Source organism: Ochotona princeps, unplaced genomic scaffold (assembly GCF_030435755.1).
Source record: "Ochotona princeps isolate mOchPri1 unplaced genomic scaffold, mOchPri1.hap1 HAP1_SCAFFOLD_320, whole genome shotgun sequence".
NCBI classification, from domain to species: domain Eukaryota; kingdom Metazoa; phylum Chordata; class Mammalia; order Lagomorpha; family Ochotonidae; genus Ochotona; species Ochotona princeps.
Genome location: NW_026700005.1, coordinates 28,046 through 100,134, shown reverse-complemented (window position 1 = coordinate 100,134; position 72,089 = coordinate 28,046). Strand labels below are relative to the sequence as shown.

Sequence of the window (72,089 nt, the reverse complement as noted above, 5' to 3'; positions counted from 1 at the left end):
CCATTTTAGTCGCATTTTTTTTAAAAAAGATTTTTTTTTATTGGAAAGTTAGATATACAGAGAGGAGGAGAGTCAGAGAGGAAAATCTTCTGTCTGATCATTCACTCCCCAAGTGGCCGCAATGGCCAGTGCTGCGCTGATCCGAGGCCAGGAGCCAGGAACTTCTTCAGGTCTCTCACACAGGTGCAGGGTCCCAAGAGTTTGAACTGTCCTCCACTGCTTTCCCAGGCTACAAGCAGGGAGCTGGATGTTAAGTGGAGATGCTGGGATTAAAACCGGTGCCCATACAGGATCCCAGCAAGTTCAAGGGGAGGACCTTAAGCACTAGGCCATCGCGTAGGGCCCAAACCCATTGTTTTTTATGACAATACTTTGTAATTTTCCAAGGTCTCATTTCAATTAGCATTTGAGTCAGCACAAGGTCATTTATCCTTAGGTGCCTTAAAATGTATTTATTTATTTGGATAGAGTTTGGCAGAGACAGGAAAGGACAGAAACAGAGAGAAAGCTTCTATCTGGTGGTTCCTGTACCCAAACGATTGAAATTCTCAAGGTTGGACAGGGCAAGGCCAGAAGCCAGGCCCTGATAGAATATTCCTCAAACTGCTTTAACAATAGCTAGTACGAATATTTTTAACTGTTAATATTCAGTATCAGTGGTTATATTTTATGTTTTTATTTGAATGAAACAATTTATTACTAAACAATTTTCTCTGAAGAAAGCATATTTACTAGGTTATTTCAGAAGCTGGTAGGAACCAATATGACGTCTTAGATGCAAGGATCCAGCCTGTGTGTATCTAGGTGTGACTGACGTTCCAAGGGTGGGGTGTGGAGGGTGGAGTGCCCTGCCTTGAGTGCTCACCCAGCCGGGCTTCTTAAGGGACCCTGGACAACAGAGAATACTGGATAATGCAACACTGGGCTCAGCACTGAGTGGCCCCTGTCACAAGCTTTGATTGGTTTCTGCACCGGGAGCAAGCAAATAGGGTGCCAGAGCAGCAATGATTCAGCTGTTTGTCTTGGCCTGTGAAAACATCACACCAAGGGCCCAGTGCAGAAGCCTAGCAGCTAAAAGTCCTTGCCTTGCAAGCACCAGGATCCCATATGGGCGTGGTTTCGTGTCTCCACAGCCCCACTTGCCATCCAGCTCCCTGGTCCTGGCCTGGGAAAGCAGTCAAGGCCAGTCCAAAGCCTTGGGACCCTGCACCTGTGTGGGAGACATGAGAGGTGCTCGTGCCTCCTGGCTTCAGATGGGATCAGCTGGGGTGGTTGCGGCTGCTTTGGGAGTGAATGATCAGACAGAAGATCTTCCAGTCTCTCCTCCTCTCTGTACATCTGCCGTTCAAGAAAAATAAGTAAATCTTAAGAAAGAAAAATTCAATGTGGTGGGCACAAAAGATCACCACAGAGCCCTTGGCACTTGCTCTCTGTTTAGTCCACATTTTCTTTCTGTGTTCAGTAGAACGGCCTTGTCCCTGCTTCCTTGGGGGAAGCGCATCTCCCCAGGTCCACTGTGCAGGCTGTCCTCCAGGTGACCAACGTGTGAGCCTGTTGTTCTGGAAGGTCTTCAGGTGAGCCTGCTCTCCTTCAGTGCGTTGATGGTCCCGTAATGGGGTGATAGACGCTGGGAGCGTTTCCTGGTGTCACCTCAAAGATTGAAATGTACTGGGTGGGATCCAAACTTCACCCCAGGGCTGAAGAGGGAACTGAACCTAGATGACAGGTGGAGGAGGGTGGAAACTTGAACTTCAGTCTAAATCATGGGATTATCAAAATGACTCCATGCAAGCCCTTCCCAGGTGATCTGATTATGTTAATAGGCTCCAGGGAACACATTCCAATCCAATGAGTTCACTGTTGACAGGTCCTGGGGGTTTCTCAAATGAACTCACAGGGCAATATCTCTTTCTACACAAACTACCTCAAGGTGAAAAATACCGGGGATGGGGGTGAAGCTATTCGCACCACAGGGATGAAAGGCATAAACAGATTCAGGGAGTGGGACACCCCCGGGTCTGCTTTGGATGGTGCCTAAGAGTGACCAATCAGAAGAGCAACTGCGTGTGGGATGACTCTAGGCGGCAGTTAGGCTGTCAGTTGACAGGAAGCACCGCCTCTTCCGCTAAGCCCTGCCCACCTCAGATACTTAAGGCCCTTGCCAAGGCAATGAGCTGGGATTCTCTCTGAGGAAAGTGAACTGCACAGCAGGTTTCTGCGCTGCACAGCTTCCCAGAGCATCCTGCGAGCATCCTGCAACTTTGAATCGTGACACGGATCGACAGAGCATTTGGGTGAGTGGGCCTGTCTTTTGTGTTCTGGATATTCCCGCGTTTTTGAGAGAGGCTCTCCAGTAAGCCTCAACCAAATAACAACACACACAAAACCACACCCAAAAACACAACCAACACACACACACAACCAAAACACACACACAGTCAACAAACACACACACACACATACACACACATACACACACACATACACAGCCTGTCTTTATCCGACCACAGCCCAAATCCGGTAACCACAGGTTCAAAAATCTTTTCACGTCCCTTACTTGTAGATTTCAACACAGGCCAGGGAATTGCAGCTTACTTCCTGTAATGTCTTTCTCAATGAAAACTAGGAATCACTCTAGTTTTTCTGAAGGGTCCTCCAGGCCTGACTCCCCAGATATTAGAACAGAATCGCCAACAGGATTTTTCGAATATCACAGTGACGCCAACACTGTGCGAACACCCTCCACAGGGAGCACAAAACGTGACGCCAATTTCCTAATGGCATCACGTCACAGGACATTGTCACCAACACGACCATGCTCATCGATGCATCATACTTTATCTCTTGGAATCTCCTACCCTAGGACAACCAATTGTGCATTTTCATTCCAAGGCCACAATGCAGCACCTAACTATTCCCCAACTATAACTACACCCCTTCAGCCTGAGTCAGACAACCCATGCCATAGGATTCTTGCCAACTCAGGGAACTTAAGATCTCCCAGCCCCATGTGCCTCACTCTCTCTTCCATCTCGTCCCGCTCCTTGAGCAGCAGTTGTATCATTGTGGGGGAATCAGCCCCCCTGAATGAGGGAGCTCCGAGTGTGGCAGGAAATTCACCCTGTTCCTCCCCCATGAACCCTCTCCCACCACTGTCTCCTCTGTCTCCCAGCTACCCGCCTACCGTCCCCAGATGTCCCCGTCAGGACACAAACCAGAGGCAGTTCTGCCACGAGGAGAGGCCAGGCTCAGTGGGAGCAGTAGACTTGGCCCTCATGTCTTCCATGGAGGAGACTGGGGTTCCATCTGAATGTTCTACTGAGGGCACACCAGAGCCTGATTCTATAGTCTTCACCCCACCTGAATCCCCTCAGTATTCCCTCTTGGTTCCCAGCAACCCCTTCACTGTGCGTGCATCCTCCACAGAGAGCCACACCTGTGTCACCATTTCCCCAATGGCTTCACACCACCCATCATTGTCACCAACACGACCATACCAATCGATACATCATTCTTCCGCTTCTGGCACCTCCTTCCCTAGGACACCCAATTCTGCAGTGTCATTCCCAGGGCCATATTCTGAGTCCACAGGGGTCTCCACCATCTACCACATGTTCACCCTTCCCTCAATGTGCAGCCCAACCTCTACCCGAGGGGAATTTCCCAGCTCCCAAGAGCAACTCTGCAACGACTTGAATAATCTGAGCAACATCACACATGACTCACTTGGGGATGCCCAGAACAACCGAGGGCTCCCCATCCAGTCTCCCATTCCCTCAACCCAACCCCACAGATTCTCTCCCGTGGCGCCTAACTACTCCCCAACTATGACCACACCCCTTCAGCCTGAGTCAGACAACACACGCCATAGGATTCTTGCCAACTCAGGGACCTTAAGATCTCCCAGCCCCATGTGCCTCACCCTCTCTTCCATCTCGTCCCGCTCCTTGAGTAGCAGTTGTATCATTGTGGGGGAATCAGCCCCCCTGAATGAGGGAGCTCCGAGTGTGGCAGGAAATTCACCCTGTTCCTCCCCCATGAACCCTCTCCCACCACTGTCTCCTCTGTCTCCCAGCTACTCGCCTACTGTCCCGAGATTTCTCCGTCAGGACACCAAGCAGAGGCAGTTCTGCCTCGAGGAGAGGCCAGGCTCAGTGGGAGCAGTAGACTTGGCCCTCATGTCTTCCATGGAGGAGACTGGGGTTCCATCTGAATGTTCTTCTGAGGGCTCACCAGAGCCTGACTTCAAGGTCTTCACCCCACCTGAATCCCTTCACAATCCTTCCTTGCGTCCCAGCAACCCCTTCACCCTTCCAGAATCCCCCATGGGAATTCCCACATCTGCTGCCATTTCCCTAATGGCTTCACACCACCCGTCGTTGTCACCAACACGACCAAGCACATCTATACAAAATTTTCCCCCTTCTGACACCTCCTCCCCTAGAACATCCAATTCTGCAGTGTCATCCGGTAGCCATAACGTGGCACCTAGCTACTCCCCAACTATGCCCACACCCCTTCAGCCTGAGTCAGACAACACACGCCATAGGATTCTTGCCAACTCAGGGAACTTAAGATCTCCCAGTCCCATGTGCCTCACTCTCTCTTCCATCTCGTCCCGCTCCTTGAGTAGCAGTTGTATCATTGTGGGGGAATCAGCCCCCCTGAATGAGGGAGCTCCGAGTGTGGCAGGAAATTCACCCTGTTCCTCCCCCATGAACCCTCTCCCACCACTGTCTCCTCAGTCTCCCAGCTACTTGCCTACCGTCCCCAGATGTCCCCGTCAGGACACAAACCAGAGGCAGTTCTGCCACGAGGAGAGGCCAGGCTCAGTGGGAGCAGTAGACTTGGCCCTCATGTCTTCCATGGAGGAGACTGGGGTTCCATCTGAATGTTCTACTGAGGGCACACCAGAGCCTGATTCTATAGTCTTCACCCCACCTGAATCCCCTCAGTATTCCCCCTTGGTTCCCAGCAACCCCTTCACTGTGCGTGCATCCTCCACAGAGAGCCACACCTGTGTCACCATTTCCCCAATGGCTTCACACCACCCATCATTGTCACCAACACGACCATACCAATCGATACATCATTCTTCCGCTTCTGGCACCTCCTTCCCTAGGACACCCAATTCTGCAGTGTCATTCCCAGGGCCATATTCTGAGTCCACAGGGGTCTCCACCATCTACCACATGTTCACCCTTCCCTCAACGTGCAGCCCAACCTCTACCCGAGGGGAATTTCCCAGCTCCCAAGAGCAACTCTGCAACGACTTGAATAATCTGAGCAACATCACACATGACTCACTTGGGGATGCCCAGAACAACCGAGGGCTCCCCATCCAGTCTCCCATTCCCTCAACCCAACCCCACAGATTCTCTCCCGTGGCACCTAACTACTCCCCAACTATGACCACACCCCTTCAGCCTGAGTCAGACAACACACGCCATAGGATTCTTGCCAACTCAGGGACCTTAAGATCTCCCAGCCCCATGTGCCTCACCCTCTCTTCCATCTCGTCCCGCTCCTTGAGTAGCAGTTGTATCATTGTGGGGGAATCAGCCCCCCTGAATGAGGGAGCTCCGAGTGTGGCAGGAAATTCACCCTGTTCCTCCCCCATGAACCCTCTCCCACCACTGTCTCCTCTGTCTCCCAGCTACTCGCCTACTGTCCCGAGATTTCTCCGTCAGGACACCAAGCAGAGGCAGTTCTGCCTCGAGGAGAGGCCAGGCTCAGTGGGAGCAGTAGACTTGGCCCTCATGTCTTCCATGGAGGAGACTGGGGTTCCATCTGAATGTTCTTCTGAGGGCTCACCAGAGCCTGACTTCAAGGTCTTCACCCCACCTGAATCCCTTCACAATCCTTCCTTGCGTCCCAGCAACCCCTTCACCCTTCCAGAATCCCCCATGGGAATTCCCACATCTGCTGCCATTTCCCTAATGGCTTCACACCACCCGTCGTTGTCACCAACACGACCAAGCACATCTATACAAAATTTTCCCCCTTCTGACACCTCCTCCCCTAGAACATCCAATTCTGCAGTGTCATCCGGTAGCCATAACGTGGCACCTAGCTACTCCCCAACTATGCCCACACCCCTTCAGCCTGAGTCAGACAACACACGCCATAGGATTCTTGCCAACTCAGGGAACTTAAGATCTCCCAGTCCCATGTGCCTCACTCTCTCTTCCATCTCGTCCCGCTCCTTGAGTAGCAGTTGTATCATTGTGGGGGAATCAGCCCCCCTGAATGAGGGAGCTCCGAGTGTGGCAGGAAATTCACCCTGTTCCTCCCCCATGAACCCTCTCCCACCACTGTCTCCTCTGTCTCCCAGCTACTCGCCTACCGTCCCCAGATGTCCCCGTCAGGACACAAACCAGAGGCAGTTCTGCCACGAGGAGAGGCCAGGCTCAGTGGGAGCAGTAGACTTGGCCCTCATGTCTTCCATGGAGGAGACTGGGGTTCCATCTGAATGTTCTACTGAGGGCACACCAGAGCCTGATTCTATAGTCTTCACCCCACCTGAATCCCCTCAGTATTCCCTCTTGGTTCCCAGCAACCCCTTCACTGTGCGTGCATCCTCCACAGAGAGCCACACCTGTGTCACCATTTCCCCAATGGCTTCACACCACCCATCATTGTCACCAACACGACCATACCAATCGATACATCATTCTTCCGCTTCTGGCACCTCCTTCCCTAGGACACCCAATTCTGCAGTGTCATTCCCAGGGCCATATTCTGAGTCCACAGGGGTCTCCACCATCTACCACATGTTCACCCTTCCCTCAATGTGCAGCCCAACCTCTACCCGAGGGGAATTTCCCAGCTCCCAAGAGCAACTCTGCAACGACTTGAATAATCTGAGCAACATCACACATGACTCACTTGGGGATGCCCAGAACAACCGAGGGCTCCCCATCCAGTCTCCCATTCCCTCAACCCAACCCCACAGATTCTCTCCCGTGGCGCCTAACTACTCCCCAACTATGACCACACCCCTTCAGCCTGAGTCAGACAACACACGCCATAGGATTCTTGCCAACTCAGGGACCTTAAGATCTCCCAGCCCCATGTGCCTCACCCTCTCTTCCATCTCGTCCCGCTCCTTGAGTAGCAGTTGTATCATTGTGGGGGAATCAGCCCCCCTGAATGAGGGAGCTCCGAGTGTGGCAGGAAATTCACCCTGTTCCTCCCCCATGAACCCTCTCCCACCACTGTCTCCTCTGTCTCCCAGCTACTCGCCTACTGTCCCGAGATTTCTCCGTCAGGACACCAAGCAGAGGCAGTTCTGCCTCGAGGAGAGGCCAGGCTCAGTGGGAGCAGTAGACTTGGCCCTCATGTCTTCCATGGAGGAGACTGGGGTTCCATCTGAATGTTCTTCTGAGGGCTCACCAGAGCCTGACTTCAAGGTCTTCACCCCACCTGAATCCCTTCACAATCCTTCCTTGCGTCCCAGCAACCCCTTCACCCTTCCAGAATCCCCCATGGGAATTCCCACATCTGCTGCCATTTCCCTAATGGCTTCACACCACCCGTCGTTGTCACCAACACGACCAAGCACATCTATACAAAATTTTCCCCCTTCTGACACCTCCTCCCCTAGAACATCCAATTCTGCAGTGTCATCCGGTAGCCATAACGTGGCACCTAGCTACTCCCCAACTATGCCCACACCCCTTCAGCCTGAGTCAGACAACACACGCCATAGGATTCTTGCCAACTCAGGGAACTTAAGATCTCCCAGTCCCATGTGCCTCACTCTCTCTTCCATCTCGTCCCGCTCCTTGAGTAGCAGTTGTATCATTGTGGGGGAATCAGCCCCCCTGAATGAGGGAGCTCCGAGTGTGGCAGGAAATTCACCCTGTTCCTCCCCCATGAACCCTCTCCCACCACTGTCTCCTCAGTCTCCCAGCTACTTGCCTACCGTCCCCAGATGTCCCCGTCAGGACACAAACCAGAGGCAGTTCTGCCACGAGGAGAGGCCAGGCTCAGTGGGAGCAGTAGACTTGGCCCTCATGTCTTCCATGGAGGAGACTGGGGTTCCATCTGAATGTTCTACTGAGGGCACACCAGAGCCTGATTCTATAGTCTTCACCCCACCTGAATCCCCTCAGTATTCCCCCTTGGTTCCCAGCAACCCCTTCACTGTGCGTGCATCCTCCACAGAGAGCCACACCTGTGTCACCATTTCCCCAATGGCTTCACACCACCCATCATTGTCACCAACACGACCATACCAATCGATACATCATTCTTCCGCTTCTGGCACCTCCTTCCCTAGGACACCCAATTCTGCAGTGTCATTCCCAGGGCCATATTCTGAGTCCACAGGGGTCTCCACCATCTGCCACATGTTCACCCTTCCCTCAACGTGCAGCCCAACCTCTACCCGAGGGGAATTTCCCAGCTCCCAAGAGCAACTCTGCAACGACTTGAATAATCTGAGCAACATCACACATGACTCACTTGGGGATGCCCAGAACAACCGAGGGCTCCCCATCCAGTCTCCCATTCCCTCAACCCAACCCCACAGATTCTCTCCCGTGGCACCTAACTACTCCCCAACTATGACCACACCCCTTCAGCCTGAGTCAGACAACACACGCCATAGGATTCTTGCCAACTCAGGGACCTTAAGATCTCCCAGCCCCATGTGCCTCACCCTCTCTTCCATCTCGTCCCGCTCCTTGAGTAGCAGTTGTATCATTGTGGGGGAATCAGCCCCCCTGAATGAGGGAGCTCCGAGTGTGGCAGGAAATTCACCCTGTTCCTCCCCCATGAACCCTCTCCCACCACTGTCTCCTCTGTCTCCCAGCTACTCGCCTACTGTCCCGAGATTTCTCCGTCAGGACACCAAGCAGAGGCAGTTCTGCCTCGAGGAGAGGCCAGGCTCAGTGGGAGCAGTAGACTTGGCCCTCATGTCTTCCATGGAGGAGACTGGGGTTCCATCTGAATGTTCTTCTGAGGGCTCACCAGAGCCTGACTTCAAGGTCTTCACCCCACCTGAATCCCTTCACAATCCTTCCTTGCATCCCAGCAACCCCTTCACCCTTCCAGAATCCCCCATGGGAATTCCCACATCTGCTGCCATTTCCCTAATGGCTTCACACCACCCGTCGTTGTCACCAACACGACCAAGCACATCTATACAAAATTTTCCCCCTTCTGACACCTCCTCCCCTAGAACATCCAATTCTGCAGTGTCATCCGGTAGCCATAACGTGGCACCTAGCTACTCCCCAACTATGCCCACACCCCTTCAGCCTGAGTCAGACAACACACGCCATAGGATTCTTGCCAACTCAGGGAACTTAAGATCTCCCAGTCCCATGTGCCTCACTCTCTCTTCCATCTCGTCCCGCTCCTTGAGTAGCAGTTGTATCATTGTGGGGGAATCAGCCCCCCTGAATGAGGGAGCTCCGAGTGTGGCAGGAAATTCACCCTGTTCCTCCCCCATGAACCCTCTCCCACCACTGTCTCCTCTGTCTCCCAGCTACTCGCCTACCGTCCCCAGATGTCCCCGTCAGGACACAAACCAGAGGCAGTTCTGCCACGAGGAGAGGCCAGGCTCAGTGGGAGCAGTAGACTTGGCCCTCATGTCTTCCATGGAGGAGACTGGGGTTCCATCTGAATGTTCTACTGAGGGCACACCAGAGCCTGATTCTATAGTCTTCACCCCACCTGAATCCCCTCAGTATTCCCTCTTGGTTCCCAGCAACCCCTTCACTGTGCGTGCATCCTCCACAGAGAGCCACACCTGTGTCACCATTTCCCCAATGGCTTCACACCACCCATCATTGTCACCAACACGACCATACCAATCGATACATCATTCTTCCGCTTCTGGCACCTCCTTCCCTAGGACACCCAATTCTGCAGTGTCATTCCCAGGGCCATATTCTGAGTCCACAGGGGTCTCCACCATCTACCACATGTTCACCCTTCCCTCAATGTGCAGCCCAACCTCTACCCGAGGGGAATTTCCCAGCTCCCAAGAGCAACTCTGCAACGACTTGAATAATCTGAGCAACATCACACATGACTCACTTGGGGATGCCCAGAACAACCGAGGGCTCCCCATCCAGTCTCCCATTCCCTCAACCCAACCCCACAGATTCTCTCCCGTGGCGCCTAACTACTCCCCAACTATGACCACACCCCTTCAGCCTGAGTCAGACAACACACGCCATAGGATTCTTGCCAACTCAGGGACCTTAAGATCTCCCAGCCCCATGTGCCTCACCCTCTCTTCCATCTCGTCCCGCTCCTTGAGTAGCAGTTGTATCATTGTGGGGGAATCAGCCCCCCTGAATGAGGGAGCTCCGAGTGTGGCAGGAAATTCACCCTGTTCCTCCCCCATGAACCCTCTCCCACCACTGTCTCCTCTGTCTCCCAGCTACTCGCCTACTGTCCCGAGATTTCTCCGTCAGGACACCAAGCAGAGGCAGTTCTGCCTCGAGGAGAGGCCAGGCTCAGTGGGAGCAGTAGACTTGGCCCTCATGTCTTCCATGGAGGAGACTGGGGTTCCATCTGAATGTTCTTCTGAGGGCTCACCAGAGCCTGACTTCAAGGTCTTCACCCCACCTGAATCCCTTCACAATCCTTCCTTGCGTCCCAGCAACCCCTTCACCCTTCCAGAATCCCCCATGGGAATTCCCACATCTGCTGCCATTTCCCTAATGGCTTCACACCACCCGTCGTTGTCACCAACACGACCAAGCACATCTATACAAAATTTTCCCCCTTCTGACACCTCCTCCCCTAGAACATCCAATTCTGCAGTGTCATCCGGTAGCCATAACGTGGCACCTAGCTACTCCCCAACTATGCCCACACCCCTTCAGCCTGAGTCAGACAACACACGCCATAGGATTCTTGCCAACTCAGGGAACTTAAGATCTCCCAGTCCCATGTGCCTCACTCTCTCTTCCATCTCGTCCCGCTCCTTGAGTAGCAGTTGTATCATTGTGGGGGAATCAGCCCCCCTGAATGAGGGAGCTCCGAGTGTGGCAGGAAATTCACCCTGTTCCTCCCCCATGAACCCTCTCCCACCACTGTCTCCTCAGTCTCCCAGCTACTTGCCTACCGTCCCCAGATGTCCCCGTCAGGACACAAACCAGAGGCAGTTCTGCCACGAGGAGAGGCCAGGCTCAGTGGGAGCAGTAGACTTGGCCCTCATGTCTTCCATGGAGGAGACTGGGGTTCCATCTGAATGTTCTACTGAGGGCACACCAGAGCCTGATTCTATAGTCTTCACCCCACCTGAATCCCCTCAGTATTCCCTCTTGGTTCCCAGCAACCCCTTCACTGTGCGTGCATCCTCCACAGAGAGCCACACCTGTGTCACCATTTCCCCAATGGCTTCACACCACCCATCATTGTCACCAACACGACCATACCAATCGATACATCATTCTTCCGCTTCTGGCACCTCCTTCCCTAGGACACCCAATTCTGCAGTGTCATTCCCAGGGCCATATTCTGAGTCCACAGGGGTCTCCACCATCTACCACATGTTCACCCTTCCCTCAATGTGCAGCCCAACCTCTACCCGAGGGGAATTTCCCAGCTCCCAAGAGCAACTCTGCAACGACTTGAATAATCTGAGCAACATCACACATGACTCACTTGGGGATGCCCAGAACAACCGAGGGCTCCCCATCCAGTCTCCCATTCCCTCAACCCAACCCCACAGATTCTCTCCCGTGGCGCCTAACTACTCCCCAACTATGACCACACCCCTTCAGCCTGAGTCAGACAACACACGCCATAGGATTCTTGCCAACTCAGGGACCTTAAGATCTCCCAGCCCCATGTGCCTCACCCTCTCTTCCATCTCGTCCCGCTCCTTGAGTAGCAGTTGTATCATTGTGGAGGAATCAGCCCCCCTGAATGAGGGAGCTCCGAGTGTGGCAGGAAATTCACCCTGTTCCTCCCCCATGAACCCTCTCCCACCACTGTCTCCTCTGTCTCCCAGCTACTCGCCTACTGTCCCGAGATTTCTCCGTCAGGACACCAAGCAGAGGCAGTTCTGCCTCGAGGAGAGGCCAGGCTCAGTGGGAGCAGTAGACTTGGCCCTCATGTCTTCCATGGAGGAGACTGGGGTTCCATCTGAATGTTCTTCTGAGGGCTCACCAGAGCCTGACTTCAAGGTCTTCACCCCACCTGAATCCCTTCACAATCCTTCCTTGCGTCCCAGCAACCCCTTCACCCTTCCAGAATCCCCCATGGGAATTCCCACATCTGCTGCCATTTCCCTAATGGCTTCACACCACCCGTCGTTGTCACCAACACGACCAAGCACATCTATACAAAATTTTCCCCCTTCTGACACCTCCTCCCCTAGAACATCCAATTCTGCAGTGTCATCCGGTAGCCATAACGTGGCACCTAGCTACTCCCCAACTATGCCCACACCCCTTCAGCCTGAGTCAGACAACACACGCCATAGGATTCTTGCCAACTCAGGGAACTTAAGATCTCCCAGTCCCATGTGCCTCACTCTCTCTTCCATCTCGTCCCGCTCCTTGAGTAGCAGTTGTATCATTGTGGGGGAATCAGCCCCCCTGAATGAGGGAGCTCCGAGTGTGGCAGGAAATTCACCCTGTTCCTCCCCCATGAACCCTCTCCCACCACTGTCTCCTCAGTCTCCCAGCTACTTGCCTACCGTCCCCAGATGTCCCCGTCAGGACACAAACCAGAGGCAGTTCTGCCACGAGGAGAGGCCAGGCTCAGTGGGAGCAGTAGACTTGGCCCTCATGTCTTCCATGGAGGAGACTGGGGTTCCATCTGAATGTTCTACTGAGGGCACACCAGAGCCTGATTCTATAGTCTTCACCCCACCTGAATCCCCTCAGTATTCCCCCTTGGTTCCCAGCAACCCCTTCACTGTGCGTGCATCCTCCACAGAGAGCCACACCTGTGTCACCATTTCCCCAATGGCTTCACACCACCCATCATTGTCACCAACACGACCATACCAATCGATACATCATTCTTCCGCTTCTGGCACCTCCTTCCCTAGGACACCCAATTCTGCAGTGTCATTCCCAGGGCCATATTCTGAGTCCACAGGGGTCTCCACCATCTACCACATGTTCACCCTTCCCTCAACGTGCAGCCCAACCTCTACCCGAGGGGAATTTCCCAGCTCCCAAGAGCAACTCTGCAACGACTTGAATAATCTGAGCAACATCACACATGACTCACTTGGGGATGCCCAGAACAACCGAGGGCTCCCCATCCAGTCTCCCATTCCCTCAACCCAACCCCACAGATTCTCTCCCGTGGCACCTAACTACTCCCCAACTATGACCACACCCCTTCAGCCTGAGTCAGACAACACACGCCATAGGATTCTTGCCAACTCAGGGACCTTAAGATCTCCCAGCCCCATGTGCCTCACCCTCTCTTCCATCTCGTCCCGCTCCTTGAGTAACAGTTGTATCATTGTGGGGGAATCAGCCCCCCTGAATGAGGGAGCTCCGAGTGTGGCAGGAAATTCACCCTGTTCCTCCCCCATGAACCCTCTCCCACCACTGTCTCCTCTGTCTCCCAGCTATTCGCCTACTGTCCCGAGATTTCTCCGTCAGGACACCAAGCAGAGGCAGTTCTGCCTCGAGGAGAGGCCAGGCTCAGTGGGAGCAGTAGACTTGGCCCTCATGTCTTCCATGGAGGAGACTGGGGTTCCATCTGAATGTTCTTCTGAGGGCTCACCAGAGCCTGACTTCAAGGTCTTCACCCCACCTGAATCCCTTCACAATCCTTCCTTGCGTCCCAGCAACCCCTTCACCCTTCCAGAATCCCCCATGGGAATTCCCACATCTGCTGCCATTTCCCTAATGGCTTCACACCACCCGTCGTTGTCTCCAACACGACCAAGCACATCTATACAAAATTTTCCCCCTTCTGACACCTCCTCCCCTAGAACATCCAATTCTGCAGTGTCATCCGGTAGCCATAACGTGGCACCTAGCTACTCCCCAACTATGACCACACCCCTTCAGCCTGAGTCAGACAACACACGCCATAGGATTCTTGCCAACTCAGGGAACTTAAGACCTCCCAGTCCCATGTGCCTCACTCTCTCTTCCATCTCGTCCCGCTCCTTGAGTAGCAGTTGTATCATTGTGGGGGAATCAGCCCCCCTGAATGAGGGAGCTCCGAGTGTGGCAGGAAATTCACCCTGTTCCTCCCCCATGAACCCTCTCCCACCGCTGTCTCCTCTGTCTCCCAGCTACTCGCCTACCGTCCCCAGATGTCCCCATCAGGACACAAACCAGAGGCAGTTCTGCCACGAGGAGAGGCCAGGCTCAGTGGGAGCAGTAGACTTGGCCCTCATGTCTTCCATGGAGGAGACTGGGGTTCCATCTGAATGTTCTTCTGAAGGCACACTAGAGCCTCACTCCGTTATGTTTACTTCTGCCTCCTCTGACTATGCCCCCTCGTGTTCCAGTGCCCCATCTTCATTTGAACCCCGTTGTTCCTCTCCTTTTGCTCCTGGTCCATCACTGCCATGCCTCTTTCTATCTCCCATTTCACACTGCTCTACCCCAAGTGACTGTATGGTTGAGGAGAAGTTTGCTCTCCTGTCTCAGGGACCTGCTCTTTTTTCAGGCTTTTCAGATGGTTCTTCCACCATCCTCACTATCCCAGCTTTCCCAAACCTTAATCCCCTTGGTGTTTCAACTAGCTATGCCCCAACAGTCCATGGATTTCCACCTGAGTCAGACCACCAGTTTCACGGATCTGCTTTTGAGTCAGGGCCTTCAAGATCTCCCTGTCCTGTGTCCCTCAGTGTCTCTTCTATCTCATCCTCTTCATTGCCCACCAACATGACAGATGAGGGGGAGTCAGCCCTCCAGACTCAGGGAATTTCTGGTGTTTCCAGAACTTCACAATGTTCCTCTCCCCCGACTGTCATCACATCACACCCATCTCTCCGTCTTTCCTCCAACTCCTCTTGCACTTCCCCCACTGGCCCCACAATTCTGGGTGAGTCAGCCCTGCTGAACTCAAGGAGACTCAGTTCTCCAGGAACTTTAGGCGCCTCCTCCCCATTGTCTGCCCTCACATCTCCAGCTCTCAGAGAATCTTCCATGTCCCTTAGCAACTCCCCAAATGACCCCATGTGGACCATGGCTTCCAACCTCCAGGCACAGGCTGCACTCTCCTCTCCTCATTTCCCAAGGGAGACTGCCCACCTGACAGGGCCAATACCTGCACCCCTGCAGGCCACTCTCACTTGCTTTGCCACATCCACTCCTTCTTACCCCAGAGTCCCTGGAGACTCTGCCATTCCCCACCTCTATGCTCAGATTCATCCATCTCATGGATTGCTTCCTGAGAGAGCCACACACACCCACAACCCCAGTCCCAGTCTTCCCTGCAACAGAGACCATTTCAGTGGTCGCCCTCACACTCACAGCTGCCCTTCCACTTGCTACTGTCATGGGGTGGCTCGCAGAAGAGGTGCTGGTAACAGGCACCCTCATCACCCTGGCCGCTATGCTCCTTGAGCACCCAGGGTCATCTCCCTAGCTAATGGCTGCCAGTGCCCATGCAGCCAGCAAGCCCCAGTTGCCTTCATGCCTGCAGGCTACCCTGCCAGTGTCATGGCTGGTTTTACCCTCTTTGACTGGCACTGACACTGAAGGAGGAGCTCCAGCAGAAGATCTCTGCTTGAGAAAGGTGATCCTGTCCCCACTTATCATGCTTCTTTCATTTACATGATGTATGTTTCCTTTCTGGCTTCAGCAGAAATGACAGGGTTCACAACATTCCAATCCTGTTCTTGCTGTCATTGGGCAAGACTCTATTGGGTCCTGTGATGTGATCATGTTAAGTTCTGTTTTGAATTACACCTGTGCCAGGTGACTAGTACTCTTGGGGTTCTCATGGATGATTTTTGTGTAAATTGATGAGGAAGTCTTTGCATTCATTTTCTCTGTACAGACTGAGACCATCTTGCAGTTTTTGTCTTTTATGGATGGATATGTTAGATTCATTGAGTTTGTGATGCTAAATCCACTTTGAAATTGGAGGTCATATCCTAGACGGTCTTGTTTTACCTCTAACTGCCGTACAGAGGAGCACTACACACTGATTCCGATTTGGAAGTCCTGATTGCCAGCAGTGCAGAGGAGCTCATGCTGAAAGACCTCTCAACCCCAAACTACAGAAACATTTGGTGTATATGTTGGCAAGATTACAGAGAAAGATACCCATCCCTCTCTAAGTCTGGCAATCTAAGTATCCATCTTGAAATTCCTTCAGAGTAGAATGAGTTTTTCATGTCAGGATCAAGTAGAAATGATGGAATAAGACATGACTTGCAAATTTGTTTTCTGAATAATTAACTGAGAACTTAAGAATTTAACTTTTGTGTATGAACAACCTAGGAAAACGTTGACCAAAGTATCCAATGTTTTCTACAGATTTTAAGACTTGAGTACATGTATGGGAAACATGTATCTCTTAGATTTATGCATTTGAATGATATATGCACTAAGAGTAAAAAATGATAGATCAACATGGTATATTTTCAGTTATGAATTTTATCAAACAAATGTAGAAGCTAAATTGGATTTGGTATTGAATGTGTAACATACAAGTATATTGTTTCCCCGGTAAACTAGATCACGAATGTGTAAATAACCTAAAAACATTTTGATTTCTTTCTACCATATGTCCAAAACAGCCTATATGTCACATGAATTACAAACATATTGAGCTATGTAGCAGTTTTAATTTTTTTAATCTATTTTATTGTATTGTTGTGGATAATCTTTACAGTTAATTACAGTTAAAGAAAAAAAGGTTCAGGGGGATAGGGAAGTGGGTAGCAGTTTTAATTTATGAGTGTTCTTTTTTCAGCCAATTAGAATGTGTTCCTTCAATAAATTTTACCTTGTAGCAACACAGTAAGCACACATACAATACACGTGATATGACAGAACAAGTAGTTTTTGTAGTATATATGTTTTTAGTTCTTTAGTTCTTTAGTTGATGTTTGAAAATAACCACCAGTTGACACTGCTTTTATTAATGTGAATTAGCCCTATTTAAATGGTTGTGTGTTTTGAAGAAGAGTACAGAACTGCAATTCACAAACACTTTAAGCAGCCATGACTGAAGCATAAACTCATGAACCAACAACAGGAGGGAAGCGTTGACTCCATAGAGCGTTTTGAATGCAGCTGTAGGCTTTTAAAGCCACTTGCAGTATTTTGACATCAGGGCCTTTGTTTTTTTATTAAGACAGTAACTAAAACTGGTAGCAATGCATGATCGTCAGACTTTTTGACATTTGGACATTTGTATCAGAATGTTTCATATCAGTATAAGTTAAAATGTGCCCCCACCTGGCATCTGGGCAGTACCTTTGGTATAATCCCAACTGCCTCTTCGTGAATTTTCTTGCCAGGCTGGGAAATACAGCCTTGGGTTGTATTTGGCCTTGTCTTACAACTTTTGTTGAAGTTGGATTGCAAACTTTGTGATTTTTTTTTTTTCTGACTAGCTTGTATAATATTTTTAGTTGTCTTAAACTGAATAGAATTATTTTGAAAATATTCAGTTATTTGAAAGAGAGACATTTCTCTCATAGGCTGGTTCACTCTTCAGATGCTTGCTACAGTCAGAGTTGCTCCTAGCTGGGAGCAGGGGTATTAGGGACCCATAGATTCGAGCGGGACTGGCTGCCTCCCAGAGGGCACATTAGCAGGAAGCTGGAATTAGGCCTGCACCAGGAGCACAGCCCAGTTCCTCTGATTTGGATTCACATATCAAACGGCACCATAACTTCTGTGCCAAATGCCTACCATTGCTCCAACCCTCACATTAGCCAAATGCATACATGTTTGTCATGCTATTGGTAGTGACTTTTTCATGTAATGAATGTGCTTGCCTTTTGCCAGTTTGGGCATTATATTTCTTTAAAGGTGATCTGTCAGCTTTTGAATTTGTTTTGTAAATGCAGTCTTTATTTGCACTTGTGGAAAATATTTACATTTATCATGCTTTTTTCTGAGTTGTTCTCTACTATGTGTTTAAACCGTCATGTCCATTTAACACATTTGATCGATTGTTTTGCTGATTTCATTTTTTTCTAAAACATAATGTTTGCAAAAATTGTCCTACATTTCTGTACTATCATCTGAAATATCATATTTATTTAAATCTTTATTCATAGCAAATTAGCAGGTTTTGGCTATCCAAAAAATATGGGCCTAGATAAAGCATAAAAGATTGTCTTTTTTTCATTATTACTTTTTGATGATATTGACAGAGTTGATCAGAGTGGAAAGTCTCAACTGTTAGGGGAAAGTGGGTGATACCATTGTTTCCAGATTTTCTTTTTCTTCTTGCTGCATCTGGCAGTAGAGAGCAGACCATGGGATAAGCCACACCCAGCCTCCCAAATGCCTTAGAACTCAGGGATGGGGAGCAGCCACCGTTTGTCACCCAAGGGTCCCTGATGTGGTGTGATGTTCTAGGCAAACATCCCTTCATACCTTGTCTCAAAAATGCTCTAGGTAAAACCAACTCATCCATGTCACATGCAAAAGAACATTTGAACTCAAGTCTCACATCAATCGTGAAGCAGAGCATATTTCTTTTCTTAAAATATATTTTTCTTTGATTTTTAAATTGTATGGTACAGTTTCATATAGACTGTGGTTATCCTCTGCCAAACTCCCACCTCCCAACAGATTTCTCCCATTTTACTACAATGATGTAGCACTTCAGAAGGAATCATAATTCTACCAGTCTCTTATTTAAGTGCACCCTGACATTGTTGGTACAGGCAATGTCAACAGTCCGGCATCTCATTGTCTACACATGTCCAACAGTTTCACTGGGAATCCATGTCTTGTTTGGAAGCAGGAATGCATGGTTACTCAGTGGCACGTTTTTTCATGGTGCTGTTATTTGTTGTTGTTGTTGTTGTGGCTGGTGTTCTAGCTCATACCAATTGTTGACTTGTTTCATGACTTCTCAATTATGGAAATGTATAGTGATGGAGTACTGCGCTCTACCATATCCAGATGTGGGGGTATAATGCAAAGTAAATTTCAATCCATGATTTCTAGTTGGTTGTGGCTGTGCTGCTTAGGCTCCTCCTATGGTGTTTTTGGTAGATAGGTTGGGTGTTTCTCAGTTCAGATCTTTTCACGTGTAGGCTCGTCGACTGTCAGGGTAAGGTCATAGTTCTTCTGCAGCTCAGTATTTGCTAAGTGAGTGCTTTATAATAGTGTTCAAACAGTTTTTAGAAGGTATCACCTTTTTTTAAACTTTCTAAAAAATGATGGAAATCTCAGTTTGGAAGCATTTTATTGAGAAATTGATTAAAAGTTATGAAAATGATCCCTTCCTTTAAATACATTAACATACCACCAAGCAGCCTCTTCCAAACTCCAGAGATCTGTGCGTGTGTTCCCTAATATTTAGATCTCATCAGAGCTTGCTAAACATGATCTCAACAATCTGAAATAGTCATCAAGGACTTTTATTTTAGAAAGAGGCAGCTCTGGACAGAAATACAATTCAAGAAAAAATACTGAATCAGATATTTGTGGAAGCACTATGTTTGCTTCAGTAAACATAAAAGAAATAGTAGCACTTGGTCAAGTTAGTTTTCAATTTTAGAAAACTAACACTTTAACAATATTCATTACACCCTACCATGCTGTTGATTGTAATAATATTCATACTATCACCCATGGGCCAAGCTCCTCTTCCCACTTCCCCACCAGCACCAGAGTCTGGAACCAGGGGACTGGCCTGCCCCTCCCCCACTCCTGCTCCTGCCTTTTCCCTGTCCTGCCCTGCTGTTTTAACCTTTTTTTTCTCCCAGGGGAGGGACGTTAGGGGGGTAAACTAATGAACATCTCTAAAGGAGGGGAAAAAAAAGAAGAGCAAAATGCCTGAGGTGGAAAAAAAAACCTAACTTGTAACGAGTTCACAGCAATAAGCCTTTTCTTAAATGACTTTTTTAACTTTTATTGGAAGGTCAGATGCAGAGAGGAGGAGAGACAGAAAGATATTCCATCTGATGATTCACTCCCCAAGTGACTGCAGTGGCAACAGCTGGTGCTGTACCGATCTGAAGCCAGGAGCCAGGAACCTCCTCCAGCTCTCCCACATGGGTACAGTGTCCCAAATCTTTGGGCCATTCTCCACTACCTTCTCAGGCCACAAGCAGGGAGCTTGATGGGAAATGAAGCTGCTGGAATTAGAACTGGCGCCCATATGAGATCCTGGCACATTCAGCTCAAGGACCTTAACTGCTAGGCCACTCTGCCTGGCCCAGCAATAAGCTTTTTTTTTTTTTTTCTATTTTTATTTTTAATTCATTAATTACATTGTATTATGTAACACAGTTTCATAGGTACTTGGACAATAAGCTTTTTCTCTCAAGATTTTGAATTGACCTGGGTTAACATAACTCTTCAGTTACTAATTTCAAGCAAGGATTACATTGCTGAGCTTGGTTCCAAAATATGTGTGTGTGTGTTTGTGTGTGTGTGTGTATGTGTGTGTGCATATGTGGTGCCAAACAGAGTGTGTCTCAACATTTGTCTTTTGAAAAAGTTTGAAATTGTCATCATGTGTTATTATCTGTGTTTATTGATCAAAACATGTTTTTGATCTTGTTAATTAACTTTTAGAGTTCTTGTTAGAGCATTCTTTCCTTGTTTCAAATGTACAGCTGACTTCACACATTTGGTAAATGTTTTTAGAGTTTTTATTTCAGTTTTCACTTGACAATGTTATGTAATTAATCTGGTGTTTCCAACCCCTTTCTTCACCCCTCCTCTTGTCTCTCTCTCTGACACTGAGGACTCAGAATGCACAGTTTGATCTCCAGACCTTAACTGTGTGGCTAAATTATTACCCTAATCATCTCCTCATGGACATCACCTTAAAACTGTCAGCATGTGTCCATGAGTACAAATTTCTAGCTCAGTGCATTAAAGAATTTAGGGATAGAATTGAACATCCCCCGGGCTGACACCCCAAGGCTGCCTCTGTGGCCCACTTCAACCAGGGCCCAGGGGAAGAGTAGTGAGCTAGACAACAGGAGGCCTGTTCATGTGGCTTTATCCAGTAACCTGTCTCAGGGAGACCCAGCAAGGCCAGTCCACCCTCAAGTTGACCTGCTTTCAACTTGGGAGGCCAGAAGACTGGGCAACCAGCTACCAATCATAGAAGTGGCTTTCAAAGCATCTTGTCAGCTCTGCCAAGAGCCAAGCCACTAGGAATGGGACTTTTCTGGGGGTCAAAAAATCCCTGGGTCAGGACCATGGTTGGCCACCAGCTAGAAAACCCTTCACTCTGCCCAGCCCCTGAAGTGTTCATTGCCATGGAGAAACAGCCTACAGTCAACAGCATCACAGGTAAAGCTGTATATTCCATCCAGAGTCACCATCTGTTCTGTATCAGCCTCCCTTTCAAGGCCAGCTCTCCTCTTTGTCCAGCCAGGTAATGGGAGTCAACGGAGGTCTCCCCATGGAGTTTCACACTTCCTTTATGTCATCTCTTCCAGCACCCCACATGAAGAGAGAGATGGTCCTGAACCTCTCACACGCCTAACAAACTTCAGAATTTTCCTTTGTGCATCTAGACTTAAAACTCAAGTGCACATGTATGTGAGAAATCAGAATCAGTGTTTGCTAGCTGTCACTGCAGCCTTGAATGTCACTGTCAACTGGAGCCCTGGCCTTACCGTAGGCCCTTACTTTGCTCCTGCTAAGCTCAGAAAGACCAAAGCAATCACCCTAGCTCTTGCTGGCAGCCAAAGTCCCCATGAGCAGGGGGAGAAAATGAGCATAGGACCAACAGCAGACTCGTTTATCTCCACTAGAATATGGACAAAAACATTTCTCTTTCCCACAACCATATATATTATTTTGTTGCTTCTTTTTATGTCTGGTTTCTTTTTTAAAGCCTTACTGGACAGTCTTTACCAGTCATTCACACATGTGCAGCCCAAGTCTCCCCACTAAGATCATACAACAAAAGGCTGGGATGTTGGGACTGAGGACAAGTGACCCTAGTTCCCTGCCCGCTCGGAAGGTCAACACTTGCCACAATGATCCATCTGCCAGCACAGAGGCACCCCAAGAAGCTCCTCAAGACCCAGCCTCAGAGACTGCATATCCCAGTGAGCTTCAGGAGGAACTCCAGCCATCCTTTCAAAGGGACTTTTGATGAGTAGCCCCTCCCTTCACTCTTGTGTCACCACTCAATTTCTAGCCAAACCATTAACCAGTTTCTTTTGCAGGGCTAGCAACCTCCCATTCTTCCCCCACCAAACTGAAACCACCACCAAGAGAACACCTTGCCCAAATTCAGCTTGAAGAATCAAACGGGAGAAATGTCCTCGACTCCTACTGGCCTCCACAGTCACCTGACCTCACTCTTTGTGGACTGTGGGTGGCAGGTCAATGAGGGGCCCTGACAGTTGCTGCTACTTTTCATTAAAAACCCGGGCATCACTCTGACCCAATCACCACCACTCAATCCGGCCTCCTTTCTCCCAATCCCTAAGAAGCCACTGACTACACACTCCTGTCCTCAAATTACTGATTTTTATTTGTCTCCTAGGGACAACCTACAGGATAAACTTCTCCCATCACCTGATCTCACACTCTTCGTGGATGGCAGTTCAGTGTGCAGGCCTGACGAACATCACTGTGTGACCTATATGACAGTGACCTTGGACTCCATGCTTGAGGCACAGTGCCTCCCCCAAGGAACTCCTCCCCAAAGGGCTGAACTGTACGCACTGATTCGGGCATTAACATTAGCTCAGGGGAAATGAGTCAATATCTACACTAACTCCAAGCATGCTTTTCTCATTGTTCACTCACACTCAGCTACCTGGCAGGAGAGAGGATTCCTCCCCACCAAAGGTAATCCTATTGTTAATGCCTCTTTGATGAACAGATTTCACCAAGTTCTCTGTTTCCAAACACAAGAGATAATTCTTCACTGCCGGGGACACCAGTCTTCAATGTACCCAGTGACACAAGGCAACAAGAAGGGTGACCAAACTGCGAGGCGTCTGGCAAACCCAAGAGCAAGTGCCCCCATAATCTTCCTATCTACTTCCCTTAAGCCTACCTACTCTCAACAAGAATGACAGGACCTGCTCACTTCCAGTGCCCAGGAACATCAGAGGCTGGATCTTCACGGGCAACAAGATCACACTCTCTTCTCATGCTGCCCTGTCCCTCCTCACTGATATCCACAATTCTCTGCATGTGGGGCCTGACTCTTTATTCCGGTTTCTTGCCCATTATTCTCGTGCCCTAATATGTGTGGACTTCTCAAACAGATCCATGCTTCATGCCCAACTTGCTCCATATTCTCCTCACAGGGAGCACTTAAACCAAGGGTACCCACTCAAAAACTTACAGGTGATCAACCTGGGGAAGACTGGCAAATAGATTTCACCCATATACCGACACAGAAGAAATTCATTACCCTACTTAAAAACATGACTCCTTTTCCGGTTGGGTAGCAGCATTTCCAATGGCCAAGGAGACATCAGCAGTGGTGGCAGAAACCCTATTTAACAACATCATTCCCAGGTTAGGTTTGCCTCTGTCCATCCAGTCTGCCAATGGGCCTGCTTTCATCTCACAGGTCACCCAACAGGTGTCAGAGGCCTTACCCATCAGCTGGAGCTCAGACCCTCATGGGTGGATTGATTCCCCTGGGCTCTAATATACATCAGGGTCAGCCCTCGCAAGCCCTTTGGATGGAGCCCATTTGAGCTGATGTATGGCCGACCCTTCCTGGTTACCCACCAGCTCCCTACAAAGTCTCCTCCCTTGGCTAACTGTTTCCCTTCTCTGACTCTGATTCTCAAGCTTCTCCGAGAACATGCAGACCTGTGTCTCCCGTGTCCTGACCCGAATGTGCCAGTGTACACGGATGTCCTTCCTCTCCAACCCGGAGACTCGGTTCTACTCAAGACTCTTCACCCAGACTCACTTCAGCCAGGGTGGACCAGGCCTCACATGGTGATCCTTACCACGCACACTGTGGCCAAACTTCTTGGTCACACCTCCTGGTTCCATTGTTCCCATCTAAGTCCTTTCCAAACCTCTACCTCATCTCAGTGGAAGGTGCAACAGACAGGGCATACCACACTAACCTTTCAATGCCAAAGTGCCTCCCCTGCCTCTGACCCTACTCCTAATAATTCTCTACCTCACGTTAACCAAACAGACAAAATAATTCACACAATTCAAGCAGCAACTTCAGTCTCGATATTGAGGCATCCACACTCATATCATGACTTATTCCAATACTCGCTCTGCTAGTAATTATATGTCTCTTATGAACTATTGCCCCTTGTTTTCCAATGTTCTTTCAGAAGAAAATTCATAATGCCCCATGGACTGCCTTCAACTAGATGCTGCTCTACTCCTACACTCTGGTACCCATGGAGCTTCTTCCGGACCTCACACAAAAAACAACAACCCCCTTCAGCAGGTAGCAGCCAGATCAATTTCTTCGCCCTCTTTCCTATACCAAGAGACTGGAATGATGGCTACCAAGGTGGCCGGAGATGGGTGGAATTTGCCTTCAAAAACCCGGAATGAATGGTGGAATTCTGGCAGGCCCCTCAGGCACTGAGACCACTGTTGCACCAATGAGGGGTACAGACCCATATTCCCCCACCAATAAGGGCCAAGGCGACCCCCGTTTCAGTTTCCATGTCAAGGAGAGTTTAAAAGGGCCCCTTCCCCATCTCTTCCATGCTTCTTCCTCTGTAGCCCACACCTTCCTGTCTGTCCTTTCTGCTGCATGGGGAAGGGAAGCCTGTGAAATAAAGGCCAACTAAATTATTTTCATATATTTGGCTGAGTTATTCTTTCCCTGGTGGTCAGCGAATCTAACATTTGGCTAGCCGGGAATCTAACAATAGTTGATGCATGGATACACTCAACTGAAATCTTTAGCATTAATATTTTTAAGATTTATTTTATTTTTATTGCAAAGTCAGATATACAGAGAGAGGAGAGGCAGAGAGGAAGATCTTCCATCCATGGATTCACTCCAACAGTGACTGCAACATCCAGTGCTGTGTGGATCAAAAGTCAGGATTCCTCCAGGTCTCCCGCATGGGTGCAGGGTCCCAAGGCTTGGAACCATCCTCAACTGCTTTCCCAGGTCAGAAGCAGTGAGCACAAAGGGTAGTAAAACTGCCGGGGTTAGAACCGGTGCCCATATGGAATCCCGGCACATTCAAGGCGAGGACTTTAGCAGCTAGGCCACCACACCGGGGCCAGCATTATTACTTAATATAAATAGTTTTGTAATATCCAATAAAACCATGTTTTTCCTACATGAGCTAAATATTCTGTTAGAGGGATAACAAAATCACTAAAATGAGAGCTATTGTTACATTATGTTAAGGAAATTCATTTATTTAACTGGTTAGGATTTTGACTTTAGTAACTGCACACAATTTGTTAGTAGGCTTGTGAGTTTTATAGGTTGCATTTTTTTAAAGATTTATTCATTTTTATTACAGCCAGATATACACAGAGGAGGAGAGACAGACAGGAAGATCTTTCATCCAATGATTCACTCCCCAAGTGAGCCGCAATGGGCCAATGCGCGCCAATCCGAAGCCAGGAACCTGGAACCTCTTCCAGGTCTCCCACATGGGTGCAGTGTCCCAATGCATTGGGCCATCCTCAACTGCTTTCCCAGGCCACAAGCAGGGAGCTGGATGGGAAGTGGAGCTGCCGGGATTAGAACCGGTGCCCATATGGGATATCGGGTCTTTAAAGGCGAGGACTTTAGCTGTAAGGCCATGCCGCTGGGCCCTATAGGTTGCATTTTTAAACGGTTGCACTGACAGTTCAACATTATAGGACTAGCGCTGGTTCTTCCATGAAGTTTGGCAAGCAACAGGAAACTAATCCATGTACAGTGTTGATTCTGAAATAGAATTTCAGACATGGTGTATTTCCTGAATTTAGTAGCATTCATGTGGAAGTCACTCTTATTGAAAATAGAGTCCAGCTGCTAGGCCTGACTGCTCAGATAGCTCGGCCTTGTGTGGGGCGGGGGTGTGGTGGCCTGCGGGAAGTGTTAGGGGCTGGGAAGAACAGGACACCAGCTTGGCCTCAGGGAGAAAGGGGTGTTGGAGACCACGCTCTGGGAGGGGCTGGGGAGGAGTCAGTGTTTAAAGCTGTTCCCCCATCCGGCAGCCAGCCTCAGATCCATCCCAGGTACGAGAGGCCTGCTGCACCAGGGCGCCTTGGCAGCGGCCGGGACAGAGCAGCGCTTCTCACCTTCCCAGAAGGTTTGTCAGTCGGGTCACAGCAGCAGGGATGGGGGCCGGTGGGCGGACTTTGAAAAACAGTTAAGAACACCTCTCCAGGGATACCGGTCAGTAGGTCCTGCTTCTGACTCTACAAGGCGTGCCAGATTGGCTGGGAGCAAAGACTCCATTTCAAGAACTCCGGACTTGCAGGTGGCCTGCGCCTTCCAAGGACCCAGCTTTCCTTGTCTGCGACTCAGTTTGGGGAGGACACATATAAGGGTCCACAGCTCACCTGGAGGGGACCGCCTTTAGGACGCCTTTCTGCCTCCCCATGGCACTACCTGGATCCTCTCACACCCAGGCCTAGAGCCTGGAGCCTCCTGCTCCCCCAGGAAACACCAATTCCCCAATTTTGGGACTCCAGGAGCCAGAGGGCACTGGCAGCCCAGGAGCCCTGGTCTGTGCTGGGCTGCCCCAGGAAAAGGTGAAGCGGCCCATGAACGCCTTCATGGTGTGGAGCTCTGCTCAGCGCCGCCAGATGGTGCAGCAGAACCCCAAGATGTACAACAGAGATCTCCAAGCGCCTGGGCGCGCAGTGGAAGCTGCTGGGTGAGGACAAGAAGCGGCCCTTTGTGGAGGAGGCCAAGCGGCTCCACGCCCTGCACCTGCGTGACTACCCCAACTACAAGTACCGACCTCGGCGCAAGACCAAGAACACCGGCGCTGGGGTAACGAACTCCAGCCAAGGAAACGGCGGCCAGCCCTGGGGACCAGGTTTCGTGACCACCCCAGTGAGCAGAGTTTTTTGGTACCAACCCCCCAACTACTCAGCCTACTTGCCAGGTCACTACAGCTCCTCCCACTACAAAGCCGAGGCGCCCCTGCCCTGCTCCATCCCTCAGAGCAACCCAGAGCAGCTCAGAGCCGAGCTGCTGCCTTCCTACAACCCCTACCCATCCCCTGCCTCCCCCGCTCACTACAGTTCCCCGTTGCCCGGCGCTCCCCTGCCCCTCACCCACCTCTGACCCACATGGATGTGGATCTAACTGTAGGACCGCCCCCCCGCCCCCCACACCTGTTTCTATAAAGCAGTCTTGAATTAGCCAAAAAAAAAAAAAAAAATAGAGTCCAAGCATTTGGGGTTTCTTTCATGATCTCTAATCTTATGATACAAATCTTTTAACAGGCTGATACTAGGACTCTATAGTCATAAAAACAACTGAACTGTTGTCAGTTTTCCTGCTCCATTAGGAATAGTGTATCTGACAGTATGAAATTGTATGTGTGTGGAACAAAACCATTCATTTCGAGATGACTGCTAGAGTTTAGACTGTCATGAGAATAGTTGGCTTGCAAACCTCCCTGATAATTTGCCAAAAAACGTTTTGTGTATTTATTTTCATAGAGAATTGCATATTTTGGTGCTCAATCGCTCCAGCCAGCAGAGCCAGTACCGCGGACAGGGAGAGGGTCTGGGGATGAAGCACCCACAGGAGACCAGTGATGGTAGAAGTCCCTGTGAAGTCTCCCTTCATTGCTCCTTGCCCTCTCCTTATGTACTCTCCCCTCCACGTCTTCATTTAGCAGGAGATTGGATACAAATGAGTCCAATTAGTCTAGGTGTTTTGAGCCACAAGCCCAGTTCCTGTTGCTGCCCAGCTTAATGAGCGCTAATTAATTCCTTAGCCCACAGCACTCAATAGATCCTAAAATACCTGCTTAACAGTCAGAGCTTCTCATTCAGCAAATGCCAATACACTTGCTTAGTTTGCTTACTTGTTGCTATAATTACATCCTTTTTTTGGTCAAACTTGTTCATGTTTCATTCTCAACTTGGGAGCTAGAAATGCTATAGTAAACTATATATTGTTCTAATTCTCCCTGATAGCAATTGTTTCAGCACCTGTTTCATTCTTTCAAAAATCTATTTTGCATCCTGTTCTCATATCTGGACTAGTGTTGTATTTTACAACTACTTCCTTTATCACGGCCATTTACTTCATATTTATGTTTGATATTTGTTATCTGCTATAAATATAGCAATAAATGGTCCATTTGTATAGATTGAGATTATTATTTACTATATTGATACAGCAATTAAGAACAAAGCAAAACAAACATAAGAAGCTTTTGGTATATTTAAAATCTTTAAGTTCAGGATCCAGGTCAAGGCAATTTTAACCAAAAGCAGGCACAAGAAAAAATGATTATGTCACGAAATTATCAAGCTTGATATTTCTGATGATATGGCCTAAGTAATTGTTATTCTCAATATATTTATAATCAATAAACTATTTTATAATCAAAATCAGAACTTAAACTTTGGAAATGTTGGATCACCATCTGTAACCTTTACCAACAGGTGTTTGTTGAGCTGAATGCCTTTCTTTAGGGGAAGCAGGAATGAAGGCTGTGGTTCAACTGTGTCTCTGAAGAACCCCAGAAGCACAGGCAATTAAAGCAAAAATAAACCAATGTGATTGCCTGAGCATCTGCACTGTAATGGAAACCTTCCGCAACGTGAAGGGGACAACAAGAGCGAGAGACACATTGCATTATTATGTGACTGCAACTCAACAACAAAAATGAACACCACCAAATGTGCCCAACTGGAAACCATAATGCTAAGGGAAATGAGCCAATCCAAAAGGTTAGATACCACATGTTTGCCTTAATTTAAGATGGTATGATGTTATGTATAACATGCTATGTTATGTATGTTATGTTTTATGTTGTGCATAAACTAAAATTGAAATGTCAATGAGGTGGTCACAGAAGGTGGTTAAGAACTCGCATTTATTTTTAACATATTGGTTACTCAATACTATGTCAATTAATTCTATAACAATGTAAATTGTTGCTGATGGTATGTTGGAGCTTTTAATTGATCGGGATGATACTCTGCTGGCTCTGCGTTCAGACCAGAGAGGGTATACCTAAGAAGCCGTTGAACTTGACTGACAATAAGATGCTGGACTCTGTGTTTGGTAAATGCTTGCAATGAGGGAATCTCAAGTGAACTTGAACTGTGGTTATGCAACAAGGTGGAGTAATCCACCATGGGGGGAAGGGTTTGGGGAGGGGTGGGGGGAGAATCCTAGTACCTATGAAACTGTGTCACATAATAGAATGTAATTAAGGAATAAATTTTAAAAAATAATAAGTAATTGTTCCCAAAAAAAGATGAACAACACAGTTAAGAAATGGTTAAAGGACAGAAACAGGCAATTTTCAAAGGATGAAATAGAAATGGGCAAAACTCAATTAAACATGTCATCGGAAAAATGCAAATAAATACTACGGTGATAATTTTAAATCACTTCAGAATTGCTCCCACCTGAAAATCAAACACCAACTAATGCTAATGAGGATGTGTGGGAAAAGTTACCCTGCCCACTGCCTGTGTGATGCAAATCTGTGCAACCATTTTGGAAGACAGTTTAGAGATCTCTTACAAATCTGAAAACAGACCTAAAGACTCAGCCATCACACTCCTGGAGTTTACCCACGTGACATCCACATTCAAATTACTGGACATGTTTATTGCAGCTCAGTTCACAAGGAGTAAGCTAGAGAATCAACCCAGTTTCACCCAGGGATGACTAGATAAAGAAAATGTGGTCTATATAAACTTTGAAATACGATACACAGTCATCAAAAGCATGATGACCAATCTTTGTGACCAAAAGATGAAACTGGAAACCATCATGCTTAGTGAAACAAGCAAATCACAAAATGACCAATATCAGCTGTGTTCCCTGAGCTGTGGTAGATAAACGCAGAATACAAAAAATACAAACACACAGCATTCTGTGTGAGCAAATGGGTATTTTGAGATTTGATTTTCACAATGTTCTTCATTCTTGAGGAATGCTTTCTGTCTCTATTTGTTGAATGCTTTACCTAACAGTGCTTCAAGCCTAGAAATCAGAAGGGAAATGAAGTATTTCATTGTGAAAGTTTTTAAACAATGAGAGGAGCATGGTGGGAACATGGGCAGGAGGAGAGGGAGGGAAGAAAGTATCATTTGCTTCTAAATTTGGATTGTTAAATGCACCAACAATGTTCACCTTACAAACATAGAATCTAAACAAGAAGAGCAAAGCCGTGAATGAAGCAGCAGAGTAAACTCCATGTGAGAACTTGAGCAGAGAGCAGTGCATAGAAGCAGGTGTGTGAAGGCAGTGTAACCTCTGTGCTAAAGATGAACATGCCGCCATGATGCACACGTCAACACTAATATAAAATAGAGTTAGTAAAAACAAAAGAAAAAAATGTGGTATTTAACCTTTTGGGATTGGCTCATTTCCCTTAGCATTATGGTTTCCAGTTTGGCCCATTTGGCCACAAAGAACTGCATTTTGTTTTTTTTAATAGCTGAGTAGTATTCCATGGAGTAGATGAACCAAAGGTTAAATACCACATGTTTGCCTTAATTTGATATGATGTTATGTATAACAAGTTATGTTATGAATGTTATATGTTGTGTATAAACCAAAATTGAAATGTCAATGAGGTAGTCACAGAAGGTGGATAAGAAATCGCATTTACTTTTACCATATTGGTTACTCATTACTATGTCAATTAATTCCATAATGATGTAAATTTTTGCTGATGGTATGTTGGAGATTTTAATTGATCGGGATGATACTCTGCTGGCTCTGTCTTCAGACCAGAGAGGGTATACCTAAGAAGCCGTTGAACTTGACTAGACAATAAGATGCTGGACTCTATGTTTGGTATATGCTTGCAATGGGGGAATCTCAACTGAACTTGAACTGTGGTTATGCAACAAGGTGGAGGAATCCACCATGGTGGGAGGGTTTGGGGAGGGGTGGGGAGAATCCCAGTACCTATGAAACTGTGTCACATAATACAATGTAATTAATGAATTTAAAATAAAATTAAAAAAAAAAAAAACAAAAAAAACAAAAAAAAATAAAAAAAAATAAAAAAAAAAAATGAAGGACATGTCTGTATCAGTATTGTTGCAAATGCAGTTTTGCAAACTTTTTTAAAGTAATATTATGTAACTGACAGAATATATTTCATTTCTTTTAAATGTAAACAACTATATCATGGTTTTCACAATTCAGGATATGTCAGTATTTCCTGTGACTGCACCACACTTTAATCATCCATTTTTTTGCCTGTAGAATATCCTTTAGTAGTATTAAATTTGTGCTATCATGAAAGATATTATTGAATATTCACTTACATAACTGTGGGAGAAAACACTCTACATTAAAACTTCCCACATCAACAATGCTCAGTTTTCCAAACTGCTTGCCTTTAATTTTATCTTCATGGTAATTGTTATGGGGTGCAGCCAGTGATAGCCCGCATCCATTGACAGTGGGCAAAAGAAATTTGGCTGGGTCCCCTATCCTCTGTCCTGAAGGTGGGTCCTAACAGCAATGGAGTGTTAATTGCATCCTGAACCACTTCCCCCACATCCTAAATGAGCCAGGTTACTGGAAGTTCAATTAATCTAGGTGTTTTTAGCTACAAGCCCAGTTCCTGTTCCTGTCCATCCTAAAGAGCACTATTCAACTCTTTAGCCCACAACAGTTAGGTATTCGCTCCTGCCCACCTGTGACTCATCTATCAACTGAGAGACGATGGTATTGTGTTGTCATGTAACCACTCCCCTCACAAGCCCCTTTAAAAGGCCCAGGAAGCAGGGGCACTCACTCTCTTTCTGGCCCGGTGCTTCATTACTCTGGCACCTAGACTCTTGGCTCACCCAGGACAGGTAATCCCCTGAGCATGGTCCCTGTGTACTGCTTAGAAGAGGCAATGGTGAGGCATAGCAGTAGTAGAATGTGGGCAGAGAAGCCAGGGAAAGGTGAATGTCTGCAGCTCTGTAAGTGTGTCCAGGTTATTTGTGAATGTGTCCAGGTTATTCGTTGCATGTCTCTTAGGATAACGTATATTGTTGGGGCAGCTGGGACATAGGTTTTCAGCTTAATGATTGGACTTGAGGATAATGACCATTTGTTTCTTTTAGGATCATGATTGGGTGGATTGTGATTGGTGGATTGTTGTATGCACTTGTGATTTGTTATTGTGCTCTGTTGTCTTTAAGCTTGATTAATAAAGACTCCTTAACAAACCTTAGACATGTCTGGTGTGATCTCACTCACACCCTGCAACAGTAATGTGTATGTGTTCTAATTTCTCCAAATTCTCAGTAAGTATAGGAAGGTCTATTTCTTTGATTTTTTTTCCATTTGATTGGATATACAATGTTGCAATGTTGTCCACTGTTATAATTAATAAAAGAAAGTTTCTTTTCATGTACATTGTGAAAAAAGCTGTGTTAAAATTTATAGTTAGGTCCCAGTGCAGTAGCCTACAACTAAAGTTCTTACCTTGTATGACCCGGATTACCATATGGGTTCTGGTTCTAATTCTGTAAGCAGCCCTGCTTCCCATCCAACTCCCTGCTTGTGGCCTGGGAAAGCAGTCAAGGATGGCACAAAGCCTTGGGACCATTACCCATGTGGGAGACCAGAAGAAGCTCCTGGCTTTGGATTGGCTCAGCTCTGGCTATTGTGGCCACTTGGGGAGTGAATCAACAGAAGGAAGATCTTCCTCTCTGTCTCCTATCTGTATATCTGACTTGCCAGTAAAAATAAAATAAAAATCTAAAAGATGAAAATAAAAGAAATTTGAATGTTGCATAGAAATGAGCCCTTGCGCTCCAGTGCAGCTCCCTGTTCACATGCCTAGGAAAGCAGTAGGTGAGTGCTCAGATACTTGGGCCCTGTCAGCCCTGTCGGGGATCTGAATGGGGCGCCCAGCTCTCAGCTTTGGGGAGTGAGCCAGCAGATGGAAGATTGTCTCTCAACCTCTCTCTCTCTCTCTCTCTCTCTCTCTCTGTCCTTGAGATAAGTAAGTACTTGAGTCCTGTAATAGTCCTTTCTTTTATTCTGAAAAATAAAAACAAAAATGAGACACTCCCCTTACTTGATTGTGGACTAAGACTATTAGCACATAAGAATTTGTAAAGAAAAAAATACATAAGTGAATGGATAAATGAATAAAGAAAGGCTAAAATGCTGATGAATAAAATGACACAAGCCATGTGATTAATCATCCTAAACTACTAAGGAAGCTAAAGAACTGAAACATTCCTCAGTAAAGTGATGCTTGTTTGTGGTACTGGAATCTTTACAGAAATAGAATTAGTTAAAATTGTACAGATTTTATAAATTCTCTTTATGCTTTGACATTAGCAAACTGTTGATTTGTCTTTGTGGGAACACATTTCAGACATTAAAATGTGCACCTGACCTAAACAGACACAGTTAAGAATTGTGTTGCTAAGCTGCCTTTGGCCCCACTTGCTGTCCCATGGAGCTGTCCCAATGTCAAGCTTGGCTGCCACACTCCACTGCAGGGACCCTTCCTTCTCCTTTACCCGACGCACTTCTGAACTTGAAAATTAGACAAGAGCATTTACAGAAGTTTAATGAAGTTGAACTCACAGGCAAATGTTTATTCCCTGTTATTACAGAAACAAAATGTTGAAATTAGTTTTAGTCAATGACATGCCAATGTAATGTGAAAAACAATTTTAGAGGTAAATTCTTGGCATCCTTGTCTCTGCACAATATTCTAGTGAATTAAATAATTTAATGTGGCATATAGGCTAAATGACATTAGCACCTCTGCTTGTTTTAAATCCAAATTAGGGATGTGCTGACCTGTCACAACTCCTATGCACAAACTACGCTGTAGTTCTTCACACCCCTGTGAGTTCATACCAATCATTTGGAAATAACATTTTTTTCTTCTCAGAATGAGCTGTCACTGTTACTTTGAATTGTGGCACTTAAACTGGACTTGATCCAAATTTTCAGCAAGACATTTGATTCATTGTATCAGAAAGCAATCGGTTTGCAAAATGTATTTGTTTTTTTTTTTAAGCAAATACAATAATGTGTGTGCAAAGATTTCAGTAAAATTTTAAAATAGCTTCCTCAGATATATATTTAAATTTTTATTATCTCCTGTCTTCATGTTTTTTCATTCAGTTACAAATAATCAGATGAGTGGTTTTGTGTGTTGGAGGTTTTAAATCATTTTTATTTGAAAGCAGATACAGAGAGAGAAGAGACAGATAGAAAGATATTCCATCTGCTGTTTAATCCCCAAGTGTTTGCAATGGCTAGAGCTGAGCCAATCCGAAGCGAGAAGCCAAGAGTCTCCTCCGGGTCTCCCATGAGGGTCCAGGGTCCCAAGGCTTTTGGTCATCCTCGACTGCTTTCCCAGACCACAAAAAGGGAGCTAGAAGGGAAGTAGAGCAACCAAGATACATACTAGTGCTCACATGGGATCCCGGCACTAGCAAGGCAAGGACTTGAGGCACTAGGCCTCCGCGCCAAGGCCCAACCTAATTTTCTCTTTAAAACTGTGTTCAAGCCTGGCCTGTGTCCTATCCAACTGCTCTTCTCTTATCAGTGCTTGTTTGGCACTAGTGGTGTGAGCCTGTAGCATCCCACATGGCTGCTGGTTGCTCCACTTCAGACTCAGGCACCTGCTAATTAACCATGCTATTGGAAACTGGCAGAAAGTGGCCCAAAACTTTAGACCCTGTACTTCCTGAAAGGAGAGCCAGGCTCCTTGAGTGGCCTGGCCACTAAGGCCACAGAGATGTGAATCAATGGATGAAAGATCTCTCTCTCTGTTCTTTGGAATTTCAAATAAATTTTTAAAAATCTTTAAGAAATAAGAAATATGTGTCTAAGTTTTTAATTCATTCATATAAAATGCTTATTGAAACTCTACTATATGATAATGCTATGTTGGATACTAACATCAAAGAAGATAAACATACTTGTGCACTCCTGAGGTTCATAGTCTAACATGAGATAATAGACATGAGTATAAAAATAGCACATATGGGGCCCGGCGGCATGGCCTAGAGGCTAAAGTCCTTGCCTTGAAAGCCCCAGGATCCCATATGGGCGCTGGTTCTAATCCCAGCAGCTCCACTTCCCATCCACCTCCCTGCTTGTGGCCTGGGAAAGCAGTCGAGGACGGCCCAAGGCCTTGGGAAACTGCACCCGCGTGGGAGACCCGGAAGACATTCCAGGTTCCTGGCATCGGATCGGCGCGTACCGGCCCATTGCAGCTCTCTTGGGGAGTGAAACATCGAACGGAAGATCTTTTTCTCTGTCTCTCCTCCTCTCTGTATATCTGTGTAATAAAAATGAATAAATCTTTAAAAAAAATAACACAAATGTCAGATACAGAAATATTCATTGATTTTGAGAATAACTGAGTATGAATCAAGGAGATAAGATGATTTTTCTGATGAAGATATACTAAAACTGCAAACTGACAGATGAAAAGACATCAAAAAATGTTTTAGACTTTGTATGTGAAGTGAACAAAGTGCAGGTATAATTCATGTTACAGAAGTAGGAGCAGAGCTATTCTCCCCAGCTTCCCTCTAAGGTTCAGATTTTTATAGGAGTGCACCAGGCAGGAGAAGCCCATGCCCAAATTGTATGCACAAAAAATTCATGTAAAGTGTTTTGTAAACAAAACACCGTGTTACATTTAGAATATAATGAGGTAAAGAATACAAAAAATATAAAATCACGCATTTGAAGAGGAGTCCATACTTGACGTTATGGGATGATTAAAATGTGTGATTTGGTGTCCACAGAAATGTATTTTGCAGGTTATTGACATTCTTCAAGAAAAGAAATAACATAAGATTTAGATGTAAAGGGATCAAATTATTTTTCCTATACTGGATATGAGTGGATGCCTTATTAGAATGAGATTCAATGTGGAAATGACATTTAAAATAGAATTAGAGTTGAGAGGTGTACAAATCACTAGAATGTTCAGTTGCTAATGATGATAAAATGAAGTAATTTTTAAAAGATTAATTTTTGTGTTGCAAAGTCAGATACATAGGAGTAGAAACAGAGATGAAGATTTCTGTCTGATAATTCACTCCCCAAGTGGTGCAAATACCAGAGCTGCACCTATCCAAAGCCAGGATCCCAGAGCCTTCTCCAGGTCTCCTATGCTGGTGCAGGGTACCAAAGCTTTGGGCCATCCACAATTGCTTTCCCAGGCCACAGGCATGGACCTGGATGGGAAGCATGAGTGATGGGATTAGAACCAGTGCCCATATGGGATCCTGGTGCATGCAAGGCAAGGACTTTAGCCACCATGCTACTGCACCAAGCCTAATGTATTTGTATCATTTTATATGAACAAATCCAGGATCCAATGTTCAAAATCAAAGAGCACTAGTCAATGATTTTTGGGTTTTTGTCAAGTAAAATATACATCACTGTAGAACTATGCCAGCTCCTATTGCAATCTAACCACTTAGAACAAATGAAGAAAGATGATGAGGTATTGGTGCCATGAGCCTCAGCATCATTTGGGCATGCGTGCCAGGAAATGGGGGAATATCCACCCCATGTCTCTCACCACCAAGAAAGTTATTATAGCCATGAAATGTCCCTAACGTGATTGCAACCCAACTCTCTGAGAACTGAAGAAACACCTTTTTCAACACACAACCATTTCAAAGTCATCAAATGACCTTGAACCCCCAAGGAGCAGCTGAAAACTAGACATCTGTGGCACCTGCTGACATCACTGACATTGATCAAAACTTGAAAAATCACTCAGAGATTTCACTTTGGGTTCACTAGAACCAAAGTCAAGACTGACAACTCAGTTTATCTTTCAAAAATCTTTAATAAAATCTACAGGAAAGAAGGAACTATTAGATATCCATGTAGGGCCCTAGGAAACACAAAGAACCAAAGAAGCACCTCCAAAGAGTACAAGTTCACTACAAAGATGTGCTTCTCTGAAAGCAAATTAAGAAAATGCCTGAAAATTCAAAAGCAAAAGAAGTAATCCTAGCAAAATTCAGTGAGATTCAATAAGATAGAGATACTCAAGGAGGAAAATGAAAGTGATATGAGAAATTCAAGAGAACAAAAATTTTCAAAAGAATCCAACAAACTATTTGGAGCTTAGAGACTAGTGCTGTGACACGACAAGTGAAGATGGCTCCCGCGGTACTGGTATCCCTGATGTCACTGGCTTCATCCCAGCTGCTTCTCTCTCTCTCTCTCTCTCTCTCTCTCTCTCTCTCTCTTAAAATTATATTTGCTTGCAAGTCAGATCTACAGAGAGGAGGAGAGAAAGAGAAGATCTCCCATCCACTGATTCACTTCCAAAGTGGCCACAACAGAACTGCGATGATTCCAAGCCAGGAGCCAGGAACTTCTTTCGGGTCTCCCATGTGGGGGCAGGGTACCAATCTTTGGGCCATCCTTGACTGCTTTCCCAGGTCACAAGCAGGGAGCTGGAAGGGAAGTAGGGCTACTTGCAATAGCCTCAACCTCCATTCGGCCTTAGACATTTAGGTGGGGCGGGTTGGGGTGGGCGGTGTAGGCTGCTAGATTCATGGGGCGCAGGGTGAGCAGCAGGTGCAGGAACCGCTTTTTAGGGTCCCAGAGTGGCTAGGGGACTGTGCCTGGCGCTGGGGCAGTCAGTAGGAATGCAGGGAGGCAGGGCAGGCAGCCTGCACACGCAGAAGGCAAGAAAGGGGGTTGGGGTGGAACGCCAGGCTTGCCACCCTGTACAGAGAACATACTGGGTGCTGGGGGACGTGTAGCTGGATGAGTATGCCTGGTCCTGGAGTGGCTGACATGGCGGGCTGGGCCCGGAGTTGCAATCCAAGCTGGCCTGGTTCAACTAAAACAATCAGACCAGTGGGGTGATTGTGTTGGGTGTGCAGGAGTACTGAAAGATCTGGCATGGCCCTGGCATGTGGCAAATGGCGGGCGAGACTGGGCATGGGGGAGCTGACTTGGCCCTGGAGCAGCTTAGTAGGGGGCGAGCTAGAGGCAGGAGTGGGGAGGGAATGGAGCTGGCAGGAGTGTTAGAGGCAGGGTGGGTGCAGTACCAGCGCTGGGTGAGCAGATCTGGCCTGTACCTGATGCAGTGGTCATGGTGGCTTGGCCGGCATTCCAGAGGCCCTGGGGGATGCCAGCTTAGAGTGCCCAGCCTCGGATTGGTGGTGGGCAATTGACTGAGTGAGCAGGATGGTGGCCCAATGCTCTTGGCCCTGGAGCTTTTGCTGATGGGGTGGGTCTGATGGACTTGCGTGGGGTTAGCAGGATGACTGCCAAGCCAGATGAAGCATGGAGGGACTGTAAGGGGGGCTGGGGACACTGGAGGCCCCACCTGAGCTCATCTGACCTGGTAGCTCCAAGGCTGGTCTGCAGGGTGGGTGTATTGTGGGGACTCTGGCCAAGCTGACCAAGTCTTAAGGTAGCCTGAGGGACACTGTGGAATGTGGGCTAGAAAGGCAGGTTTTACTGGCCCTGAAGTGGTAATCCAGACAGCCCAGCCCTGGGGGAGGGGGCAGGGCATGGTGGGCCATCCGTGGAGCGCTGTCCAAGTGTGCCATGCCCTGAAGCAGTGGGCACCACAGGAAGTCTGGGGACACATGGGATGGATTCTGAGCAAACCAGACCCAGAGTGGCCATGTTGGGGTGCAATATAGGTACAGGGGTGGGGGATGGGGTGGAGTCAGCTGAATTTGCTTAACCCTGGAGCAACATGGGGTTTGCAGGGTCTGAATGGAAGGGGTGCGGGGTGCACTGGCCTAGGTGGCTTGGACTGCTTGACCTTGGAGCAGATGGCTTGCTCCAGGCCGGTGTAGTACCTGGGCCTAGAGCAATGGGAAAGAGCAGTGGCACTGGAGGGATAGAGGCGCGTGGAGCATCAGCTGAGCCCATCTGGCCCTGGAGAGGTTTGCAGGCAGGCCGGGAATGGATGTGTGTCTGTGTGTCTGTGTTATGAGGGTGTTGGAGAACCGCCCTCATCCTGGAGTACACGGTGGTTGGGCTGGGGGCAAAAGCGTGCCAGCTGAAAAGGCCCATCCTTGCAGCATCAGGCATGCCTGGCTTGCTAATTATTGGCAGGCACAGGGGAAACCACCTAATTTGGAGCGGCAGGTGGGCTAGCAGCCTGCTGCAAGTGCCAGGTGGCTGACTGAACCTGGCAGCGTGGATGTGCTTGGTGTGTCAGGGTGCCTGGCCCTGGAGCAGGGGGCGTAACAGAAGGGATAGAAGTGCAGGGGCATCGGCCTAGCTGTTGTGGCTCTGGAACTAGTGCCAGGTGGGCTAAGGGTGCATGGTGTGCCATTGAAGTTGGCCTGGCCCTGCAGTGGACATTGGGAAAGGACACTACCGGTACAGGATGGGTGGAGAGTCTGGCTGATTCTGCTGGCCCTCGAGCCACCTGTTGGGCAGTCGGACAGGCAGGCTAGTCAGGGCTCACAGGCTAAGCAGGTCTGTCCCTGCAGCAGCTGACATGGCAGGAGTACCAGAGGCACTGTAGGCGCTGGGTAAACAGTCTGGCCCTGAAGTGCAGGCAGAGTGAGGGCTGGAGCACAAGTACACTGGCCTAGCCCGTGTGGCCTGACTCTGGAGCAGCAGGCATAGTGGAGGGGCTGGCAGGCCAGAGGCCCTGAAAAACACCAGCTGAACCTGCCCAACCAAGATGCTGCCAGTGGGTGAGTGGCTGTCTGGTGAGCAGGTTGGTGGCCCAGCATGCTTGGCCTTAGAGCTGTGAACAGGGTGGGCATGCTAAAGACAATAAGCAGGGGGTGAGGGGCGAAGGTGGTGAGGGCTGCAGTAAAGCTCTCCTGGCCCTGGTGAGGTAGGCAGATCAATGGGGTGTGTCTGCTGTGGGAAGGCTTGCTCTGGTCCTGTCGATCTGGCCCTGAATCAGTTTTATAGAAGGCAGGGTGGGCTGAGAAGTAGTGCAGGGGTCCCAAGCCAAGCTAGTGTGGCCCTAGAGTGAGAGTCAATGGCTGTGTGTGTGGGGGGGGGTGGCAAGGGGCGCTGCTCACACACACCTGGCCCTAGTGCAGTGAGCTTAGGTGAGGGGGCATGCTAGAGGTTCATACTGTGCCAGCACCAGCTGGTCCTGAAACAACTGGCAGGCAGATTAGGATATGGGGGACATTGGCACAATCCCTGACTCTGGAGTAGCACACAGGGTGACCTGCTGTGGGACTGGCACCTCTGTCAGGGCACCTGGCCCTGGAGCAATGGGCGGGCCAGAGGTGCAGGGCTTGCAGCTGAGTGGGCCTGGACATGGAGTGATTGACATGGCCACCAGTAGGTCGGGATCGCTCTCGACATCTATGATAAGACAGCTGTGACATCAGTGACACTGGCACAGGCAGCCATGGGCCAGAAAGAGGCAGAGGCTTTGGGGAAAAAATCATTCGTTTAACTGCTATTTACAATTACATTTACAAAGTAACTGATTATAAGACTCCAAATAAACAGTGAGGTTTTTGTCCGTGATATGTTCTCTTCAAATGAATGTTGCTTATTTCGTAGGATTGATTCTAAGTGAAGTGGTGTCTCTTTGTAGAATCACAGAGTGTTCTCTCAGGGGTCCTATTTGGTAGCAACAGAAACTTTTTCAACCTCACGTTGTATCATTTCTCATGGAGTCCACATCTGGAACAGGATGTCTGAGCTTCTAATTCCATCAGTGTCAGGGATCTCCTGGATTCCCCTCCTCTCTTCCCCTGGACTTTCACATGACTGGCCATCATTGGGCCGCTGCCTTGCTTGTTCAGCATCAATGGTAAGATGTGGGCAGGGCAGCGTCTGGTTCGGTGACCCTGCTGGCTGCTGACTGATTCCAAAGCAGTGCTGTCAGAGCCACAGGCATACTTTTCAGTTGGAGTTGAGAATTAGCCCAGCCAGTCAGCACTGAGAACAACACAATTGTGTTTCTGGTTTGTTTATTGGACTTTATATAGAGACTCATCATACTTGACTAAAAATGTACTTGTCAACATTTTAAAATTCACATTGTGTATTTACATTGTACATTGTGCATTTATAAATTCACGTTTCATGTTTATATAATAAATATAAGCTAAGAAGAAGTAAGGCAGGAAGATGTAGGGTTGCTTTACAGAGACTTGGTATATTATTTCAGCTGTCTGAAGTTATTTAAACATATATATTTTGTGCATGAATGCATTTTTGTTGCACATGATTCCAACACCACAGAGATTGGGTTTTTTTGTTTTGTTTTGTTTTTGTTTTTTATTACAAAGTCAGATTACAGAGAGGAGGAGAGACAGAGGGGAAGATCTTCCGTCCGGTGATTCACTCCCCAAGGGAGCACAACGGCCGGTGCTGGAACTTCCTTCTGGGTCTCCCACACGGGTGCAGGGTACCAAGACTTTGGGCTGTGCTCCACTGCTTTCCCAGGCCACGAGCAGGGAGCTGGATGGGAGGTGGAGCTGCCGGGATTAGAACCGGCGGCCATATGGGATCCCGGTGTGTTCAAGGAGAGGACTTTAGCCGCTAGGCCATGGCGCTGGGCCCTGTCACAGAGATTTGTAAATACATCAAAGTCCTTCTAAGGTGCATCATGAAAAGATTCTTATAAAATCGATTTTGGCAACAGACCTCCTTAGAGAAGTGAAATATCACCATTGTTTTTGAGTGATAGCTCCCTGTCAAAATACAGTTCCAACCGGGGCCACCAGAAACATAACAGCTATCTGTTGTGGGACAACCTCTTGGAGCTCAGCCATCTGGATGAACAGAGCGCCCCCATGTGACATGCTGTGGAAGTGTCACACTTACAACCTGGACATCCCAGGGATTGCATGAGGAAATTGTTGACTGTTACAACTTCATGTCCCCTTGTCCTGAAGATGCAACCAAGAGAAAGGAGATGGTGTAACTGTGGGGATGGATCTCTGGTTGGCAGCTGACGTGCAGATATTTGGCAACGCAGTGACACAGATCTGATTGTGTTTGGAAAGTGAGTGCATCTTCATTTGCGGTTTTTGGAGCAGTCTTTGTGGAAGCACAACATGGTGCAGATATGTTCCATTGTTGCAGAGTGTGAGAGAGATCATGCCAGACCCAAATGTAGGATGTTAGGAGGAGTCTTTATTGCCCAAGCTTGGCGACAGCAGCTCCTGCTACAATCCAGGAACAACTGCACCGCGTGAAGAAGTCATGGGATTTTAACCTCTCACCCTCCAATCAGTTTGAAAGGTGCACAGTACAATGTCTTATACAATACAATACTTCTGATTGACTTCTATAACCGGAGGCAGGAAGGGAGGGGTGGGAGACACTGAGTGCTTCTCCCTAAGGATGAAATAAACATTCCATTGCTGTTAGGCCCCACCTTCAGGAACTCTTTTGAGAGTACATATTAGAAATATAAAGAACATTAATATCTTCACTGACTCACCCAAGCTGTGAACAGAGGGTGGGGGACACAGCCACATTCCATTGGGTGACTGTGTTAAGGGGTGCTGGTTATCACTGGCTGCACCCCATAACACAACCAAGGTCCTTTGAAAAACCACAATAGTGGTCATGACATTCACACGTCATGGGGCTAAAGTTTCACTGGATAGCAGCTTTGACGTGGAGGCTGCTGTCTGGGCATTGAGGCCATCAAGAACTGCATGAGGGAGTACTAATTGCTCTTTACTTGGTTTTAGTGTTGAAACCGTCCCTGTTCACAGGGACCTCAATGAGTTTTGGCAGGTAGAATCAGCTGGTAGAGCCTCATTCTGACGGCCGTTAGCTTTCTGCTGCTGCATCCATGAGTTAATGTCCAGAGAGCTGATGAAAACCTGGGAATACATTCTTTGGAGTGTTTTTGAATTCTAGGGAAGAAATTGTAGCTTCTTGAAAGTGGTATTAGGGTAAAAGGAGATGCCTGTATCACCAAAGAAGAGATCACAAAAGCCATGACAAACGGGTGCAGACAGCACTTTGTGCTAAGGACCCCCTATTGCTTGAAACAATGGCGTGGGTGCCTGGGGCGGGGCGTGATCCAACGGAGGAACACAGTGCTCTTATGAGCAACTGGCAAAAGTTTATTTCCGGGGTTCTAGTTTTTAAATGTTCGGCAGAGCAACAATTGAAACTTAGTTCAAACAGGTTAAACTTCTGTGAAACATTAGTTATCGTTCTGACTTAATTCCATTGTTTTAAACTGAAGCTATATTGCTCGGATTAATTGAAATAGTTCAAACTCAGGATTTTGTCACCAGACTTAATTGGTTAGTGATTTAAATACAATACTCATATAGGCAGGGAGTTCTAGGAACGTTAACAAAGCTATTTTGATCTGTGATCTGGGGTAGAGCTTTGTTCTTGGCTAATCTATCAACTAGAGCGCAAATGCGTATCGGGAAGGCAGGAAAGGAAGGCACATCCAAGGAGTCACTGGAAGCAAAAGTGCACTCTGGGCGAGGAGGCCCTCCCCCTCCTCCTTCCTGGAGACTTCTCAACAGATTCTCACAGGCCTCTGCCAGCGCAGCTAACCTGTTCCATGTGATTCCATAGGGCTGAGTCATGCCATGTCATTACTCATGAGGTTCTACCGCAACTGAGATTCAGAAAGTGCTTTGGGAAGAATCATCAGTCACTCAGAAGTGATCATCCACCACAGGTGGATTAAGGCTCAGAACCAATAGTAGGGCTGCCCCGCAGCCTGATGCCTGACCCTGTGTCTGTCCAGCCCCCAGCACTTCTCTTCCAGGGCATCTGAGTCCTCTATGTTGTCATTCTCTGGAAGCAACATTGAATCAAACCTGCCACTCTGTACCACAGCCAATGCTTACCAAGTCAGTCAACAAGCATTGCCTTCTCTGATGGCCACTCCTGGCACATGCTATTCTGATGAGTATGTCTCAGTGCAAAGCTAGGATAGTCATGACCAGGCCTGAGCCCCAGAACTAGCATGGGCAGCAAGATGAGGGGCTGATGAATAAGACTCAGGGTGCCACGTAAGACACTGGGATTCTTCTGAGCACCAAAATTTAAAGAGAAAGTGCCATATTTCCTTTTTCTACAGCCTGGCATGCTTGTGAAATAAAGAATGGAGAGAATTAGCAGTAAACCAGCTGAGTAGTCTGGGAAGTTCCCCCCCCCCCCATGCTGCAGGTTTCTCTGCCCCTCAACTATAGAAATATGCAATTCTATACTTTTTCCCAGGATGTATCTCACTGTTATAAATGATGGGTTCATGTGCAGAATCAAGGCTTTTCCATGCTATTATAACTGATTTCAGTAATGAGCTTTCATGTATCTTGCAAGGCTTGCTGCACTCTTTGTTGTTTGGTTTTAGAAATTACCTATCCACCAGTTTCTAATGTTATCCTAACTCTGATCAGATCTGGCCTATAGTGTCTGTGAAAATGCCCAATCAAGTGTATATTATTTTGATCAATTTCTGTGGACCTCTGAATTCTTCAAATTTCTGAATCAAGTATTTTTTTGAAATTTATTTATTTTTATTGCAAAGTCAGATATACAGAGAGGAGGAGAGACAGAGAGGAAGATCTTCTGTCTGATGATTCAGTCCTCAAATGACCGCAATGCCAGGTGCTTAGCCAATCTGGAGCCAGGAGCCAGGGGCTCTTCCATGTCTCCTACACAGGTGCAGGGTCCCAAATCTTTGGGCCATCCTCCATTGCCTTCCCAGACCACAAGCAGGGAGCTGGGTGGGAAGCAGGGCTGCCAGGATTAGAACCGACACCCATGTGGGAACCTAGCACTTTCAAGGTGAGGACTTTAGCCGCTAGGCCACTGTGCCAGGCCCTGAACCAAGCATCCTGACTTTGGGACTTCTGACAGGATCTCTGGAACTCTCAAAGAATGAGACTCAACTTGGATGGTATGATTGTCATTTGGAATAACTTAGATCATGTGACGTACATTGTGAAGTTATAAAATTGTGCAAAATTTGTTGCCCTAATGTCACTGTGTATACCTAAAGCTGTGCTACAAAGAGGAGTAAATTCTGCATGTGAGTTTGTGTGTTCTGTTAAAGTGAATGAATATTTGCATGGTACAAAGGTCTTTGTTTCAAAACGTTTTAAAATGGTTAATGTACACTGGTGCTTATGTTTATTGGTCAAGATGTCTTCTAATTGTAAAGTTATTTCAAGTTGTGGGATTACTTGTATTCTTACGTAGTGAATTATTTATGTTCCTATTTGCAAAAAGCATTATTTGTAAGATATTTTGTCCCACAAGAAAACAACACATTTTATTTTTTTGTTGTTGTTTGAAAAAAATTCTAAAAATTTTTATTTATTTTTATTGCAAAGTCAGATATATATGGACAAGGAAAGACAGAGAGGAAGATCTTCTGTCCATTGATTTATTCCCCAAGTGGCCGCAATGGCTGGATCTGAGTCAATCTGAAGTCAGGAGCTCAGAACCTCTTCCTGATCTCCCATGAGGGTGTAGGGTCCCAAGGCTTTGAGCCATCTTCAACTGATTTCCCAGGCCAGAAGCAGGGAGCTGGATGGAAAGTGGGGCTGCTGGGATTAGAACCAGCACACATGTGGGATCCCAGCAGGTATGAGGCAAGGACTTTAAATACTAGCCTACCATGCCAGGCCTAGGAAATAGCAAATTCTTAAAGGATGTGTGGTATAATTGATCATATTGCATAAAGCATTTTCTAAATATTTGTCTTTGGTACATGGAGTTAGAAACCGATCCTTTGTCAAAGGCAAGTTTTTAGACATTTCCTTTTAAGTGATTTTCTTTGTATTGGTGACTAAAATGCTGTAGCTAGCTAGCTCCAGTAAGTTTCATTTCTGACTCAAGTTGCTTCAAGGTGTGGGATGAACCAACGTGATAGCCCTCTTACAAGTGTTTTTGTTGGTTTGGCTTGGTGACAAGCCACATAGTTTTTGTTCTATTAAGGTAATCTTTGTTTTCCCAGTCTTCCATTGGGTTGGAATTATTTGAGCAATCACTGTGTCAATAATCAATTCATCAATATTGTGCCTATTCCAACCAGAAATTTTAAGCCTTTTTGGCATCTATGAAAGTCATTTAAAAGCTCAGAAGTTTGAAATTTGTGGACTTTGGTATTCCCAAGGAGGCCTGCTGGGAATGTCAAAGGATTTATCCCTAATGTTGTGGGGATGACCACTGATTCGGCTATTTGGATCATATTAAGAGATACTGTCAAGATGTTAAGTGGTACAACCTTAGGATATAATCATGAAAGGTTAATGTGGGGCCTGCGCCATGGCCAAGTGGCTAAAGTCCTCACCATGAAAGCGCCGGGATCCCATATGGGCACAGGTTCTAATCCCAGGAGCCCCAAATCCCATCCAGCTCCCTGCTTGTGGCTTGGGAAAGCAGTCTAGGATGGCCCAAAGCCTTGGGACCCTGCACCCGTGTGGGAGACCTGGAAGAGTTCCTGGCTCCTGGCTTCAGATTGGCACAGCATTGGCCATTGCACTCACTTGGGGAATGAATCATTGGAGGGAAGATCTTCCTCTCTGTCTCTCCTCCTCTCTGTATATCTGACTTTGTAATGAAAATAAAGTAAAGTAAATAAAGTATATCGTAAAAAAAAAAAAGAAATGATAATATAACAAGGTGCTACTAGTACAAATGTCTAAACATCACACAGGTCTAATGATTTTATTGCATTATTTGTCACAATTGTTATCTTAGTGAGAATGGCCTAGAGGCCTAAGGAGTACAAGTGTGTGGGCCCGGCAGCGAGGCTTAGCGGCTAAGGTCCTCAACTTGTGGCCTGCGAAACCAGTCGAGGATGGCCCAATGCTTTGGAACCCTGAATCTGTGTGGGAGACCTAGAAGGAAGTTCCTGGCTCCTGGCTTCAGATTGGTGCAGCACCGGCCATTGTGCTCTCTTGGGGAGTGAATCATCAGATGGAATATCTTCCTCTCTATCTCTCATCCTTTCTGTATATTTGACTTTGTAATAAAAATAAATAAAACTTAAAAAAAAGTACAAGTGTGTATAAAGTTCTATTATCAATTTCACGGTGCTGTGTAAAATGTAGATGTCTGCTTCATATAGTTCTAATCATGGGTGCTTCATTTTCTAGGTTCCAACAGAACTACCGCATTCATTGGTGACAAAGTTGAAAGTTAAACAGTAAGCTATAGATTCCAATGGAAAATATCATTAACTCAGGTTATGAAGGGCAAGGTGTAATTGTAAATAACTGGTCAGTTTAAAACACTAGATTTTTAGAAAGTTGTTACAAAGACTGTATCATTTTGTAATGTGTGTTACCTGGTATACATCTACATGTCTATGTGGCTAGCTATTTGATATCTTTAATTGACTAGTAGGTAAAAATGTTAGCTATGTGGTCTGTTTTAACTGGCTTATAGATAAAAATGCTAAAAATGAAGATTACTAAGCTAAATCTTTTCTTTTGGATTTAAATAAATCCCTGATAGATTGGAGACATAGAATAATCCTGCACCTTACTAAAATGTTTGAAGAAGACTTTAAGTATATTCCATTAGATCCTAACTGTGTAGAGAAGAACAGGTGATGTAGAGATGACAGATTCTTTACAATGGGATCTGAGAGCACCCTGGGCAGCCTCTGAAAGGTGGCCATCATGTTTTGTTTTGTTGTTGTTTGTTTGTTTGTCTGTTTGCTTTTTATCACAGAGATCAGGAGGGGATCCCGTGGCAGAGCAGGAGGATAAGAGAGGTGTATACTCCTGGTCCCAGTGAGACCTCTGGAAGCCTCCCAAGTTCTTCTCACTGCAGAAGCAGTGGACACTTTGCCAAGGATTGTCAGAAAGTATTCCCAGCACCATGTCCCACTTGCTAAGGAGGTCCTTGGAGATTTGACTGTCCTCAAAGGCCAAGAACTTCGGGGTCAGCCATTTCCTATTGGATCTCCCACATGGACAGGTGCAGCTCAGGAACCTCTGCAGGTTCAAGGCCCTCCACAAGCTTTGGTGACACCTCAGATCAGCACCAAGCCCCGGGTGGTTCTCATAGTGGAAGGGAAGATTAAGTTTCCCTCTGGGCAAAGGAAAGCAGATTTCTGTGTCCTTAGTTCTAGTTTTGGACCCCTTCCCTCTCTTACAGTCACCATAAGGGCCTCTCAGGAATCCCAAATTAGCTCAGGTGACAGAAAAAGACAAATTCAGAAGCTTTGTACATCTAGGTAAAAGTTAGTTAGCTTGTACTGGCTCAGCCTGTACCACTGACCAGGCTCTCAACAGGGCATGTTTTCCATCTCCCTCTTCAGTGTTTGCTAGGCCTCAGTGCTCTGAGGCACTCTTCATGTCCTCCTCATTTACTAAATCCTTAGGGATTTCTCTACTCATTTACTCAAGTTTCTTCCATACACCAATTGTCGATACATGGCTTGTTAGAACTATACAACAAGTTCATTACTTGCCTCTGCCCTAAGGTGTAAAGTTGTATAAAGTCTTACTAGAATACCACAAACTGCTGGATTATTATAACTAACAACCAGTTTAAATCTTTTGCAATCTATACAATGACGAAGATAAGTCTTGTAATGAAATGTTTTTCATGCTGTGCTTTATGTTCCAGGCTGAATGTCTTCCATAGTCTCTTAAGGTTTACAACGATTGGGGAAAGTATAATTTTTTTTTAATCTAATACTTGAATGTAAAACTACTGTAGCATTTTCAGAAGTAAAATGAGTTTAGATAATGATTTACAATTCTGTAAGTTTCTCAAAATACTTTTTTTTCATAAATTACAATTGTAATGCTAGACAAAAAAGCAACTCCATGGACAATTATTTTATTTACTTATTTTCATTGTGAAGTCAGATATACAGAGAGGAGGAGAGACAGAGAGGAAGATCTTCCCTCCACGGATCCACTCCCCAAGTGGTTGCAATGACTGGTGCTGAGCCAGTCCAAAGTCAGGAGCCAGGAACTTTCTCCAGGTCTCCCACATGGGTACAGGATCCCAAGGCTTTGGGCCATCCTCGACTGCTCTCCCAGGCCACAAGCAGGGAGCTGGATGGGAAGTGGGGCTGCTGGGGTTGGAACTGGTGCCCATATGGGATCATGATACATTCAAGTTGAGGACTTCAGCCACTAGGCCTTCACTCCAGGCCCTCCAGGGATACTTTAAAGTTGACATACATTTACCTGTCCTGTGGTGAGTTTATATTCTAATGCTACATGCTAATCCCTTCACTGTTTCTTTGCATGTCTTCTAATTGGCGGATTGCAATTTTATGCAGCAAATACAATTTCACGTGTTCCATTGTGTTGAGTTCAATTATTTCAAAATTTGTGACCTCCACATGTCAACAGAAACTAAAGTGCCCAGGTCAAATGTTTACTAGAACAAAGGTTGAAACCTGACAATTTTTTCTCACTCGTAAGTTCTAAACCTCAAGTATTCAAATTAGGATTTTCAACTTAAAACTCATTACATACTAGCTTGGGAGAGATTGTAATTGTCTAATGTTTTGTAATATAGGCTTAATTTGCATCCATTTTCTTCTAGGCCTGGCACTTTTTTCAAAGATTACATTAAAAGTTATATCTAGGGCCCAGTGCAGTTGCCTAGTGGCTAAAGTCCTTGCCTTGCTCATGCCGGGATCCCATATGGGCACCTGTCCTAATCCTGGCAGCCCTGCTTTCCACCCAGCTCCCTGCTTGTGGCCTGGGAAATCAGTTGAAGATGGCCCAAAGCCTTGGGACACTGCACCCATGTAGGAGATTCAGAAGAGGCTCCAGACTCTTGGCTTCAGATGGGCACAGTTCTGGCCATTGTGGCCACTTGGAAAGTGAGTCAATGGACAGAAGAGCTTCCTCTCTGTATCTTCTCCTCTCTGTATATCTGACTTTGCAATAAATATAAAATAAATATATTTTTAAAAGATAAATTTAATCATATACAAACGTTGTTCATAGGGTACAAATGGCTATCTATTATGTTTGTTGTGGGCTTTGAGTGAGATCACTACAGACACGTCTAGGGTTTATTAAGCAGTCTTTATTAACTGAGCTTGATGATAACAGGGCCTACTAGAAAGAACAAATCACAAATCCATACAACAATCCAGTTAATCAAGACCCCAAGAGGAACAAATGGTCATTACTCTGAAGTCTATCCATTAAACTGAAGATTTATGTCCCAGCTTCCCCAGCAACGTAAGTTATCCTAAGAGACACACAGCAAGTAATCTGGACACACTTACAAAGCTGCAGACATTCACTTTTCCCTGGCTCCTCTGCCCACACTCCATCACCACTAGGTCTTACCTCTCCTGAAACTCTTGATGCTACACAATTAGAAATGCAAAGCTTCTTAGAATTAACATCTTTATTGTCCCACCCAAGCACTGAACAGAGGGTAAGGAATACAGACATAAATATTTGAACTCCACAGTCAGACCATAGAACCTCTAATTCTCTCTGTGATTGGAGTTCTGAATCCATTCATTGAGTTGTCGAGGGGAGGGGATCCACAAAGGAACCTCATTTGGGGTAACCTCAGACCTGTTCCTGTGTGTGCTTGCTCATACAGGTCTGGCAGAATCTGTCATCCAAATCCACAAGTGTACACACTGGTGGTTGCAATTGCTGGGTCAGTTCTGTCTCCAGCCCTGGTTTCTATTGAAATCATGGGTGTTACAGCACAGCCCTGTCCTGCCCCGCACACACTCGGCCTTCATGTAAACCAGCAGCAGCTGCAGCCTAGTCAGAGAGACTCACAATCACCCCCACTAGGCCTGCCCCCTGCCCTGGTTCCCATGCTTGCTGGTATGTACAGCAGACTGATTCAGTCTGTCCCCCATGCCATTCAGCTCTTGTATATGTCAGTGGGCACCTAAGGCTAGTTCATCCCAACCAGCCCCACTCTCCACTCCAGTGCCACTATCCAGTAACCACTATCCAGTGCTTGCAGGTGCCACTCTGTCTAGCCATGCCTGCCCCAGTCCTGGTTCTCATGCTCCCCACTGGGAGTGGCAACCCAAGAGGGAAGTGCCCACTGTTTCCCTACTGGACCTTCTCCCACTTTCGGGTCTTGTACTCTCCAGGTGTTTCTGCAATGAAACTTGACAGAATTTGCCAGTTGGTGCTAGGGTTAAGCCCAGCCAACCCACACCCACTCTGGCTTATGCATACACCACTAGGTACAGTCAGTCAAGCCTGGCTTTCCACTGATTCAGCTCACATGAGGCAAACAGGTGTTGTAGCCCTGCCAGGTCTGATCTGCCACCATCCCAGCTCTTAGGCTCACCAGTGGGAGGAGTGGTCCAGCATGGGAGCCCCTCTCAGTCCTCCTACAGGGCTCACCCCTCTCCTGACCCCCCTGGGGCTCACATGTGCTGGTTGAGCACTGTGGCCCAGACTGGCATGGCCCACCTCAACTTCGCATTAGTCAGTGGATGTTTTAGTCTGACCAGGCCTGACTCATCCCCAGTTCCAGCTCATGCTGCGGGGAATACAGACTAGGCCAGCCCTACCAGGTGCCTACTACCAGCCCTAATGTGAACTAGCTGATATTGCAGCCCTAACCAGCATGTCCCACACACAATTCTGGTTCTCAGATCTGACAGCCTGGCTCAACCCCTGACCCAAGCCAAATGCATGCCAGTGGGTATCCTAACCTGGCCTGGTCTGGGTTGCTTCCTGTCTTAGTTCTTAGGCTTACCTGTAGGGACTGTGTTCCTACAGACGCGTTCCCCAAGCTCCTGCATCAGAACCCCTCCCTGGCAGATCTCACGCACACCAGTGGGTCCAGGCCCAGCCCTACTTAGTCTACCTCCTGTCCTAGCAGGAACAGTGGCCTTTCCTGACCAGCACTCACTCGTTCTCATTCTTATTGTTGGGTGCTACAGAAAAATAAATGATTCTTATAAAAAATTAGTCCAAGTCATTAAAAAGGACACACCATGTAAATAATCAATTTCAGGAATATGAACAACATCATCCTTCATAAAACATGGAAGCTTTCATTAGATTAGAACAGAATTTTCTGAAATATTTACGAGTAAGATATTTTAAAACAGAAACCAAAAGCCACAAATTGTGGAAACCAAGTCACTGAAATACATGTATTTCATAAGCAGGAAACACAAACACAATGTTTACCACATATAACACTTGAAAGTCTTTCTTTGGATGAAATTTTGACAAGCATTCTCACTTGGTCTCTTAAGTATTATTGTGAATATATAATCACAATTTCCTATCTGTGAATTTAAACACAGATAGGAAATGGTAGCATAGTGGCAGATTATCAAAATATATTACTACAATAATTTATTGATTAATATATTGTAGCATAGTGGCAGAATTATCAATATATACTAATGGGCCTTTTACGCAAACCAAACATAAACTGATGAGAGAATCAAGCAAGATTTCCAGGTACGAGATCAAGACATACAATCAAGTTACTATGTACCTCTAAGAAACAATGTGGAGCAATATGAAAATTTAAAAATATATGGAAAAGGAAATGATCGTCAGAGAAGTGAGATTAAAAGGTTAATTTATACTGAATTTTCAGTTCTGTATATTAAAAGGCGTATTACCTAACGTCAAAAAGCCACTACAATGACGTACCGGAATCTATTGTATACTCTGTGATTTGTAATTTGAGACTGTTGTCATACATTTTTGGGATTATAGATTTGAACAGGATGCTAAAGCAGAGAGAAGGAGAGGCCAGGAGGTGGACTGATGTGAGAGGCGACAGCGGCCCCTGCTGTTAGAAGGCTCAAGCTGCAAGAGAGGAGGCCCCTTCCCGCCTGAGGTGAAGCCCCACCCCTCCCTCCCCATCCCTCCAGAATCCTAGCTGACTGCCCCTTTACCCCTTGTGCTTCTGATTGGCTGCGCATTTTCTGACGTGCTCATGGTCTATGGGGACGGTGCAATCACCGCGCGTGGGAAGCCCTGTGGTAGCATGCTGGAGGTTGTTGTTGGGCGCCTCCATCGCCACGTTGCTGGTTGTGCTGGTGGAGAGGCGCAGGTGGCTGAGCCAGTGCTGCCCTGTGAGCTCCCTCCCCACAGGAGCCTCTGCAGGACCCCCGACTCGTGAGAAGCTGGGAAGGGTGAGTGTGTGAGAGCATCTCCTGAGGCCCCGGGGCCGGCGGGCGGGGGCCAGGAGGAAGCCCTTGGGGTCCGCACTCTGCAGCACTGACCTTGAACACTAGGACTCCCAGTTGAACCCATTGTGCAGTGAGGAGGTGGGAGTGTCCGGGGACAATTCGACCTTCATGTTGGGCAGGATTTCCTTTTTATTGTTTAAAGGTCTTGACTTGGGGCCCGGCACCGTGGCCTGGCGGCTAAGGTCCTGGCCTTGAACGCCCCGGGATCCCATATAGTCCCCGGTTCTAATCCCGGCAGCTCCATTTCCCATCCAGCTCCCTGCTTGTGCCCTGAGAAAGCAGTGGAGGACGGCCCAATGCTTTGGGACCCTGCACCTGCGTGGGAGACCCGGAGGAGGTTCCAGGTTTCCGGCATCGGATTGGCGCGCACCGGCCCGTTTCGGCTCAGTTGGGGAGTGAATCATCGGATGGAAGATCTTCCTTTCTGTCTCTCCTCTGTGTATATCCGGCTTTCCAATAATAATAATAAAAAAAAATCTTAAAAAGAAAAAAAGGTCTTGACTTGAGCCACAGCATCTGAAGCCCGCAGCTCAGTCCTCAGTGAAGCTCCTCCTAAGGGTCTGGGGCAGTTTTCTTGTTGCTGACACCAGAGCAGCACAGACTCCAGCAGTTAGAAGCAACAGCCTTGTTTTCCTGCGAGTTTTGCTGCAAGGTTGAGGGGCAGCATGTGGTGCTGGCGCTGTGCTTGGCAGAGGCCTGGGGTGGCACAGCGACCTTGTAGACAAGCCAAGGGAGTGCACGGGGACTCACGCAAAGGGGCTTCTCTAGAAGAACCTGAGGAAGAAGCTGTTAAGGCAGCACTACTGATTTATCCTGATGGCTTCTGGTATGTTGTCACCCATTCCCTTAAGTCTCATGATTGGGATTAAATGTCCCATGAGTTGTAGAGGGAATAAGTCAGGCTCAGCAAAGAGCATTAGGCAGGGAGCAAATCTCTGAATGTCCAGAACTCTTGCCTCAATGCCAAGTGCTGCTCTCTGTCCTGAAAAATCACAACACTATGCACTATTTGCTGCAAGATACAATTCAGTAAATTGTCTTTTTTTTTTCCTATCTCATGAAATAATCATTAGCTCTTTAGAAGCACTGTTTGCTGTGAACAGTAGCCATTGGAGAAAAGCAGTGAATGGCCACCTGACACAGCACAGGAAGACCTCACTGCCCTGTGTGGGTGTGTGTGACAGTGGTTAAGATGACATTGGGACTCCTGTGTCTCCCTCAGAATGCCTGGGTTTCAGTTCCATGCAAATGCAGTGTGCAGCTACTGCCCAGGCTGGGAGGCAGCAGACAGTGGCTTGGGGACCAGTGTGCAAAACCTGACATATTTATTTTCAACTTGTGATCCTCTATTGAAACTTTTACATGGTCCTCACTACCTCTTTTTGCTTTTCTGAGTTTCAAAATACTCTGTAACAAAAAGCATGACTAAATTATCCTCTGGTTCACTCATTACCCCTGGAGGAGAGCAGTAGATTGGGGGTTTCCATTCAGAGTGGCAGCTGATGCCCTTAAACTTGAGGACATCTGTTGTTTTCCATTTCTATTTAATATAGCTAAGCCCCTCGGAGCTTTGCTAATTCAGAGCTCCATTCCTTGGTGACATATTAATGTCATCTAGAGAAATGATTGATGCACTCTGAGTTCTCTCAGCCTTGGCTACCTAGGGAGTAAAACCTTGGCAAAGGCCTAGGTAAATCCTAGGGTAGTGAGCTTGGGATACACAGCAGTTTCATTTTGCATCCACAAGTTGCTTTAGTCAGAGGATAATTTGTACCTAGAAAGAATCTTTGTGAAGGTGAAGTGTTGGTGGCCTAGAAAACTTAACAGTTTGTGAGTGTATTTGTGACTGGTTTCATAAGTTATTTCAGTGAATATTTGCAGTGGTCCTATTCTGGTGGCAGAAAGGGTAAAAAAAAATGTGAATATATTTGACTGGTTTAATAAAAAGTTAATATTATTTGTGTTCAATATCTGGGAGAAGGGTCTGTTTTAAATTTAATTTTATTTTTACTGGAAAGCAGGTATACAGAGAGGAGCAGAGACAGAGAGGAAGACCTTCTGTTCATTGATTCAATCCCCAAGTGACTGCAAAGGCCTGAGCAGCGCTGATCCAAGCCAGGAACCCAGATTCTGGTTCTTAGTCTCCCATGTGGGTGCAGGGTCCCAGCGCTTTGGTCTGTTGTGAGCTGCTTTCTCAGGCCACGGGCAGGGAGTTGAATGGGAAGCCGGGTCACCAGTATTAGTACTGGCATCTACATGATATCCTGACCGCTGCAAGGAGTGGATTTTAGCAGCTAGGATACTGCTCTGAGCCCTCTACATAACTTCTTAAAGGGGACAGAAGACCTGAAAAAGCAGACACCTGCTATCCACTAACATTAACCTGCACCTGTATATAGAGATTGAGCCTTGACCCTGAGGCCTCTGCTAATTGCAGATGATGAAATAATTGAATTGTGTTGTGATTAGTTGTTGGTAGTAAATTGTTATTGAGCAAAAATAGCACAAATGATGTTATAAAACCAGTCTCAGTGAACACAACCTTAAGTTGTAGTTAAATGTTCTGCATCAGAGAGCTAAAATGCTGGAGGAGACACTGCAGGCTGTGAGGAGTTCCTGGACCCACACTGCCATATTTTTGGCTGCTTAGGATTCCCTCAGTTAGTGCAGTGAGCCCCCCTGGGCACTGTGTCCTCAGTGAGAGTGATCCCCAAGGCCTGGGAACATGGGGAAGCTGCCGAGTGTGGGTCTGCCTGTGAAGTGTAAGCAGGCTGCTTCCCAGAGCTCATTCTCGGTCATGTCCTGGTGCTTGGATTTCCAGTTTGCTCACTTAGGCAGGAAAGCTGTGCCCTGATTGGGATGTTACATCTTTGCTCTCTTGCATGGAACCTGAGTTTATGCAATGATCTCACAGAAAGAAAAGTAAATTCTTGACAACTTTATTTCTGTAATTTTTCAGTGAGACTGTAAACAATATCAGCTGCGTACCTATCGAGAAAATGCCTTTGTCAATTCATGTCTCAGTCTCTCTGATCTTCCATCCCCAGAGGTGACTAAATCCTAGTACTGTCTGACAATTGATGTTTGTGATTCCGTAAACTGAAGTTTTTTTAAAGTGTTATGGTATGGTAAATAAATCTTCAAAATATGTCTTTGTTTATTTTAAGAAAATTTTGTGTGTTTTATTTGTGTATGTTCAAATGAGAATTCAAGTAAGAGACAGGGCCCAGCAAGGTGGCCTAGCAGCTGATGTCCTTGCATAGAGCACTGCGTGATCCCATATGGGTGCAGATTCTAATCCCTGTGGCCCCGCCTCCCATCCAGCTCCCTTCTTGTGGCCTGAGAAAGCAGTTGAGGATGGCCCAAAGCCTTGGGACCCTGCATCCATGTGGGAGACCCAGAAGAGCTCCTGGCTTCAGATTGGCACAGCTGAACAGTGACTGCACAGCCATTGCAGTCACCTGTGGAGTAAATTAGTGGACAGACTATATTTCTGTCTTTTCTCTTCTGTTTCTCTCTCTATGTATATATATGTGACTTTGTGATAAAAATTAATAAATCTTTAAAGAAAAATAGGAGGCTGTGATCATCTTCCCACTGGTTCACTATGCAGGTGGCTAAAATAGCTAGTGCTGCACCAAGCTGAGTCCAGGGGCCTGCAGCTTCCTCCAGGGCTTGCATGTGGGTGATCAGGGCCCAGGCACTTGGATGATCTTCCACTGCTTTTCCCAGGAGGTGAACAGAGAGCTGGGCTGGAAGTGGAACAGCTGATTCCATATGGGATGCTGGTGTTGCAGTTGGCAGCTTTATACGTTATACCCCAATGCTGGCCTTTGCTTTAGTTTTTGATGTGATGACAGTACTTGTCTTGGTTTTTATTTCTCATATGCTAATTCATTGCAAATGTTTTGCATATAACACAATATTATGTTACAGACTGTGCATAAATTCTGAAGTGTATGAAGTATTTGTAGAGTGGAAGGATTACAGTCCAACATTTCCTCCATGTACACTTATTTTGAGTTTCTCTAGGATTTGGATTGACTTTATTTTCTTCATGTAGTGTTAACTGAGATCTCTGACCACATTGCTCAGTAGCTGTTCCCACTGGCTGGGCACTGATACTGAAGCATTAACTTGTCCTGATTACTGCCAGTCGGTGTGCACCTTCCCTTGCTCTTCTATGAGAATTTCCTTTAAAGAATGTGCTGCTCTATTTAGAATCACTGGGAAGAAGCATGTGGTCCTGAAAACTGTGTGTGAAACACTGCACCAAACATCCATGCCAATTCTTGTTTTTAAATTATTTCTTTTTGTCTTCTGATTTTAAAAAATCTTATTAGTATATTTCATTTATAAAATTTATGGAGAGTGATCTACCATCTGCTGGTTAACTCCTTAAATTCCTGCAAGATTGTGACAAAGTTGAGGCAAAAACAGGAACCAGGAACTAAATCTGTGTCCATTTTAGGAGGTGCAAAGACTCACATACTTGAGAAATTTCTTGCTTGCATCCAGAGAGTGTGCTAGCAACAAGATGGAATTTGTTGTGGAGCCATAACACAAACACAGGAAGTCCAGTGCAGGTTGAGCGTCTCTTAAGCAGTTTCTCATCCACTCTACTAGATGTCCACATCTCCTCATTTTAACTGAATATTTTAGATGGTGCATATTCTGTCCTCTATGAAGATATCAAGGATGTATCTCCTGAATTTGTGGGTGTTTCCATAGAGTCGCTAAAGTATATTTACAAATAATCTAAACCCAATTGTAAATAACACTGTCTCATTTCTGTAGAATTTCAGGTATACTCCCAATTTCTTGAGAAATTCAGGAATAGTCTCAACTGTTTTATCCTATGCTGTGTAAGTTTTGTCATTCTTTTTACTTAATATCAAGAGCAACAATCTTGTTCATTTTTAGTAGTATCCTTTTGAATAAAGATTTATATGTTAAAAGGCATCAGAATGGAGAAAGTGAATGTTTGTACCGTCATTTGGTGTCAAACACTTTCAGTGACCCAACATTCAAAAATCACATTGTACTTTTTGATTAATTTCTTTATTTTTTGCTGCAAAGCATGTGAGAGACATCAGTTGTAGTGTGATGTTCACTTTCTGATGTGGTTCCCTGCTAGTGTGCTTGGAAGATAGAATAAAATGTCCCAGTTCCTTGGACACCTGCACCCCTGTGGAGCATCAGAATGGAGTTCAGGCTCTTGGTTTTGTCCTGGACCTTGCTGCCTCTTGTGGCCACATGGGGAGTAAACAACTGGAGGGAAGATCTCAGTCTGTCCGTCTTTCGCTCTTGCTGTGTAATTTTCACATTTAAGCAAATAAATGACTTGTTTTTAAATAATCAAAAAGGTGGGAGTAAGGAAAATCCCAGGGACTATGGAAATTTATCATAAAATGATAATAATGAAAGATAAAAAAATTTAATTAAGATTATATAAAATCCTGGGAAAAGAAAAGAACCTAGCATGATAGCCTAGTTGCTACAGTCCTAATCTTGCATGTGTCAGGGCACAAATTATTGTCCTGGCTGCTCCAATTACTATCCAGCTTTCTGCTTGTGACCTGGATAACAGTAGAGAACACCCCAAAGTCTTGAGATCCTGCATGTGCATGAGAGACCCAGAAGAAGCTCTTGGCTCCTGGCTTCAGATCAACTCAACTCCGACTGTTGTGGCCACATGGGCAGTGAACCAGTGGATGGGAAGTCTTTCTCTCTTGTCTCCTCTCCTGAATCTGAATTTCCAGTGAAAATGAATAAATACTGTACAAAACAAAAATAGAATAAAGAATTTAAAAAACTCTAAATGTGTATTATAGTGTGTAGATCGGTACAATTTAAACTTTTTAGATAATGTTACTGTGAAGGGATGATTCTGATTTCCTTTTTTTTTTTTTAAGATTTATTTTATTACAAAGTCAGATATACAGAGAGGAGGAAAGACAGAGGAAGGAAGATCTTCTGTCCAATCATTCACTCCCCAAGAGAACCACTACAGCTGGTGTGTGCTGATACGAAGCTGGGAACCAGGAAACTTCGGGTCTCCCATGCGGGTGCAGGGTCCCAATGCACTGAGCCATCCTCGACTGCTTTCCCAGGCCACAAGCAGGGAGCTGGATGGGAAGTGGAGCTGCCAGGATTATACCTGGTGCCCATATGGGGTCCTGGGGCGTCCAAGGAGAGGACTTTAGCCACTAGGCCATGCTGCTGGGCACGGATGAATTTTATTTCTAAAACTTCTACATAATTTGAATCACGAAGTACTTCAATACTATTGCAAGGTAAAGTGCAGTGTTTGTGTACATATACAACCTAAGCTGAGTAAACCAGGTGCCCAGGCTTTCCACGTATCTTTGCTTTTACGGAAAACAGGGTGCTTCGTCTAGTTTTTTGGATAAGCTTATCCTATTGTGAACTGTAGTCACCACACACTGGGATGGGTCACTGGATCTTGTTCCTTCTGTCTCACTTTCTTTGCTCCCTGTTCTACCGCCTTCCTTTCCCCTGGTCTCACTCTTCTCAGTCTGTAATAATCACCACTCAAAGTGCAGCTGAGAGTTTTTGACTTTTATATATATATAACATGCTAGATCTATTTGTACATTTTCCTGAATTTATCATATCCAGTTTCATTTCTTTTACAGTGAATAACAATATTTTATTTTTAGTGGCTGAATACAGTCTTGGTGTCCATTAGGTTTCATTATCAACAAAATCAGGGAAAAAGAATTCAAAAGCAAATAAAGTTGAGTCTCTTGATTCCAATTTCGGTGCATTTTATTTCCTTCTCTTATTTACTTTCTTTGGGAAAATATTAAACAACAGTGAAAAGTTGACATTCTTATTTGATTGCGAATCTTGGAAGAAATATATCAATATACCTCAGTTGATGTATATTTGAATATTTGTAGGTTTGCTCAACTTATCTATGTACATTATTGTAAAATAAATGTAGCATTTTACTGAATGTTTTCAGAAAGATGTTTTTATTTATTTTTTTTTTTTTAAGATTTTATTATTATTGGAAAGCTGGATATACAGAGAGAGGAGAGACAGAGAGGAAGATCTTCTGTCCAATGTTTCACTCCCCAAGTGAGCCGCAACGGGCCGGTGCGCGCCAATCCGAAGCCAGGAGCCAGGAACCTCTTCCGGGTCTCCCACGCGGGTGCAGGGTCCCAAAGCTTTGGGCTGTCCTTGACTGCTTTCCCAGGCCACAAGCAGGGAGCTGGATGGGAAGTGGAGCTGCCGGGATTAGAACCGGCGCCCATATGGGATCCCGGGGCTTTCAAGGCGAGGACTTTAGCCGCTAGGCCACGCTGCCGGGCCCAGAAAGATGTTTTTAATAATGTTATCCTTCATCCTGCTTGTGTGAAGGATTTGGTGTGTTGATTTGCATTTGTTGCCCTATTTTCTACATCCTCAGGCTAGATATGCTTTGATTATTATACTTTGTTGAATTCATTTTATGTGTATTATGTGAGGAAATGTTACTGGTTTATGATTTTTAAAATTTTTTTTTTACATTTTATTAATATTGCTCTCAGTTTATGATACTGCAGCATATTCTCTTATGCCCTCCTCAAACCCCTCCCCCCACCTGGTTCCTCTTACTAACATTTAGTTCTTCATACTCAGTCATATGCCCGTCATTGCGGGCATGGACAATTGCAGAGAGTCCAGAATCCTATTGTCAAGATGTAGTAAACAGTTTTGTTGTAAGTCCATCTTTGTCTGGAAATAGAGATGCATCCATTCTGTTCTCGCACTGCCCATCTGAGATCTGCTGCCCTGTCTCTGCTCCTGCTCAAATCAATCGGACCAGCAGGATGGACAGGTCTTTGTCTGGGTTCACCTCCCGAGCTCCCAATGAAAGTCCCTCCCCACCTGGTTGCTGGTGGAGTTCCGGCTGCTGGTGGAGTTCAGATTGCTATGCTGCTGGAGTATCAGTCACTGCAACATCACAACATTGTGTCTTCTGCTGTCCTGTTCTGTCAGTCTCCAGGTACCCCTCTGCTGTTGTTCTGTCCTTTCCTATTTCCTGGAATAGGTACTCTCTGCTTCACCCTGATTAAATGATCTTCCGTCCGTTTAAACATGTCCTCAAAGAATTCTGCCATCTTGATTATCTCGGTTTATGATTTTTTAAAACTAGACTTCCAGGGTATGAAGTTATTTTATAAGGAGCATTAAGAAATAAATACACCGAAGTCTAATCACGCTACAATGGAGATTGCATTTTGACTGAACAATTACATTGTGTTTGTCAATTTGAAACACAGTCAGATGTAAGTTAAGTCACCCACTGTTGATTCAGTCTAGTTTTGGAATCTAAATATTTTTAGGCCCAGGATAAATTTGGAACTGTTTTTTTCCCTTTCAATGGTTTGCAATAATTCTAGAAAATTTGGTGTTAATTTGGTAGAATTTAGTAATGGAAACACCTGCTGTTGACCTTTGGCTGAAGGCATTTTAATTCTGATTCATTGTTACTTTTAATTTTGTCAGGTTTTTAGTGTCTTTCTGATTCACTTTGGTAGGCTAACACTAAGTATCCAGAAATGATGAACAACTTATTTGGTTATAATTACTGTTGGTAATCTCTAGTGATCCATTGTATTTCTTTTTTTCTTTCCGGTAAAGATCAATTTTGTCAATAGGAAAGGCAGAGTTACAGAGAAAGAGAGAGAGTTAGAATGCAAGACCGCCATCGGCTTTATCCCTCTCCAAGTGACTGCAATGGCTAAAGCAGGACCAGGCTGAAACCAGGAGTCAGTGAATTCTTCCAGTTCCCCCACATCAGCACAGAACTCAAGCCCTTGGGACATCCTCTGAATTCCAACATGCATTAGCAGGGACCTGGATCAGAAATGAAGCAACCAGGACTTGGAGTGGCATCCACATGGGATTGTCGAATCACAAGCAGTGACAGAACCCACCTGGTCCAAATAGCTCTGATCACTATACTTTAGTGAAAGCAGTTTTAATGTGTTCCTTTTCTACTTTTATATACATAAATCTATCTTTTATCTTTCCTTTTTTAGATTTTTTTATTTTAAAGATTTGTTTTTATTGTAAAGCCATATATATATATATATATATATATATATATATATATTTACAATAAAAACAAATCTTTAAAATATATATATATTAGGAGAGACAGAGAGAAATAACTTCTTTCTGCTCATTTACTCCTCAGGTGGCCGCAATGGCCTGAGCTATGTCGATCTGAAACCGTGAGCCTGGAGCACTTTTGGGTCTCCCACACAGGTCCAGGATCCTAAGGTTTTGGGCCATACTCAACTGCTTTCTTAGGCCACAAGCAGGGAGCTGGATGGGAAGTGGGGCTTCCGTGATTAGAACCTGTGCCTATATTGGATCCTGTTGCCTTCAAGGCGAGGTCTTTAGCCACTAGGCCACTGCACAGGGCCCCAGATTTTATTTTAAAAAAATTTTTTTTTTTTAAGATTTTATTGTTATTGGAAGGTCAGATATACAGAGAGGAGGAGAGACAGAGAGGAAGATCTTCCATCCGATGTTTCACTCCTCAAGTGAGCCGCAACGGGCCATTACACGCCGATCCGATGCCAGGACCTGGAACCTCTTCTGGGTCTCCCACGCGGGTGCAGTGTCCCAAAGCTTTGGGCCGTCCTCGACTGCTTTCCCAGGCCACAAGCAGGGAGCTGGATGGGAAGTGGGGCTGCCAGGACTAGAACTTGCGCCCATATGGGATCTTGGGGCTTTCAAGGCAAGGACTTTAACTGCTAGGCCACGCTGCCAGGCCCTAGATTTTATTTTTATTGCAAATAAGATATATAAAGTTGCAGAAAGACAGAGAAGAATGTTTCCCATCCATTGATTCTCTCCCCAAGTGGCCACAGCAGCATGAGCAGCACTGATCCATAACCAGGAGCCAGGAGCTTCTTCTGGGTCTCCCACACAGGTCCATGGTTGTAAGGTTGGGCCGTCCTTGACTGTTTTCCCAGGCCACAGCAGGGAGCTGGATGAGAAGCGGGGCTGCCAGGATTAGAACCGGTGCCCATGTGGTATCTTGGCACTTGCAAGGTGAGGACTTTAGCCGCTAGTCTACCATGCAGGGCCTTAATTTTTCTTAATCTAGCGGAAGGATTATTAATTTGTCTTTAAAAAATTCAGTGTTTCCCTTGTCTTCAGTATTGCTTAATATAGTTAATTCATTTCATTTCTTCACCAATCATTATTTTGAATTTCTTGTAACTACTCCTAGGTTGTTTTGTTTTGTTTTCTTGTTTTTTTAATTTTTCTGGGACTTTGAGCTCATTAATTAAGTTGCTTATTTGACTTTGTTGTTGCTGTTGTTATTTTAAGTGTTAGGCATCTAAAGTCATAACCTTTGGTTTCTATATTGCTCTGATGGTGGGTTCTTTCTCATTGGCAATAAGAAGTATAGTGGAAAATAAGAGTGTACCGTGGTTGCCATAAAAATACACTATAGAATGTCTGTCTTGAATCACAGTCATTCATTTCTTGTGTTTCTAATGATTGAAAGCTTAAGAACAGGTGATATTAGATTTGGTTTCTGCTGAGGTCACTCCCTGGCTGACTCACAGGCTCCACCTTCCTGTACCCTCACGTGGTGTTTCCTGTGTCCATGTGCATCCTTTTCTAAAGGATCCTAAGGCATTTTGAAACATTCTCAGTTACCGTAGTTTCTGGTAGTTCCCTTGTTTAAAAAACATATTTGAAGAAAATTCAAGATTTGATCAAAGCAGGGAGACTTAGTGTTATTTGACCCTAGAACTGGCTCCTCCCTGATCTGCACTCCAGGCAACTGCAACTGAGAACACAGCCCTCCACCTCCTGCTGACTGCCAGCAGCTGACATCTCTGCTTTTTCTGTGCTCAGTTGCCTGTTGCTAGAACCATGCTCAGGCTGAGTGAACCTGAGAGGTATGGGCCCAGGGCCTGCAAGGGTGATGAGGCTCTTGATTGGTCCTGAGGACACCGAGATCCCATCTTCACCATATGCAGTGTCCACTGTGGGTGAATCTCTAGAGAAGCAGCACATTTGCAGTGACTTTGGATTGCAAGTATTAAATGTATTAGGGAGAAGTCCAGAGAGGACTGGTTTTCTTTTCTTTTTTCTTTTCTTTTCTTTGAAATAAACATTATTTTAAAATTTATTTTTATTTGAAAGGCAGCATTACAGAAAAAGAAACAGAAAGAAGCAGAGACAGAGAGGCATCTATCATCTGGTGGTTCCCTCCCTAACTGTCCTCATTAGCTGAAGGTGGCTGGTGCTAGTTAAGAGCTTGGAGTTTATCCTAGCCTTCCAACATAAGCACAGGTGCTCAAAGACTTGGACCATCCTTACTTCTTTCCTAGCCATTAGCAGGGAGCTGGATTGTAAGCAGAACGGCCCAAGATGAAGCAACATCCATATGGGATGACAGCACAGATGGTGGATGCTTAGCCACAGGATGCTGGTGTCATCTTGTTGTGTGTTTTTGTTTTAGAGGCCAGGACAGAGAGCATGGAGAGATTTCTGTCAGAAGCTGGTTTCTTACCCAAATTGTTGTACCATATTAGATTAAGTTAAAACTGGGAGCTAATGAGGCATGTATGGCATCACAGCAAGTTTATTAAGTGATATGTATACCCATGGTATCCTTCAAGATTGCTAGCACAGGATTTGGCTACTTCTTTTTTTTTTTTTTTTAAGATTTATTATTATTATTGGAAAGCTGGATATACAGAGGAGGATGGACAGAGAGGAAGATCTTCCATCCGATGTTTCACTCCCCAAGTGAGCCACAACGACCAGTGTGGGCCGATCCGATGCCGGAAGCCAGGAACCTCTTCCGGGTCTCCCACGCTGCCACAGGGCCCCAAAGTCTCAGGCCCTCCTCGACTGCCTTGCCAGGCCACAAGCAGGGAGCTGGATGGAAAGTGGAGCAGCCGGGATTAGAACCGGCGCCCATATGGGATCCCGGGGCTTTCAAGGCGAGGACCTCAGCTGCTAGGCCACGCCGCAGGGCCCGATTTGGCTACTTCTAATTAGCAACTTCCTGGATAGATAGCAAAAATGTCCCACCAAACTGGGTTTCTAGCTATCCCTATGGGGGCATGGATGTAATTCCTCATTTCTAGCTTTGGCTTGACTCATCTGTATACCTGACTTTCCAAATAATAATAATCTGTAACAAAAAAGAGTTCCTCCTTTCTAATTTTGGCTTGACTCAGCTTGGCGCTTGTAAGTGTGTGTAGCATGAACCACCAGATGTAAGCTCTGCTTACATTTCAAATAAATAAATATTTGTTACTAGCTGGAAGCTATGTGTTAAATCTAAGTATTCAACATAACTGAAATGTCTGCTTGAACTTCATATTTCAGTGATGTCCCAGGGTGGATTTGTGCAGGCAGGTAGAATGGAATCAGGCATGGTGCTTGCATTCAAACCAGGCACTCCGGGTTGTATTGCTCCCAATCAGAAACTTTACCACTGTGGTAAACTCTAACAGTTTTTACAAGGTTTAAATAGCTAAAAATTGATGGTGGTGCCTCAACTATATATTGGCAGTGAAAAACTGGGGAAATGGAGACTCTATGAATGACCATGTAAACCAGTGGGTTCTCCAGCAATTTCTTTGTGCTTGGAGTGGTGAGATTAGCTGCAATTCATAACTGTTCAACTATCAAAAACACTTGAGCAACACCTCGGAGCATGCTACACATAAGGGACCTGGGATGGGTGGGAGACTGGGTGGGGGTTCTCCCTTAAAATCCCCTTTTACCTCAGAGACATGAAAGAAACAATGTGGAAATAACACTCTTACCCACTTTCCTGTAGCCCTTGAACCATTTTACCCTAATTAACTATGTAATGATTGTCAAAAATATAACTCAAAAAATGGAGAAAAAAAGAAAGGCTTTGCAGAAAAAAAACTGATGGTGGTGATGGTCATAACTGAAAAACAATGAATTTAATTTGTAAATTTTGTGTTGAGTTCTTAGGTGATTTTTAGCACTGTAAATGGAGGAAATAAATCATTTTAAAAATTTCAGGTGCGTTTTACTAGGTCAAACTGCAATCTGCATTAAATGTGATTTTTCTCTATAGGGTATTTTGCATTTGAATATAAATGTAAGCATAAGGCATGGTCACACATCAGTTACATGAATTACAGTGATTGTTTCGGCTCTAGAGTTTTTGGGGAAAGGGAACATTAATGTGCTTGTCTTTGAAGAATGGGTTATAGAATGAAGTAATAATAATAATAAAAAAACCTACAATCAGGGCCCAGCTTGCTTGCCTAGAGGCTAAAGTCTTCACATTGAACATGCCGGAATTCCATATGCATCAGTACTAACCCCAGCAGCCCCACTTCCCATCTAGCTCCCTACTTGTGGCCTGTCAAGGCAGTCAAGTACAGCCCCAAGCCTTGGGACCCTGCACTTGTGTGGGAGATCTGGGAGAATTTCCTGGCTCCTGGATTTGTATCAGTGCATACCAGCCATTGCAGTCACTTGGAGATTTAATCATCGGGTGGAAGATATTTAAAAAAATACGATCGGGCCCGGCGGCGTGGCCTAGCGGCTAAAGTCCTTGCCTTGAAAGCCCCGGGATCCCATATGGGCGCCGGTTCTAATCCCGGCAGCTCCACTTCCCATCCAGCTCCCTGCTTGTGGCCTGGGAAAGCAGTCGAAGACAGCCCAATGCATTGGGACACTGCACCTGCGTGGGAGACCCGGAAGAGGTTCCAGGTTCCAGGCATTGAATTGGTGCGCACCGGCCCGTTGCGGCTCACTTGGGGAGTGAAACATCGGACGGAAGATCTTCCTCTCTGTCTCTCCTCCTCTGAGTATATCTGGCTGTAATAAAATGAATAAATCTTTAAAAAAATATATGATCAGACACCTAAGGTATATGAGAACATTTTTACTAGTAATGAGTCAAAAAGGCTAATCTTTGGTGCTTGCGTTGTGGTGTAGCGTGCTAGATCACTGCTCGTCATAAGGCATAGAATATTGCAGTGCCTGGGAACAAAAGAAATCCCAGAGCCCATGGAACTGTATCATAAAACTAAAAATAAAATAGAGGGGGAAAAAAAGGAAGTAGAATGCCCAAATATGCATAAAAATGTCAGTTGTAGAAGTGTTTTGTGAAGTTCTTTTAATTGAATTTGAAATGTAATTCTTTATTACTCACCAAGATATACCCTCAAATCAACTTAAAATATGTTGTTCTAGATACAGTATGTTTCTTTGCAATCATTTTCGTAAATATTATGTATATTTGAAAGGTAAATTGCAGAGAGAAGAGAGATGTTCCATCAGCTGTTTGATTCACTCCCAAGATGTCAGGGCCCTGCCATGCTTGGTCCAGGAACAGGAATCCATTTAGGTTTCCCAGAGGGTTCTTGGAACCCACCCACTGTGATCCAGGCATAATAGCAAGGTGAGGAATTTAGTCACTAGGCTGCAGTGCCAGTCCCAGTAACATTAGTTTTAAATAAATAGTAATTCTTTGCATTGACCTAATGATTACTTGACTTTAATCACTGCCAATTATTGGAATTATTGATACTATTTCCAGGATGCCTCCTGGTCCCTTGTAAGGCACTATTCTTGCCCAGGGAAGCTGACGGCTTTTATTTTCCAGCCACTGTGTCTGCCTCCAAGTTGACATTGCTTAGCACAGCAGGAACCACTGAAGAGGCTACGAACAATCAAGACCAATGCATAACTCCCTGTTTCCACCTTCTCTTGCAGGTGTAGCCCTGAAGCCTGCTACATGCTTCCCAGGCTGGAGACACCAACACACCTTCAGTAAGTTGTTTGTTTACTTCTCAGCTTGCTTTAAGTTGTATTTGAGGATCATGATTATGCGTTTTAAGCAAAAATGAAAAAGAATGAAAGAAAGAAGGTAAAACTTTGATAACTAAAGAATGGAACTGTCAAAGTTGATTGAAACTGCTTCTCTAGGTTTTCTGTTTTTTATATATATATATATTTTAAAGATTTATTTATTTATTTATTTTTAATTTTATTTTAAATTAATTAATTACATTGTATTATGTGACACAGTTTCATAGGTACTTGGATTCTCCCCACCCCTCCCCAAACCCTCCCACCATGGTGGATTCCTCCACCTTGTTGCATAACTACAGTTCAAGTTCAGTTGAGATTCCCCCATTGCAAGCATATACCAAACATAGAGTCCAGCATCTTATTTTCTAGTCAAGTTCAACGGCTTCTTAGGTATACCCTCTCTGGTCTGAAGACAGAGCCAGCAGAGTATCATCCCAATCAATTAAAAGCTCCAACATACCATCAGCAAAAATTTGCATCACCATGGAATTAATTGACATAATAATGAGTAACCAATATGGTAAAAGTAAATGCAATTTCTTATCCACCTTCTGTGATCACCTCATTGACATTTGAATTTTGGTTTATACACAACATATAACATTCATAACATAACTTGTTATACATAACATCGTGTCATCTTAAATTAAGGCAAACATGTGGTATTTAACCTTTTGGGATTGGCTCATTTCTCTTAGCATTATGGTTTCCAGTTTGGCCCATTTGGCCACAAAGAACTGCATTTTGTTTTTTTTAATAGTTGAGTAGTATTCCATGGAGTAGATGAACCATAGCTTTCTTATCCAATCCTCTGTTGATGGGCATTTTGGCTGCTTCCATGTTTTTGCAATTACTGATTGTGCTGCTATGAACATAGGAGTGCATGTTGGTTTCTCATAAAACAAGTGTTCTGGATATATTCCTAGGAGTGCTATTGCCGGGTCATAGGGTATGTTGTATTTGAGTTGTTTGAATGTTCTCCATACTGATTTCCATAGAGGCTGTACCAGCCTGGAGCCCCACCAGCAGTGGAGCAGGGTTCCCTTTTCCCCACAACCTCACCAACAAGCGTTCTTGGTGCTTTTATTCATGTGGGCCAGTCTTACTGGCGTTAGGTGGTACCTCATTGATGTTTTAATTTGGATTTGCCTTATTGCCAGGGAACTTGAGCATTTTTTCATAAGTTTATTTGCCATTTGGGTTTGTTCCTTTGTGAAGTGTTTGCCCATTTCCCGTGCCCATTTCTTGAGTGGCTTGTTTGTTTTGACATTTTGGTCGTTTTGTAGCTCTTTGTATATTCTGGAGATCAGCCCTCTATCACCTAAGTCGTGTGCGAAGATCTTCTCCCATTCTGTGGGTTGCCTTTTTACTTTGTTGATTGTTTCTCTAGCTGTACAGAAGCTTCTTAGTTTGCTGAGGTCCCAATTGTTTATTTTGGTCTAGATTTCTACTGCATCTGGAGTCTTTTTTAGGAAGTGAGGGCCTACCCCTAAGTGTTGCAGTGTGTTTCCAACATTTTCTTCCAAAAGTTTGAAGGTTTCTGGATGTAGGTTTAAATCTTTTATCCATTTGGATTTGATCTTAGTATATGGTGAGAGATGTGGGTCTATCTTTTTGTTTCTGCAGGCTATCAACCAGTTGTCCCAACAGCATTTATTGAACAGACCTTCCCATTTGCCTGGGTTGTCGTTTGTCTTTTTGTCAAAGATTATTTGGCTGTATTTGTGTGGGTTTCCATCTGGTGTTTCTATTCTGCTCCATTGATCTTCTTCTCTATTTTTTTGCCAGTACCAGGCTGTTTTGATAACCACTGCCCTATAGTATGTCCAAAGGTCTGGGACTGTGATTTCCCCTGCTAACTTCCTGTTCTTGAGAATGGTTCTAGCTATTCGTGGTTTTTTGTGTTTCCAGATGAACCTTTGAATCATTGTTTCCAGATCTGTGAAGAATGTTTTGGGCAATTTGATTGGGATTGCATTGAATGTATATATTGCTTTTGGCAGTATAGACATTTTAATGATATTGATTTTACCTATCCAGGAGCATGGGATGTTACTCCATCTTTCTAGATCTTGTTCAATTTCTTTTTTAAGTAGTTTGTAGTTTTCCTCAAATAAGTCTCCTACATTTTTGGTTAGGTTAATTCCCAGATACTTCATGCTTTCCTTTGTTACTTTGAATGGTATCTTGCTGGTTAGATCTTTTTCCAACTTGGGGCTGTTAGCATACACTATGGCTGTTGATTTTTTTCATTAATTTTGTACTCTGCCACTCTACCGAACTCTCGTATAAGTTCTAGTAGTCTCTGTGTTGAGGCTTTTGGCTCTTCCATATAAAGAATCATGTCATCTGCATATAGTGAAAGCTTGAATTCTTCATTTCCCATTTGGATTCCTCTGATTTCTTTTTCTTGTCTTATGGCCTCAGAGAGTACCTCTAGAACTATGTTGAATAGCAGCGGAGAAAGTGGACATCCCTGTCTTGTTCCAGATCTCAGTGGGAAGGGTTCCAGTTTTTCTCCATTCAGTATGATGCTGGCATTGGGTTTTTCATATATTGCTTTGATTATGTTGTGGATTTTTCCATCTGTGCCTACCTTGGTTAGGGTCTTTAGCAGGAAGTTGTGCTGGATTTTTCGAAAGCTTTTTCTGCATGTATTGATACTATCATGTGATTCTTGTTTTTCAGTTTTTGGATGTGGTGTATCACATTTATGGATTTCCGAATGTTGAACCATCCCTGCATTCCAGGGATGAATCCTACTTGATCTGGATGAATAATCTGTCTGATGTGTTTTTGAATTCTGTTGGCTAGGATTTTGTTGAGAATCTTAGCATCAATGTTCATCAAAGAGATAGGTCTGTAGTTTTCTTTCTCTGTAGGATCTCTGCCCGGTTTTGGGATTAAGGTAATGTTGGCTTCATAGAATGAGTTTGGAAGGGTTGCTTCCTTTTCTATTGTTTTGAAGAGTTTGTAGAGGATTGGGGTTAGTTCGGTTCGGAATGTTTTGTAGAATTCTGTAGTGAAGCCGTCTGGGCCTGGGCTTTTCTTTGTTGGGAGGTCTTTAATCACTGATTCAATCTCTGCTTTAGTTATGGGTTTGTTCATGTTGATTGTTGCCTCTGGGCTAAGTTTTGGCAGGTGGTGTGAGTCTAAGAACTTTTCCATTTCTTGGTGATCTTCTGATTTGTTGGAGTACAGTGCTTTGTAGTAATTTCTGATTATGTTCTTAATGGTTGTAATGTCTGTTGTTATGTTGCCTTTTTCATCTTTGATGCTGTTAATTCTTGCTTTCTCTTGTTTTTTCTTTGTCAGATGGGCCAGTGGGGTGTCTATTTTGTTTATCTTTTCAAAAAACCAGCTTTTTGATTCATTGATTTTGTGTATGGTTTTTTTTATTTCTATCTGGTTGATTTCCTCGTTTGTTTTGATGATTTCTTATTTCCTGTTGTGTGTGGGGCTCATCTGCTGCTGCTTTTCCAATTCCTGGAGGTGTGTGGTTAGTTCCTGTATTTGGCGAATCTCTTGGGCCTTGACATGAGCTCCAATTGCGATGAGTTTACCCCGTAGCACTGCTTTGGCAGTGTCCCACAAGTTTTGGAATGTTGTATCAGAGTTTTCATTGGTTTCCATAAATTTTTTGATCTCATCTTTAATTTCTTCCCTGACCCATTGTTCGTTTAATAGCATATTGTTCAACCTCCAAGAGTTTCTATATTTCCTTGGGCATTTTGAATTGCTGATTTCCAGTTTCATTCCGTGGTGGTCTGAGAGGGTACATGGTATGATCCCTATGTTTTTGAAGTTATTTAGATTTGCTTTGTGTCCTATCATGTGGTCGATCCTGGAGAAGGTGCCATGCACTGCTGAAAAAAATGTATAATCTGTGGTCTTAGGATAAAAAATTCTATAAATGTCTATCAAGTCT

The 72,089-nt window shown here is 45.5% G+C and overlaps 1 pseudogene; it reads left to right on the top strand.

Moving 5' to 3' along the window:
• Positions 1–26,419: 26,419 nt before the first annotated feature.
• On the top strand, positions 26,420–27,324 carry LOC101530171 (protein SOX-15-like; annotated as a pseudogene).
• Positions 27,325–72,089: the final 44,765 nt, after the last annotated feature.